Source organism: Lactuca virosa, chromosome 2 (genome assembly GCF_052849685.1).
Source record: "Lactuca virosa cultivar CGN04683 chromosome 2, Lactuca_virosa_CGN04683_v6, whole genome shotgun sequence".
NCBI classification, from domain to species: Eukaryota; Viridiplantae; Streptophyta; class Magnoliopsida; order Asterales; family Asteraceae; genus Lactuca; species Lactuca virosa.
In genome coordinates, this window is record NC_136427.1 from 240316202 (window position 1) to 240388290 (window position 72089).

A 72089-nucleotide genomic window follows, 5' to 3' on the forward strand; every position below is an offset into this window, starting at 1 on the left:
ACTGTAAAGTTCGAATATTCAGATATGGAAGATGATGAAGCAGAATCTTCTTATACAGCCGCTAGAAGAAGCAATAAAAAGAAATATGAGTTCAAAATGCCTGTCCACAATGGTATTCCAAATAGTGGTCAAGGATCCAATACGATCAATGTACTCAATATTGATTGTATCCAAGATCTAAAACTCAGAGAAAGAGTTGTAGAAAAATGGGTTACTGAGATTTCACTAATCTTACAGACAAACCCAGATGAATTTGAAAAAGCAAAAAATGTTCTACTACTTTTAGAACACAAAACTGATGGAATTGTGCAAAAATTCCTAAGAAACAATAATTGGAATGAAGAAATGCATGGTTCAGATCTTTTTGATAATATCATAAATGTCATATACACTACTTTCTTAGGTCTTGATTATATTTCTAATAAAGACTTCACCATTAATAAGAAAGTTGACATAGCAAGAGTTTCAATGACAAAACTCCAATTACATGATATTAGTCTTCTCGACAAATACACATGTATGTATGAATCATATCTGTATGATATTCCACAAAGAAGTGAATATGCGCAATGGATATCTGCTTACCTCATGAAAATTCCAATTATTGGAGAAACCTGTACAGACAGATGGAAAAAAGAAGTTACTGGAGAAATCCAGCAAACCAGTCTTTCTTATGCAACAAAAATTGCAAAAGAAGAAATTGATAGAATCTGTCAAGACAGATATAAACAACAAAAACTTAAAACAATAAGCAAAGATTGTTGTAGCATTCTCTCTGATTTCAAAAACTTTGATATTGGAAAGAAAAATTATAATAAGAAAAAATATAAAAACAAAAAGAAATTCAAATCTTTTTGGAAAAAGAAAAGAAGAAAATTTTCACCAGGAAAATACTTCAAAAAACCTTCAAAAGAAACACCTAAGAAGAATACTTCCTGTCCGCAAGGAAAGAAAAAATGTAGGTGTTGGATCTGCAATGAAGAAGGACACTACGCCAATGAATGTCCAAATAGAAAAAAAAAATACCCAGACAAAGTCAAGGTTTTACAAACCGCTAACAATGGGGGATTTGAAGCTCTTGAAGAAGAGTATGATGGTACACAACATGTTTTTATATATCATGTTGAGACAGAATCTTCATCAGACACTGATGAATACGAATCAACAACGGATGACTCAGACTAGTCCCATACAAACCCCACTTTTCAGAGAGGAGGAGATTAACCATTTTTGCGTAAACCTCCAGAAGATTGATGATTCCCTTATCATGAATCTTACTAATCCAAACTCTATCTATGTTTCTACTTTCCTTAACTTTAAAGGATATAAAAAATTTAGAGTACATTGTTTTGTAGACACAGGTGCATCTTTATGTCTTGCAAGCAAATTCATCATTCCGGATGAACTCTGGGAAAACGCTCCCAAAGAAATTAGTGCCACTATTGCAAATGGTGAAACCATAAAAATTAATAAAGTTTGTAGAAACATTAATCTCGAACTTTCAGGAGAACATTTCAACGTTCCTACTATTTACCAACAAAATTCAGGAATTGATATCATAATTGGAAACAACTTCTGTCAAGTTTATGGACCATTCATACAATGGATAGATAGAATCGCCTTTCATCTTAATAATGATATGGTAATTATAAAAAAGGTTACAGAAGCCTATAGCAAAGGAAAACCAGGTTTTCTTGAAACTCAAGAAAAAGGTTCTAAAGAAAAACAAATTCCAGGTACTAATATAACCCATGAAGGGATTAATAAAGAAAAGATTATTTCTATTCAAACTACCAGGTTCAAACAGATTGAAGATCTTCTTGAAAAAGTTTGTTCTGAAAATCCTATTGATCCAAATAAAACCAAAGGATGGATGAAAGCTTCAATTAAGCTTATTAATCCCAAGACGGTTATTAGAGAAAAACCTATGGTTTACTCTTTACAAGATAGAGAAGAATTTTCCAAACAAATCAAGGAATTACTTGATATGAGACTAATTATAGAATCAAAATCCCCTCATATGTCTCCTGCCTTTCTTGTCAATAAAGAAGCAGAGAAAAGAAGAGGAAAGAAGCGCATGGTTGTCAATTACAAAGCAATCAATGATGCAACTATTGGAGACTCACATAATCTTCCCAATATGCACGAACTCTTGACTCTTCTACGAGGAAAAAACATTTATTCAAGCTTCGACTGCAAGTCAGGTTTCTGGCAAGTTCTACTTGATGAAGAATCGCAGCTTCTCACTGCCTTCACATGTCCTGATGGACTCTTTCAATGGAAAGTACTACTCTTTGGGCTTAAACAAGCTCCTAGTATTTTTCAAAGACACATGCAGAACGCTCTTCGAGGCCTTGAAGGTTTCTGCACTGTATACGTTGATGACATCATGATCTTCAGCAAAAATGAACAAGAACACTATGTTCATGTCACACAGGTTCTCAGAACTATTTTAAAATATGGAATAATACTTTCAAAAAAGAAAGCTCATCTTTTCAAAACAAAAATCAATTTTTTGGGTTTAGAAATAAATGAAGGTACTCATTGTCCTCAAAAGCATATTCTTGAACATTTACATGACTTTCCAAATGTTTTAGAAGACAAAAAACAACTACAAAGATTTCTTGGTGTTTTAACTTATGCTGAAACATATATTGAAAAACTTGCAGCCATGAGAAAACCTTTACAGGTAAAATTAAAAAAAGATGTCATCTGGAATTGGTCAAATGCTGATACAGACTACATCAAAAAGATAAAGAAAGTTTTAATCAATTTTCCAAAACTTTATCTTCCAAACATTGAAGACAGTTTAATTATTGAAACTGATGCTTCTGATGAATTTTGGGGAGGTGTTTTAAAAGCTAAAAACCCCAAAAACGAAGAACAAATTTGCAGGTACACCTCTGGCAGTTTCAAAGCAGCTGAGAAAAACTACCATAGCAATGAAAAAGAATTACTCGCTGTAAAAAGAGTTATTACAAAATTCTCTGTATATTTAACACCAGTAAATTTCCTGGTTCGTACAGATAATAAAACTTTTACTTATTTCCTCCGAACGAAGATTGCAGGAGATAACAAATTAGGCCGGCTAATACGATGGCAAGAGTGGTTCTCACGATATACTTTCGCTGTTGAACATCTCGCAGGAAACAAAAACGCACTGGCAGACTGCCTCACTCGTGACTTCAGGTATGCCTTACATCATCCATGATCTCACTCGCTCCTCTCGAGCCCTATAAAAGGATATGATCCTCATGACATATTTCCTCACAAAAAACTTCACCTACAAAAAAAGTGAGGAGGAGATTAGAGAGAAAAGTAAACAAAAATTGAGTTTACAAAAATGGAAGACCTCAACATTTTGAGGATGAAGAAACAAATGCTCCTCATAGAGCTATCTGCAATTGAGCAGAAAATCAACTTGTATGAACAAGTAACAACGGTCACCAATGTACCGGAAAGCGAAAGCTCAAAAACAAAGGCTATTCCAGTGCAAACGGCACCTGGTAAAGAATCAACAAATCCGTTGAAAGCTGATGCTTTGCTAAAAAGCATAATAAAGGAGACAGCTACTCCTCTTCCTAATGGAAAAACTAGCTTATTGGTTGATCCCAATCCTTGTACTGAAGGAATCAGTAAAATGACAACTTTGTCACCCACTAACAAATCTGTGCAGGAGTTCACACCAGATTACAAAAAAGCTCTTAACAAAGAAGCTGAAAGATTTTATGTAATCTATAAAGGACCCCATGCCGGTGTTCATACTGACTGGGGAATTACAGAAACCTTCTGTAAAGTTGATAAAGTTACTTGCAAAAAATTCAGAAATGAAACATCTGCAAGATTAAGCCTTGCCACTTATCAAGACGATACAAGCAAGACTAACCAACCACTTCTTCGACCAAAAATTCAAAAAGTCAAAGAAGCCCACAGAGACCAAAGGTTTGACGTTCCAATTGACGTTCAACAAATGGTTAACTATCCTGAAATCTCTTTTGAAGATTTCAGAACAATCTGGAAGAAAGCAAGAGCTGCATGCCCAGAAGACCTTGTTCATGAAAAGTTTTTCACTACGGACAAGAAAACAAAAAGTCTGTTCAACTTTCTCGAAGGAGCAGATGCAAAATTAGTCTACCAAGCCTTTCAAGCTGGACTAATCGACAATATCTACCCAAGCTGCAACCTTCAAGAACTCAATTTCTTCCCAAGCAGCATGGTAGAATCCATTAAGAACTTTCGAAAGAAAGTACTTAAAGCAAAAGATAATCCGATCTACATCAGATGCATCTCTTCACTCCCAGAATGGATTCAAGAATCAACTCTTTCTCCATACCACTTTCTGGAAATTGGTCTTTCTAAAGCCAATAGAGAGATTGAACAATCTCAACCAATGGAAGATAAAGATCTACCTTTCACAGAAATTCTTCATCCTAACCGCGTCAATGGTTTAAGAAGAATATCAGAAAAAATCATTGAAATTATCTCTGGTTCAAAAAAGAAGATTAATTATACCGATTCACATTGTATAATTACAAGCTGGAGTTACAACAACACCAGCCAAGAAGATCTTCGTCAAGCCTCCAAGTTTGGAGAAAAATTCATGAACAATAGCATGGAAGTATCCAATGCTACACGCCAACACTTCTGCCGACATGCAGAACAACTTTTCGAAGAACATCTTTGTCACTTTTGTGATTGCAAAGATTCAGAGACAAAGGAGGGACCCCCCTCTGAAGATGACAAATCCTCATCATCTTAAAGAAAGATGCTTCACGTGTCAAATGGCCCCTCCACTCAAAATAATAATGCCTTTTCTCCATTATTAAAAGCTTTCCAACTGTCCACAATAATGTAATCTTTAGTGGATAAAAACGTCATGCCTGACATAATAGGCAAGGATCAGACCCTCTCAATATATTTATAAATTGAGAGTTATGTTTTGTAGAAAAGGATCATCGCAATAACGAGTGCAACAAAAACACTCTCTATCTTGTAAATTTTCAGTTCAATGTCTTGTGAGTAAAAATCTCCCTTAGAAGGGAGAGATGTAAAATATTATAGGAGTACTCCCATTTCGGGAGCTCTTTTATCAATGAATCTTTGTTTTGTTATACTTGAGTGTTCTTACAAAATAGAGTCATGAAACCTGTAAGTGACAGAGTGTCAGGTCGACGATGGTCAACAGTACCACAGGCATGAGGCCAACAGGGAAAGCAACCACATAGACCAATGATTGACACAGGCTGGCTTGAATAGTTTCTATCTATGTAAGTAATACTCCTACTACAAAACACTTATTGATTAATGAGTTTTCTCTTTACAATTTTTTGCATCTATTTCCTTCTAAACATACAAAATATAATAAACAAATTCCGTACACCATCACTGGTATCAGAGCCTTGTTAAAAAATGGTACTACATTATAATAAAACACTTTACAGTGAATTATTTGAAGAAATTCGTAATACAGAGAATGAGATTTCTCAACATAAAGATATACTTTTAAGTAATAAAAAAGATTTAGTGCATATAAATTTCAGAATTCTACAAGCACAAAATAAACATACTCACGAATATATACCAACCATGGTTAATATACGTAAGTACCTCCTTCATAGGCAAAAAATGCATCAAGAACACCTTGATAAAGCTTTAAACTCAGTTTCAGAACTCAGAAAAAGGATTTTAACTTGTTAACATTTCTTAAACATGAATAAAGAAATTTTCAACAATTCTGAAGAAAATGATTCAGAAGAAAAACAAATCCTAACTTATGTTGAGGATGAAGACGGCTTTCATGCAAACCTCTTAATAAAACAAGATCTTCTCTCTCGGGTCAAGAAAACAGATTTAAAAATAAAGAAAGAAAACATTTTCAAAAATGTTCCTTCTAAACTTAGTATTTTAAATCCGCTTAAAAGGAAAAATGAAATTTTCTACTTTGTTAGTACTAAAGAAATGTCTGTAGACATAAAAGACACAATAGGAGCTGTCTTTCTACCCCTTTTGACTAAAGAACAAATAAACAATAACTTAAAAAGTATTCCAGTTGAGATTAGATCAAAAGTAAGAATGGTCCATATCGGAGCTGTAAAAATTTTGATAAAATCCCAATTCCAAGCAGGAATAAATTCTCCCATAAAAATGGCCTTAATTGACAACAGAATTACTGACAGACAGGACTGCATCTTAGGTGCTGCTAGGGGAAACCTTGCATACCAAAAATTTATGTTTTCAGTCTATCCAAAATTTGCTCTAGATTTGAAATCTGCAAATATAGATAAAACTTTATCTTTTATACATCACTTTGAAAGAAGTGACCTTATGAACCCAGGTGATAAACCATTCACCATAACCTATCTCATAGGATATGCCCTGACCAATAGTCACCATAGCATAGACTACAAGAAAGACGAGTACATCGAACTTGATGATGTCTTTTCAGAAATAGGCCATGTCAAAGATAAACAATTCTGCGACATAAATCCTCAAGAAAACTCTTGGGTTTTAAATATAGCTAGAAACAAAAAAGCTCTAGGAGAAACTCTTAGACCAAGAATTTCTATGGATTCACTCCATATAGGAGAAAGCTCAGAAAGAAAAGATAGTAACTTAATAAGAAACATGTCTTTAAAAATTGATAGTCTACGTCAGAATATCAAACAAATCTCTGAGGTAATAAATGAGTAATAAAATAGATTTTCCTCATTTTTATAAAAAAGGTAAAACAGTAAAAATCAAAACCCTTGACGACAATACTGAAAAGAAAGAATACGTTTTCTCTACTTCTGGAAAAGCTGGTATTCAAACAATTGTAAATCATTGCAATAATCCCAACCAGATCATTGCAAGATGTCTCTTAAAAACTTCGAAAATATGCCATTACCTTGGTATTTCAAAAGATATTTCTAAAAATAAAATACCTTTTAACCAATTTAAAAACAATTTAGCCATTTTGGTTAAAAATAATCTTGATAAAAATAATTTTGAAAAATTCTTCGAAGTTATTGAAAGACAAAATAAACTAACTATCAAGCTAACCCAGTCTATTGACAAACATTCTATTCTTTTAGAAAACTCTTTAAAAAACAACCATTTTGTTGAAGAAGTCGCCAAAAAGGCAAATATTGAAGGCACTCTTAAAGAAAACAACCTTAAGATCACTAATATACAAGAGCAGTTAAAACAACTGATAGGATGACCTCGATACCCGAGCTAAATAGATCAATCAACCTCCTTAATGAAAAAATAGATGGGCTGATTATAAACTTTGACTTAACGGCCATTAAATACGTAACCACTACACAGTTAGAAGTAGCATCTGCAAAAATTATTGCAGACATTACTAAAGAGTTATCTGAAAAGATTGACTCTTGCCCTTGTAATAAAGACATTCTTGAACACATCAAGAATATTCCCATCATAGAACAAAAAACCAAAACTGGAAAATATTCAGGTCTTAAGAAATACTCACCTCCCAATCCAAGTATTGGAAACCCTGACTTAGGAAGCTCAAAAGACTCCCAGAAAATCGATATCTTCAAAAAAGAGCAAAAATGAAAGAAACAATCTCTGAGAAACTTGAGAAATATTTCTTTAACCTTCAATATGAAGATTATGATAAGGCTGACCAAAAACTTATTCAGCTTTTATCTTTAGAAACTGAAGAATGCGAAGAATTGTATCAAAAAGAACCCAAACTTTTTGATCAATATTTTAGAATGACTAAAATAGATGAACCTGATACTGAATCAGAACAAGAAGATAACTTTAAGACTAATACAAAAACTGTAAAGTTCGAATATTCAGATATGGAAGATGATGAAGCAGAATCTTCTTATACGGCCGCTAGAAGAAGCAATAAAAAGAAATATGAGTTCAAAATGCCTGTCCACAATGGTATTCCAAATAGTGGTCAAGGATCCAATACGATCAATGTACTCAATATTGATTGTATCCAAGATCTAAAACTCAGAGAAAGAGTTGTAGAAAAATGGGTTACTGAGATTTCACTAATCTTACAGACAAACCCAGATGAATTTGAAAAAGCAAAAAATGTTCTACTACTTTTAGAACACAAAACTGATGGAATTGTGCAAAAATTCCTAAGAAACAATAATTGGAATGAAGAAATGCATGGTTCAGATCTTTTTGATAATATCATAAATGTCATATACACTACTTTCTTAGGTCTTGATTATATTTCTAATAAAGACTTCACCATTAATAAGAAAGTTGACATAGCAAGAGTTTCAATGACAAAACTCCAATTACATGATATTAGTCTTCTCGACAAATACACATGTATGTATGAATCATATCTGTATGATATTCCACAAAGAAGTGAATATGCGCAATGGATATCTGCTTACCTCATGAAAATTCCAATTATTGGAGAAACCTGTACAGACAGATGGAAAAAAGAAGTTACTGGAGAAATCCAGCAAACCAGTCTTTCTTATGCAACAAAAATTGCAAAAGAAGAAATTGATAGAATCTGTCAAGACAGATATAAACAACAAAAACTTAAAACAATAAGCAAAGATTGTTGTAGCATTCTCTCTGATTTCAAAAACTTTGATATTGGAAAGAAAAATTATAATAAGAAAAAATATAAAAACAAAAAGAAATTCAAATCTTTTTGGAAAAAGAAAAGAAGAAAATTTTCACCAGGAAAATACTTCAAAAAACCTTCAAAAGAAACACCTAAGAAGAATACTTCCTGTCCGCAAGGAAAGAAAAAATGTAGGTGTTGGATCTGCAATGAAGAAGGACACTACGCCAATGAATGTCCAAATAGAAAAAAATACCCAGACAAAGTCAAGGTTTTACAAACCGCTAACAATGGGGGATTTGAAGCTCTTGAAGAAGAGTATGATGGTACACAACATGTTTTTATATATCATGTTGAGACAGAATCTTCATCAGACACTGATGAATACGAATCAACAACGGATGACTCAGACTAGTCCCATACAAACCCCACTTTTCAGAGAGGAGGAGATTAACCATTTTTGCGTAAACCTCCAGAAGATTGATGATTCCCTTATCATGAATCTTACTAATCCAAACTCTATCTATGTTTCTACTTTCCTTAACTTTAAAGGATATAAAAAATTTAGAGTACATTGTTTTGTAGACACAGGTGCATCTTTATGTCTTGCAAGCAAATTCATCATTCCGGATGAACTCTGGGAAAACGCTCCCAAAGAAATTAGTGCCACTATTGCAAATGGTGAAACCATAAAAATTAATAAAGTTTGTAGAAACATTAATCTCGAACTTTCAGGAGAACATTTCAACGTTCCTACTATTTACCAACAAAATTCAGGAATTGATATCATAATTGGAAACAACTTCTGTCAAGTTTATGGACCATTCATACAATGGATAGATAGAATCGCCTTTCATCTTAATAATGATATGGTAATTATAAAAAAGGTTACAGAAGCCTATAGCAAAGGAAAACCAGGTTTTCTTGAAACTCAAGAAAAAGGTTCTAAAGAAAAACAAATTCCAGGTACTAATATAACCCATGAAGGGATTAATAAAGAAAAGATTATTTCTATTCAAACTACCAGGTTCAAACAGATTGAAGATCTTCTTGAAAAAGTTTGTTCTGAAAATCCTATTGATCCAAATAAAACCAAAGGATGGATGAAAGCTTCAATTAAGCTTATTAATCCCAAGACGGTTATTAGAGAAAAACCTATGGTTTACTCTTTACAAGATAGAGAAGAATTTTCCAAACAAATCAAGGAATTACTTGATATGAGACTAATTATAGAATCAAAATCCCCTCATATGTCTCCTGCCTTTCTTGTCAATAAAGAAGCAGAGAAAAGAAGAGGAAAGAAGCGCATGGTTGTCAATTACAAAGCAATCAATGATGCAACTATTGGAGACTCACATAATCTTCCCAATATGCACGAACTCTTGACTCTTCTACGAGGAAAAAACATTTATTCAAGCTTCGACTGCAAGTCAGGTTTCTGGCAAGTTCTACTTGATGAAGAATCGCAGCTTCTCACTGCCTTCACATGTCCTGATGGACTCTTTCAATGGAAAGTACTACCCTTTGGGCTTAAACAAGCTCCTAGTATTTTTCAAAGACACATGCAGAACGCTCTTCGAGGCCTTGAAGGTTTCTGCACTGTATACGTTGATGACATCATGATCTTCAGCAAAAATGAACAAGAACACTATGTTCATGTCACACAGGTTCTCAGAACTATTTTAAAATATGGAATAATACTTTCAAAAAAGAAAGCTCATCTTTTCAAAACAAAAATCAATTTTTTGGGTTTAGAAATAAATGAAGGTACTCATTGTCCTCAAAAGCATATTCTTGAACATTTACATGACTTTCCAAATGTTTTAGAAGACAAAAAACAACTGCAAAGATTTCTTGGTGTTTTAACTTATGCTGAAACATATATTGAAAAACTTGCAGCCATGAGAAAACCTTTACAGGTAAAATTAAAAAAAGATGTCATCTGGAATTGGTCAAATGCTGATACAGACTACATCAAAAAGATAAAGAAAGTTTTAATCAATTTTCCAAAACTTTATCTTCCAAACATTGAAGACAGTTTAATTATTGAAACTGATGCTTCTGATGAATTTTGGGGAGGTGTTTTAAAAGCTAAAAACCCCAAAAACGAAGAACAAATTTGCAGGTACACCTCTGGCAGTTTCAAAGCAGCTGAGAAAAACTACCATAGCAATGAAAAAGAATTACTCGCTGTAAAAAGAGTTATTACAAAATTCTCTGTATATTTAACACCAGTAAATTTCCTGGTTCGTACAGATAATAAAAATTTTACTTATTTCCTCCGAACGAAGATTGCAGGAGATAACAAATTAGGCCGGCTAATACGATGGCAAGAGTGGTTCTCACGATATACTTTCGCTGTTGAACATCTCGCAGGAAACAAAAACGTACTGGCAGACTGCCTCACTCGTGACTTCAGGTATGCCTTACATCATCCATGATCTCACTCGCTCCTCTCGAGCCCTATAAAAGGATATGATCCTCATGACATATTTCCTCACAAAAAACTTCACCTACAAAAAAAAGTGAGGAGGAGATTAGAGAGAAAAGTAAACAAAAATTGAGTTTACAAAAATGGAAGACCTCAACATTTTGAGGATGAAGAAACAAATGCTCCTCATAGAGCTATCTGCAATTGAGCAGAAAATCAACTTGTATGAACAAGTAACAACGGTCACCAATGTACCGGAAAGCGAAAGCTCAAAAACAAAGGCTATTCCAGTGCAAACGGCACCTGGTAAAGAATCAACAAATCCGTTGAAAGCTGATGCTTTGCTAAAAAGCATAATAAAGGAGACAGCTACTCCTCTTCCTAATGGAAAAACTAGCTTATTGGTTGATCCCAATCCTTGTACTAAAGGAATCAGTAAAATGACAACTTTGTCACCCACTAACAAATCTGTGCAGGAGTTCACACCAGATTACAAAAAAGCTCTTAACAAAGAAGCTGAAAGATTTTATGTAATCTATAAAGGACCCCATGCCGGTGTTCATACTGACTGGGGAATTACAGAAACCTTCTGTAAAGTTGATAAAGTTACTTGCAAAAAATTCAGAAATGAAACATCTGCAAGATTAAGCCTTGCCACTTATCAAGACGATACAAGCAAGACTAACCAACGACTTCTTCGACCAAAAATTCAAAAAGTCAAAGAAGCCCACAGAGACCAAAGGTTTGACGTTCCAATTGACGTTCAACAAATGGTTAACTATCCTGAAATCTCTTTTGAAGATTTCAGAACAATCTGGAAGAAAGCAAGAGCTGCATGCCCAGAAGACCTTGTTCATGAAAAGTTTTTCACTACGGACAAGAAAACAAAAAGTCTGTTCAACTTTCTCGAAGGAGCAGATGCAAAATTAGTCTACCAAGCCTTTCAAGCTGGACTAATCGACAATATCTACCCAAGCTGCAACCTTCAAGAACTCAATTTCTTCCCAAGCAGCATGGTAGAATCCATTAAGAACTTTCGAAAGAAAGTACTTAAAGCAAAAGATAATCCGATCTACATCAGATGCATCTCTTCACTCCCAGAATGGATTCAAGAATCAACTCTTTCTCCATACCACTTTCTGGAAATTGGTCTTTCTAAAGCCAATAGAGAGATTGAACAATCTCAACCAATGGAAGATAAAGATCTACCTTTCACAGAAATTCTTCATCCTAACCGCGTCAATGGTTTAAGAAGAATATCAGAAAAAATCATTGAAATTATCTCTGGTTCAAAAAAGAAGATTAATTATACCGATTCACATTGTATAATTACAAGCTGGAGTTACAACAACACCAGCCAAGAAGATCTTCGTCAAGCCTCCAAGTTTGGAGAAAAATTCATGAACAATAGCATGGAAGTATCCAATGCTACACGCCAACACTTCTGCCGACATCCAGAACAACTTTTCGAAGAACATCTTTGTCACTTTTGTGATTGCAAAGATTCGGAGACAAAGGAGGGACCCCCCTCTGAAGATGACAAATCCTCATCATCTTAAAGAAAGATGCTTCACGTGTCAAATGGCCCCTCCACTCAAAATAATAATGCCTTTTCTCCATTATTAAAAGCTTTCCAGCTGTCCACAATAATGTAATCTTTAGTGGATAAAAACGTCATGCCTGACATAATAGGCAAGGATCAGACCCTCTCAATATATCTATAAATTGAGAGTTATGTTTTGTAGAAAAGGATCATCGCAATAACGAGTGCAACAAAAACACTCTCTATCTTGTAAATTTTCAGTTCAATGTCTTGTGAGTAAAAATCTCCCTTAGAAGGGAGAGATGTAAAATATTATAGGAGTACTCCCATTTCGGGAGCTCTTTTATCAATAAATCTTTGTTTTGTTATACTTGAGTGTTCTTACAAAATAGAGTCATGAAACCTGTAAGTGACAGAGTGTCAGGTCGACGATGGTCAACAGTACCACAGGCATGAGGCCAACAGGGAAAGCAACCACATAGACCAATGATTGACACAGGCTGGCTTGAATAGTTTCTATCTATGTAAGTAATACTCCTACTACAAAACACTTATTGATTAATGAGTTTTCTCTTTACAATTTTTTGCATCTATTTCCTTCTAAACATACAAAATATAATAAACAAATTCCGTACACCATCACTGGTATCAGAGCCTTGTTAAAAAATGGTACTACATTATAATAAAACACTTTACAGTGAATTATTTGAAGAAATTCATAATACAGAGAATGAGATTTCTCAACATAAAGATATACTTTTAAGTAATAAAAAAGATTTAGTGCATATAAATTTCAGAATTCTACAAGCACAAAATAAACATACTCACGAATATATACCAACCATGGTTAATATACGTAAGTACCTCCTTCATAGGCAAAAAATGCATCAAGAACACCTTGATAAAGCTTTAAACTCAGTTTGAGAACTCAGAAAAAGGATTTTAACTTGTTAACATTTCTTAAACATGAATAAAGAAATTTTCAACAATTCTGAAGAAAATGATTCAGAAGAAAAACAAATCCTAACTTATGTTGAGGATGAAGACGGCTTTCATGCAAACCTCTTAATAAAACAAGATCTTCTCTCTCGGGTCAAGAAAACAGATTTAAAAATAAAGAAAGAAAACATTTTCAAAAATGTTCCTTCTAAACTTAGTATTTTAAATCCGCTTAAAAGGAAAAATGAAATTTTCTACTTTGTTAGTACTAAAGAAATGTCTGTAGACATAAAAGACACAATAGGAGCTGTCTTTCTACCCCTTTTGACTAAAGAACAAATAAACAATAACTTAAAAAGTATTCCAGTTGAGATTAGATCAAAAGTAAGAATGGTCCATATCGGAGCTGTAAAAATTTTGATAAAATCCCAATTCCAAGCAGGAATAAATTCTCCCATAAAAATGGCCTTAATTGACAACAGAATTACTGACAGACAGGACTGCATCTTAGGTGCTGCTAGGGGAAACCTTGCATACCAAAAATTTATGTTTTCAGTCTATCCAAAACAATGTACTCTAAATTTCCTTCTAAACTTTATGAATTATTAAAAAATGGAGGTTAAAGAAATATTTGAAGATAACTTTATACTGGAGTGTTCTTACAAAATAGAGTCATGAAACCTGTAAGTGACAGAGTGTCAGGTCGACGATGGTCAACAGTACCACAGTCATGAAACCATGGTTGTTTCCTTTGATATATTAACAATGGCTTGACAACTTTCATTTCAGCTTGTGGTAAGTACCTCCTTCATAGGTGTACGGAATTTGTTTGAATTCCATATCAGATACCATATCAAGAGTTTGGATTAGTAAGATTCATGATAAGGGAATCATCAATGTTTTGTGATTTGTTTATTGATAAAATCCCAATTCCAAGCAGGAATAAATTCTCCCATAAAAATGGCCTTAATTGACAACAGAATTACTGACAGACAGGACTGCATCTTAGGTGCTGCTAGGGGAAACCTTGCATACCAAAAATTTATGTTTTCAGTCTATCCAAAACAATGTACTCTAAATTTCCTTCTAAACTTTATGAATTATTAAAAAATGGAGGTTAAAGAAATATTTGAAGATAACTTTATACTGGAGTGTTCTTACAAAATAGAGTCATGAAACCTGTAAGTGACAGAGTGTCAGGTCGACGATGGTCAACAGTACCACAGGCATCCACAAACGGATGGACAGATCGAAATTGTCAACAAGTCTGTGAAAATATACATTTGTTCATTTATGGACAGACCGAAATTGCCAACAAGTCTATGAAATATACCTTTGTTCTATTATTCAAGGAAATATGAAATCTTGTTCTAAATGGTTGTCGTGGGCGGAATTCTAGCATAACACGACTTTTTACACAACCACTAAATGTTGCCCCATTCAAGGCCTAAAATAGAAGGGATCCTTCGCATGTTAATCGGCTTTAGCAGGGCTAAACGGCGGTGTCATCCTTAGAAACCAATTGATAGAACGTGATGCCATCTTATACGAATTAAAGGGGCTTTTAATGAATGCTCAACAGAACATGTAGACAAATGTTGATAGGAACCGAAGAGATGTGAACCTCAATGAAGGAGAATGGGTGCATTTGAAGCTACAACAGTATAGACAATGACTAATAGCAAACAAGCCTTTCCAAAAGTTGGTTGGTCTTTTTATGGGCTATTTTTTATCACCAAAGAAGATAGGAGAAGTAAGGAATGTGACTTCTGATGCAAGACAAAGGACCGAGGTACCTAACCCCGGCCACAGGGTGGGGCAAATTGGGCGACAGCCTTGGGCCCACATGGTGTTTTGGGGCTCCAATTTTGTTTAAATATATCTATGTATTTAATAAATGTATCAAATGCGTTTTGAAAACCAAAGTGTTACAGCTGAGATTGTTTAGACACTTTTACTTTGTTGTTTGTTGTTTTAGAAAACATCACAAGTTCGAATCCGAGGACTAAAACAAGCATCTTATATTTAAGTGAGCCGTTTTATTCTATATATATTCTTATTTTTAGGTTCTAAAGTAAATATTTCTTTTATATATATATATATATATATATATATATATATATATATATATATATATATATATATAATGTCTTTATATATTACTTCCACCAATTAATCATCTATTTTTAAATTTATTTGCTAACAATTGTTTAATTTTTTCCTATAAAAGGCCAAGACTTCAAATTTTGGCATTAATTTATTTTACAAGAACCTTAAAATTTATTTATAGAATGGTCCATTTTTTTTGCTTTCGTCTAGGGCCATAAATATGTTTGGACCAGCCCCCAAGATACCGATTAAATGAAGAATGTTCCGAAGTTTGACTCTACTTGGGAAGATTCTGATAACATACAAAGTGCTTTTCCCAAATTTGACATTGTGGACAAGGTCAACCTTTAGGGTGGGGTAATGTTATGCATCCACCCATCCAATTCACGTACAAAAGGAAGAAGAATATGACAAGGCCAATGGCAGAAGGCACCACCTCATACAACATAAGCACAACACCCCCTTGAAGGAACCATGGGCATTTTGGGGATTAATCACAAGTTCTTATTGTTTGGATATGTAAGGTAGTAGTAAGGCCAGTAGAAGGTAGTCCGGTACTGAAAAATATTGTAAGAGTGTCCTATTGGAGGCCGTTAGCTTCTCATGCAAACAATGTATCCCTATCATATCAATTTCAATCAAGAACTTTTGAATCCTTGAAGTATTTCGTGAATTTTTCTATTACAGATATTCCATTACATATGATTAAATAAAAGAAGCTGGAAAACGATTAGCAAAATAAATTAACACAATTCCCTTATTACTTGTTTCAAATTCCAAAATGGAGAACCAGTAAAAACCGAAATACATCTTGTGTAACAAATTTAGCACAAAAATTATGCATTTAAATCTTTTACAGAAATAATTATTTATCATTTCAAATCCTTTTTTGTAAAAGTGTCCTATTGGAGGCCGTTAGTTTCTCATGCAAACAATGTATCCCTATCATATCAATTTCAATCAAGAACTTTTGAATCCTTGAAGTATTTCGTGAATTTTTCTATTACAGATATTATCCTTGAAGTATTTCGTGAATTTTTCTATTACAGATATTCCGTGAATTTTTCTATTACAGATATTCCGTGAATTTTTCTATTACAGATATTCCATTACATATGATTAAATAAAAGAAGCTGGAAAACAATTAGCAAAATAAATTAACACAATTCCCTTATTACTTGTTTCAAAATTCCAAAATGGAGAACCAGTAAAAACCGAAATACATCTTGTGTAGCAAATTTAGCACAAAAATTATGCATATAAATCTTTTACAGAAATAATTATTTATCATTTCAAATCCTTTTTTTTTTTAAACATCTGTGATCCAACCAGAGGAGAGAAGCTTCTAGTTGACAACATCAAGAACAAGCTTGCGGGACTTCAAAACAGACCACCTCAAACGCCTGTAATAAGCTGCTTGAAGCAAAGCCAACGACAGTACAAATATCCACTTAAATCCCATCTGCATCACCAAAACCACAAAATTAGACAACATTTTTTTATTTTTTATTTTTTTTATTACATTTGAAGGATTTGTAGTTTTGTACCAGTTTCCTTTCTTCCATTTCTGGTTCTGCAGCCCAACTCAAAAACGAGACAACATCTTTTCCCATCTACAAAATATAGGAGATAGAGTAAATTACAGAAATGGTCCCTGTGGTTTGATGAAAATAGCAGGTTCAGTCCATTTTCAAACCTGGGCCTCTGTTGCAGGAGTGCCATCTTCATATTCAACAGCACCATCATTAAGCATTTTAGGCATCGCAATAGCTCCACCAGGGAAGTATGGATTATAATGCAAACCTTCACGAATCTGGAGGTATAAAATTGTAAACTTGTCAACAATCACAATTTTAAAAAAATGAAAAAGAAAATATTTTTTAAAAAGATTTACAACTCACAGTAACACCAGCTGGAGGATCACGGTAACCAGTCAGAAGTGCAAACACATAGTTCTGTCCGTTATGGCGAGCCTGAAATTTTTTAAAAAGAGTTAATTACACATATGATATGACCCCTTTGCTTTCTGATTTTTACTGTGTTTAGTCCAAAATGAAAGAAATTTGTAGTTATTGGTCCTTATTCCTAAGTTTCCATCGTTAAGTCTAAAAGCCTTTTTTATTAAATTTATATAAATTTTAAAAACTGAAACTGGAAGAAAGAATTCACCAACAAAACATTAAGAAATGAGAAATTCAAAAATGGATCCCAGGCTTTCAAATTTTTACAGTGTTTAGTCCAAAATTGAAGCATATTTTTTCAACATTGGTCTGCACTGCAAGGTTTCATATATCGATTTTTCATGTATAGTCAACTTTAGTATCCCATTTGTTAAATCTATAAAATGACCTTTTTGCCCTTAAAAACTGAAACAGGGAGGAAGAATTTAGCAACACATCAACAAAACAAAACAAAATGAGATAATGACAAAGATGGACCCTAGGATTTCTTATGTTTACTGCGATTAGTTTAAAACTTGAAACAATTTTCAAATTTGGTCCTTATAGCAATGTTTGATATTGATTTAGGTCCTTGTGTGGTTAACTTTAACAGCCCTTTTGTTAAATATAGAATATATAATAATAACCATTTTGCCCTTGAAAACTGAAACTTGAAAGGAAGGATTGAACTACACGCCAACAAAAAAAAAGAGACTATGAAAATGACCATTTTGCCCTTAAAACTGGAAAAAAAGAATCTAGCGACAAGCAAACACAATCAGTGGAAGAAATTGAAACTGGAAGGAAAAGGGTACTTTGGTAATAAGGCTGAGATCTGGAGGGTAGGCTCCACCATTGGCAAACCTAGCAGCCTGTTCGTTTGCATAAGGTTGAGGGAAGCGATCACTGAGTTTGCCAGGGCGTGTAAACATTTCACCCTCATCATTTGGACCATCTTCCACTTCAATTTCAGCAGCCATTGCTTTTGTTTCTTCCTCTGTGTATGCAACTCCCACCAAGTCACGATATGAAATCAGTGACATCGAGTGGCACGATGCACATACTTGTGTGTACACCTGGTGACCACGTCGGATCCTGCTCATAGTCAAATTCCAATATTCAAAAAGTCAACTTCTGAAAGAAGGAATCGGTAGATGTAAGGTTAATTACAAGGGAACTCACGAAGCATGGTCGTATGAACTGAGAATGCCTTGGTGAGGCCAGGGGTAGCTTGGAGATTCCAGGCCATGTTCAGCTTCATCAGCAGAGGCAATAGTTGTAAAACTTAAAATCCCTGATACACCTGCTCCAAGAAGAGCAATTGCCCTCAATGACTTCACACCAGCAGATCCGGTGTCATTTTGATCTTTCCTCAATATGAGTGATGACAAAGCTGGTGGGGCCTGAAATTTTTTAGGAGATAATGACAGGAATCAGTGATTACAAAAGGGCAACCTAGTTCTTTTAAGTTTTAAATCCAAGTATAAAATACACACATTATTTTTTCATGTTGGAAGTATGTGTGTATCAATTAAAAGATATTTTCTTTTGTCCCCAAAACTTGGTACTCATGTTCATGTGGTATTAAGTGATGAGAACACTAGATCCATTGTTAAAAACTACTTGTTATATCTGATATCTTGAGTAGCTAATGTTATCAATAATGACTAAACTCCATCAATGGGATGAAAATGGTAATTGTACTTTGTATGCTAAATTACTAGAGATAAGCAATTTAGGGTTGAAATTGATATTTTGCTATACATCGTGAAAGAAAGATGTGGATGGAATCGAGAAAATCAATTGTGAAGTTAAGTGCAGGTAAAGGAGGTTATGTGTGACCACTCTTCATATAATTATAATGTTCCTTATAACTTGGTTGTGAGTCTTTTAGACGAACCAATGGGGCCATGGGATGTTACAATTACTAAAGTGAATATGAAATTGTTGTGATATTAAAGTGCTATCAACTGTAAAATAACCAAAAAAAAAAAATCTGAGTGTTATGTTGCAATTTAACTCAAACACCATTCATGATTTGTGGTTAGTTTGGTCATAGAAAAATCCTCGATTGCAATATGTGGTAGTGCCATGTGGAACATATCTATGAGGTGGATGTCTTAAAAAATAAAAACTTGTAGGTAAGAAATTGACATTTTCAAGAGTATTTACCATTTCTTGTCACTACTCCTACCCTAAAATACATTCTTAGAAGCATTTTCAAATTACTAATATACAGTCTGCCCAACCCCCGATATAGACACTAGAGCTAATACAGATGATGATAGTAAAAGCCAAATGTAGAAAATGCAAATAGTAATAATGCTTACAGCTGAATGAGAATGGAGTCTGCCCCTCAGCAAGTGGTAAATTCCCCTACCACCAGCCATTCAAGCTATTTCCTGTAAATCCATCCATCCCAATTTGATGTTAGCTTATAAAAAATCTCTAAAAATACCATTATTGGTTTATTACCGAATGTATATCCAGGGCATATAAACATCAAGTACATAGTAAACAAAACCAATAGTAATGTTCCTCTCATCCCAAAGATAACTACATTGATGTAACCTCGATCTCAAAGGCAACTACTTTTTGAAATCCAAAACTGATTAGGATTTAACCCTTTTTTCCAGAAAACCTTCCATGTACATCAGCTTTGCTACATATTATATTATTTGAAACAAACCACATATCAATTTGGAATTTGGATGGTACTCGGTTTGAAATAAGAAATTCTATGAATTGTTAAACTAACAAGAACACAACACTAGTTGTTACTAAATGGATTACAAATCACGCTTAGAGAATAAAGCAATCTCAAAAGACCGGGATAACATCAGATTTTATAAATTTTGACGGAAATATAAAAGTTATTAAGAGAAATCAATCAAGAGAAAGGCAATCTAACAAAGATTGTCCCACATTTCGTACAGACAACCAAACCCTAAGGCATCTTTGAAGCGTTCAAAATCCAACAACAAGGGAGACACTTACAGGTCGTCGTCGGCAGAGATTGGCCTTAATCGGCGGCGTTCAGCTCGTGCAGATGGATTCAATGATGAAGGAGATTGGAATTAATCGAAGACAAGAAATTTCAGATCTTTCGCTCTCGCCTCGCGTGCTCCTTCTATTTGGGCCTTCTCATGATCTTTCAAATATTGGACCGAAATGAAATTCAGAATCGATATTTGGGCCTTGTCATATTTTCATCGGTGTAATTACATCTAGGCATGCACAAACCGGTTCATTTTTCAAACCGAACCGGTTCTTTAAACCGGTTCGGTTCACTCCCTAGCCAAGCAAAAGCGGTTCAGCCTCAAACCGGTTCACTCAAAAAATTAGTCGAACCTATCTAAACCGGTTACACCGGTTCTAAACTGGTTCAGTCGGTTCTAAACCGGTTCGGTTCGGTTCCATACCGGTTCCAAACCGGTTCACACGATATAAACCGGTTCTAAACCGGTTTCAACGACTAAAATCTCGAACAGGTGTAAACCGGTGGTTCGGTTCTCAAACCGGTTCGGTTCACTGTGGACCGGTTCAGCGTAAACCGGTTTACCGGTTCTTTGACCGGTTCGGATCTTGAACCGGTTTTTTTGTGCATGCCTAATTACATCTATCTTATTCTATTTTAATAATATTTTATTTTTTTAATTACAGTGTAGTTTAAAATATATTTTATTTTAAGGCAAATCGTAAAAATGTTAGTAAGTTATCATAGAATTTTGAATTTGACGCTGAGTTTTTTTCATAATTGTGTCACTATAATTACAATTTTGTTGCAATATCAACCAAATGACTGGTTCTATATGTTCCCCGGTAACCACTTTTCCCGAATTGCGATAAAGTCACTATGTTTACCTAAATTGCGATTTTGACACTGTTTTTTTTCTTAATTATATCACTATATTTACAATTTGTTGCAATATCAACCAAATGATTGTTATCATCAATGTAGCATGTTACCAAATAAATGACATAACAGTATTGTGACATGGAAGCCACATCACACCATAAATCTAGCATTACATGCACGAAAGAAAAGTCAGTCGAATCCATAGCCACAGCGTGACCCTTTATAGGGCGCGACACGGCGAGGCAAAAACCTCCCTATAAAAGGAGGGTCACCCCTCCTCATTTCTTCCCACCAATTCTTCCAAATCTCCGTGACATCCTCAAATTCACGGTCATTTTAAAATTTTCATTTATGCTTATTTTAAAACAGAGTATTTATTTTGTTGCGAATTGATCCCAAAAATATTATTTTAATGTGAGATACTATTAACATTAAACATTTCCAAAGAAACATTCGATATTGTTATTCTTTCAAAATTTGGGATGTCATAACTGATACAAAACATAAGCATAAACAGACATTACATTAATTTACACTAATGATCTACATCTCATTTAATCTCTCAATGTAATGTATCTTCGCATCGATACTTGTGATACAAATTAACTGAGTGGGTTAGGTTGGGAAACCTGGTGACATACATATGTTTTACAACCCACAATATTATAATATTTAATTATATATTCTTCAGCATTCAAATAACCCTATTACCCCATTCCCGTTATCCTCACTTTCTAATAATCCTAGTATGGTGATGTCGAGAGATCTTTCCTAAACAAGTCATCCTATCACTGAATGATCAGTACTATCATGCAAGTCTACAAGCTCATACAGTAGGCATATAAAGGCATCTCTTCTAGCATTCTATCATGCAAATCCTGAGCAGATCATTAGCCCTATCAAACATGCGATTCATAGATTCACAAATCAAAGCATATCTCAAAACATGTATGGGTATTTTGGGAAAACTTACTTGAGCTCGGTCGATTACATGCACCACACCCCTTTCTTTTATTAGAAAACCCTTTTTATAAAACATTTCTTTTTGAAAAATTCTACCAAACCCTCGGTTTGAGTTCAGACACACCCGAGAGTATGTCCGAATCCCTCAAACTAAAGCTCTGATACCAACTTGAAACGTCCCAAAAATTAAGACTAAAATTTTCGATTTTTAATTTAATAAAACCATTATCCGAAACAACATCATAGAAACCATGTTGAATCAAAGTGTATCAATAACATCCAAGTACATCAGAGTAATATAAAAATGCGGAACGATGTGGTGTGTGCACTGCAATCATCCCGGACCTTTTCCCTTCGAACCAGAAGTACCTGAAAGATAAAGTGAAAATTGTAAGCACAAAGCTTAGTGAGTTCCCCAAAATACCCAATACCATATGTAATAAATCAGATATTGGTCCCCTGCCCGGCATCGAGTCCCACTCGGTATACAAATCTGTTATTCTTAGGCCCCGCCTGACATCGGGCCCCGCCCACTATACTCATAGACACATATATCTCATAATCATGTTAACACATGCAATGATCATAAAACAATAGCATACGCTACAGTCATCAGGGCCCGCCCGGCATCGGGCCTTGTCTGGTAGCATAGAAACACATATTGATAACTAGCATACAATATACTCATCAGGCCTCGCCAGGCATCGGGTCTTGCCCGGTAAGCATACCATCACATAACACATGCAAGAGTCACGCAGACATCTAGAATTCTAACATATAAACCATGGGCCGACATTGGTGCCTTAGACCCGCTAAACCCAGTGAGGAAACTCACCTCGAGGTGTTGAACCACACTGATAAATCCATGGTTGTTGGTCCGACAAATTCCTCGAGCTATCAATACCAAATAACATCCAATTAACAAACGGTATTCCATTCCATGATCATCGGTCCATAATTAGGGTAAAAAGACCATTTTACCCCTTTCCTAGTTTGGAACCAAGACTTAGGCCCAAAACTCTAATCCAAAAGGCCCAAAAACCAAATGATCATTCAAGGGCCATACTTGGCCCAATTTTCCAAATTAGGCCCAAACCCTTACATGGGCCTTACCCCAAGGCCCAACAATATTCTTAGTCCAGAACATTTGCATTCAGATGGCCCAACAAGACCCCAAGCATCTAAGACCAACAGAATGGCCCAAACTCGAAGCCCAAAACGCTAAGCCCAACAGACTGAGTACGCGGGGCGTACTCAACTGTACGCTAAGCGTACACGCTAAATGGCTTGTACGCGGCATATACAGACTTGTACGCCCAGTGTACTCATCCATTAAGCCAAAACCCACTTTAAGCACTTAATGCTTAAGAACAGAAGTCGAAACTACAGATCTAACCCCTAATAAGCGTCTAGAACCATAAAGTCACTGACTTGGTGACTTTGTATGCCCCAAAAGGACCCAACTTCAAGATATATCACTTTACTTTCACTAAATGGACACAATCTCATGCATGGGTGATTCTAAATCCTAAAGGTGCCAACTTTATGGAATTTGAACATCAGAAACACCAAGAGTGGCAACTCATAGCTCCTGGAGTGGTGTCAAACCACTAGGTCTCGTTCATGGGTCCAAAAAGGGTCCAAAACTCATATAAACTAGATCTAAGCTTCTAATGAACAAGATCATAGCTTTTTACCTCAAACAAGCTGGAAATGGAGTATAGAATCTGGATCCACAAGCTCTTCCTTGATCAACAACCTTGCACCAAACTCCTTATTCTTGATAATGAAGCAAAACACACCAAGAAGCACACAATGAGCTCAAAAACACAATGGAAGGGTCTAGGGTTTCGAAATGAGGTTATAAGGTTTGTGGAGGCTGAGAAATGAGGGTAACATGAGCCATAAGTGTGATTATATAATGTCCAACCCCATAACTTAGGGTTTCTTGCACCCCTCGTACACCCAGCGTACGAGGCCAAGGCTTCACGATCCTTCCTCCTTGGTACGCTAAGCGTACACCAGTGTATGCCCTGCGTACTGCACTTCGCACTAGTACGCCCCGCGTACCCCCTATGTACGCCCCGCGTACTAGGGTTTCCCCTTAAACCCTAAAATAATCTGAAGGCCATAACTTCTTCATTATAAATTTGATTTCGAAGATCCTTATATCCATAAAAAGGTAATGAGAAGCTCTATGATTTTATAAACTCATACTTTCCTTACAATTTCCCGATCAAAAATCCAATTTCCATAAAAGCCCGAGCTGACACTTTACCAAATACCATTTGGCTCCAAAACACACTCTGAACACCTGGATCATCTAAATTACGTCACCCACACCCAAATGCGTAACGATTCGGGACAGGGCGTTACAAAAATAGAATAAACACCCACTTTATTAAAGTTACATGCAAGTCAAATCAATTATTCATAAACCATTATTCAAAAATCATGTAACACCCAGTTTTGAAAGTACTTGGTTGGGCTCTCGGAAGCCAGAGGGTAGGGGCGATTCGGTCTTTTATGGGTCTCGGGTTTTATCCGGAAGGTTTTAGACTTGGGGGTGGGGATAGAAGCGTAAGGCTTCCCGCCACCTTGTCGTGGATATAAAGTTCGTCGGAAACGGACTTAGAACGAAGAAGTTATAGCACTTTTGAAGTTATTGGCATAAATGGTCCCCAATGGAGATGTTTGGCAAGCAAGTCCCATGCATGCAAGGGAAGCATGCACGTGTCCGGCTGGGTACGCCCAGCGTAAGCTGGGGTACGCCCAGCGTAGTGTTGGGTAAATGAATCGCGGGTGCTGAAGACGTGCGCCCAACGTACGGGGAGTACACCCAGCGTACGTCCAGGATCTCCAAAACCCTAATTTTTAGGGTTGGCTCACTATTTAAAGCACCTTAAGTCCGGGGGTGCGCCTCCCTTTCGTTCTCAAAGCCTTAAACCCTAATTTCGAGTGGTAGCTTCATCCTAGAGTGTTGTGAGCTTTGTGGGTGCATTTTGGGTGGTTTTTGCTGCATTTCAAGAAGATGTAACTTGTTAAAAATATGGGAATCAAGGAGGAGCTTATGGATATGGCTTTTAGGACTCATTCTCAGCTTTATGAAGGTATGAAGCTTTGAACTTGATCATTCATCTCTTAGATCTACCTTTATGATTTTCAGTTCATTTTGGTCCCAAGGATGAAACTTTATGGTTGAAATCTGATTCTTAGGCTTAGAGTTGCCACTCTCAGTGTTAAATGAGTCCCTAAGGCAGAACGTTTCCATCTTGGAGATCTTAATAGGTTCATGCATGAGTTAAGACCATTCTGTCACACCCCAAAACCGGAACGGCGGAATCGTTCAGGGGTGGAGGACGTCATGTTTAGTATCACGAGATATGTATATGGTAAGCAAGTAACGAACAACCATTTCATTTTGAAAGAAAGTTTTTACAATGTGTGTGTTCACAAAACATAGAATTCATACACAAATAACAAAACAAGACTTGAAGCTATAATGCTCCATCTTCTGAATCCCCAGCATGAGCACTTGTCTATTAGTCTCCTGAGAATACAAGTTATTTGAAAGAGTTGATCAGCAATTAAGCTGGTGAGTTCATAAGATTTTAGTGATGTGAGTAAGTTGTAAAGTGTTGTTGAAAATGTAGATGTAAAATGGTGTTGAAAATGTAGTTGTAACATATAGTTGTAAAATGTTGTAAGTGGTAAGTTCTGTTTTGAAAAGTTCGTCTGTTCCTCTAGAAAATCCTATATTTCCTACTTTGATGGAAATTTGAGTAAAATGACACTACAACTCTTTCTATGGGTACTAAGTGGGTACAAGTTATATAAGACTCAGAGTAAACAAACAATCGATTGTGCGCATTTGCCCTAAGCTCACAACCAAACGAGGAACATAAATTAAGGCGGACAACACACATCCCATTGGTTATTAGATCATCGTCATATATAACCCTGGTGTATTCACTTGTTACTCATGGAGTTAATTGTAATGGTTCCTTTATATCTATGAAAAGTTCTTTAAGAAAACCTATTTTTCTTATAGTAAAATGGTGACCACAGTGACTACTTTTATAATAGCTTAGTTTATACTGCTATATATAATCTAATATCGGATAGAAAGTTAATTGAGCGAATCTGCCCTAAGCCCACAACCAAACGAGGAACAGGAAGTAAGGCGGAAAACACCCATCCAACTACCCATTGGGTATTAGTTTTATATATAAACATGGTGTATAAACTAAGTTATTATAGAGTTACTCACCTAAGGTCCTTTAAATTGTACTGGATTAATAAAATGGATTAAACCCTTTTCTGGGAAGTTTCTAGTTTTGTATACCAAAAGTACTGATTTTGGAAAGTATGTTTTGTACTAGAAAAACTGTGCTTTGACTCTGTGTCCTATAACCTGACCCATACCTGGTACCCTTATGATGACTTAATGTATACTAAGCATACATATATATAAAATCGGATAGAAAATAGATTGGGTGAATTCGTTCCAAGCCCACAACCAAACAAGGAACAGGAAATGAAGCGGAGAGCACACATCCTATTACCTGTCAGACTCTATTAGTATATATATATATATATATATCCTGTGATGTATACATTAAGGAATCATAAGACTAGCATTATGGCCCTTTCTTTTAAACGTAGCCTTCTACCAAGGCATCTTCTGTTATGTGCTAGACTCGACTGTTCCATTTGTCGTTTGTAAAAATATATATTTTCCCTAGTTTATAACTATCTTGACTCGAAAATAGTTTGAGTTTGACTTTCAAGTGGTACTGTCACTTTATGAAAGCAATGGGAAATATAAGTACACAGTTGTCGTTTATAATGACATGCGGATGTACTAATGACCTAAAAACATATTTGTTTTATTACGGTCATAATGTGAAGGCTAGAACTCCTACTAAACGCTCTCCCTGTCAAGAGATTAAGGGAACCAAACGCGACCTCTGCAAATTCTTGCAAGCTGTGTAATTCACATTAAAGTTATATGATCATGTATACCCAATATAACTATCACCTTTTGTTTAAAACAATGATTTAGTGATTCATTGGTATAATTAGATCCTGTATGTGTTCTCATGCTATAGAAACCTAACTTGTTTGTTTTGTACTGTATATTGTGCGTTCTGTTTGTTTCTCGTAATTGTGTGTTCTCTCTGTATGGTATTGTTTGTTTCTCTTCACTGTGTGTTTGACTCATGTAAGAACTGACTCTTTGTGTGCTTCATTGTACTAGAAGTAATGAATAACATTCTCCTAAACTATACCTATTATAGTTTACTAATGTTCTACTTGGACTGTTACTGAAAAGACTCGTTTATCTACTAAGTTATATTTGTACTTTAAAAACGGAGTTTTGTATAACTATAAAGTAACATAACTTTAAAAGAGTTTTTGAAATGTTTTGACAACTTATAAATGACATAAGTAACATTTTGAAAGATGTTTATAACAAACATTTACACAATTATCATTGTGTTCAACTTGTATTCCCCCCCTTAAAACGGTTAAAACAGTTAAAAGATTCATTACGAGGTATGAACTCACCTGATGTGGGTGATTCAAACGAGTATGCGTGTAAGGATGAGAAGTTCCACGAATGAAGTCCCGAGACACAATAAGTCCTAAATTACATATAAGGACACATATTGTCATGAATATAGTGTTTATAAACAACTATATGAAAGGAAACACCTTCCGGGACTAGGAAACACCTTGACCAAGTGTTGGAATCACATGTGATTCAACAAAGGAAGGTAGAATGACACTCAAATGAGTTTACGGCCCAAGGGAGTTTACGGCCGTAAACTCATGGCCAAACATGGCTAAGAGTGAGTTTGAAGGCTAGGGATGCTTTAGGGACTTTTGTTCTATACTTGTATGAGAAAGACCCACCCATATGAGGCCCTTGATGAGTTTACGGCCAAGAATGGAGCTTACGGCCGTAATCTCATAGACTTTATGAAATGAGGGTGGTTTAAGGTCATACAATCATCAAGGAAGAGTTCTAGGTCACTTGCCTTGCATCTAGGAGGGTTTATGGCCCAAATGGCCACCTTAAAGGGGTTTACGGCCGTGGGAGATGGCCTGGCCGTAAACTCCATTTGATCTTGTGTTCTTGATGTTTTCAAGTCTCTAAGCATGGATATTAACTAGATATGAAGTATAGGGAAGAGTACTTACGATCTAGAAGCTTGAAATGGTCGGTTTTGGCCAAGAACACTAGTGTGTGTTCTTGGTGTTCTTGGTGTTTCTTGAAGATCTAAGAAAACATGATTTCCATGGATGAATCATGAGGATGAAGCTAGTTAAGAAGGATTAAAAACAAACTAGAGAAAGAACACTTACATAAATGAAGATCTAGGAAGAAAGTTGGATGATACTTGAGAGGATTTGAAGGAAAATCGGCCAAGGAATGAAATAATGACTAGAAATGGCCAAGTCTCACCTATATACATTTGAGTTTACGGCCACATGAGTTTACGGCCGTAAACTCATGGTCTTGTGGCCGTGAACTCATTTAGATGAGGTTTAGGTTTGCTTTGCTACACTGTGGTTCTAGCAGGTACTTTCTGACACTTAATCCTTAAGTGTATTAGGCTCAAAGCTCCTTAGGATGACCTTTAACCGGACTAGAACTCAGTACTAATGAGTTTGACACTCATTTGAGTTGATTGACTGGGCTTTAAAATCAAAAAAATTTCCGGGTTGTCACACATTCCCATGTAAGTAGATTATCATTTTTGGAGTTTGAGCTTATGTGGGTCATGCAAAGCCATCAAGTAAGCAACTTTATGGTTTAGGACGTTGAAAAGGACTTGGATATGTAATTGTAGCTTCTCGATCTGAGTATTAAGCACTTAATAGGAAAGTGACTTAAGAGGGGAGTACGCTGAGCGTACATGTAGGTACGCCCAGCGTACGCACCATTTAGCCTGTACGCTTAGCGTACATAGGAGTACGCCCAACGTACTCATCAGAGATGGGCCTTGTGAATTTTGGGCCTCGGTTGGGCCATTCAAGGGATTTTGGTTCTTTGGGCTTTAGCGGGCCATCAGAAGTCAGTTAATGTTTGCCAAGAGGATGTTTGGGCTTAGGGTAAGGCCCATTAGAGGAATTGGGCCCAATTTAGCAAATTGGGCCATTAGTGGGCCACTAGTACTTATGTTGGGCTTTTGTTTTGAGTTTGGGCCTTAGTTTTGGATCATTCTGGGCCAGGGGTAGAATGATCATTTTACCCCCATGCATGGATTAAGGATTATGGTATGGGACCCAATTGTTAATTGGGTATATTGATTCGTAGTGACAGCTCAGGAAGCTGGTGGGGCAGCAGCTATGGAATTCATGCGGGAAGCTTCTGCAGTGCAAGGTGAGTCTTCTCACCATACTAATGGGTCTAAGGCACCAAGGCCGACCCATCTTATGTTATGTGGTACACTAGCTGTAGTAGAGATATGTGGTATGATAGTTAACTTTATGCTAAGTGGTATGCTAGTAATTATATGATATGTGATATGCTAGTTGTCTTTGTGATACTTGCATGGAAGACCCCGGGGGGAGCCCATGGAAATTGGATGTAAGACCATGTGGGGTAGCCCATGACATTCCCAGGTAAAGACCATGTGGGGTAGCCCATGGCACGTTGGATGTAAGACCATGTGGGGTAGCCCATGACATTCCTAGGTAAAGACCATGTGGGGTAGCCCATGGCATCCTTACAGGTTTATATATGCATGGCTTATGGTATATAGGTAGCTTTTATAGCTAACAGGATATGTGTTATGTGGATTGTGTGTGTGTGGTATGCTCTGGGAAACTCACTAAACTTCGTGCTTACAGGTTTGTTTGGTTTCAGGTATCATCGTTTTGAAAAGGAAGGGCCCGGATTGATCGCAGTGCACACACCTATGATTTTCGCAATGATCGATTTGTAGGATAAACTCTGATAAATGATTTACTTAACTATGATTTAGAATGTTGAACTAAATGGTATCCATGTTTTAGTTATATTAAAGATGAAATTTTTACCATTGATTTTTGGGTCGTTACAAATCAGAGTTATAAAGGAAGATAATGTGGAATCTCAAATCATAAAATTGTTGATGTGTGTGTACATTTTCGCCTTCGCAAACCGATAGGTACCTAAAAAACATTTAATCTACAACTGTAAGCACAAGGCTTAGTGTTTTTCCCAAAGTATCACATACAACACATCAAAATAAATAGTGTAACATCCCAATTTCAAGACCAAAAATTTTGTTTTAAATTATATTACTTATAAACTCGTTTACTGAAAAACATCATCAATATCATAAAAATCCATCAAATCATAATCACAAGTCTCAAAAATCATATCATTGATACTAATAATGTCGGAGTACAATCCCATAGATCTCAAAATGCGGAAACCGTGTGTGTGCGATGCGCTGCTACCGTGCCGGCTCCTTCCACTTCGCTGAAGAGGTACCTGAAACCAAAACTGAAAACTGTAAGCACGAAGCTTAGTGAGTTCCCCCATCATACCACATACCATATAATCATACATACTGCCAGGCAATTCTGGGGTGCCTGACCTACCCATGTTAAGTTGTTCTCGGGTGCTTGACTTACCCTGGTCAAGCTATTATGGGGTGCTTGACTTACCATGGTCAAGCCATTCTGGTGTGCTTGACTCACCCATGTCAAGTTGTTATGGGGTGCTTGACTTACCCTGGTCAAGCCATTCTGGGGTGCTTGACTTACCCATCGGTTTAACTCAACCGACTACTGGGGACTATTTCACCCCTACCACTACCACATAATAACACAACATAAACATACTGCTAGGAATGCATGGGTACTGACTACCCCTTCGGTATCTTTCAACCGATATCCGGGGACTATTTCACCCCTACTACTACGAATACATATAACAGAGCATCCTAGCACATAGAGCATATCAGATAATGGCAAACCAGGCAATTATCACAAATACAATCATCTCATACATAATCACCTACTGGTGGGCCGACATTGGTGCCTTAGACCCACCTCTACTGGAAGGTAACTCACTTCAATGTCGTGCAATATGAATTGTCCTCGATGTCAGGCTCAACTCCTCTCAGCTCCTACACATAACACTCTTACTTAATTTACCATTACATACTCTTAACCCTTACAAGGGTTACTCAGGTCAAAGCCAAAGTCAAGGTCAACCCTTGGTTAAAGTCAACTCTGGGTCAAACTCAACGTCTGGTTGACTCGACTTGCCGAGTTGACCCAACAACTCGCCGAGTCCCCAAATCCTTAAAACACTAAAACCCCGACCCTACTCGTCGAGCCTTGCACTCACTCGTCGAGTTTTCCTTCATACCAAGTCGGGACATTCTTCAACTGACTCGCCGAGTTCATCCTTGAACTCGTCGAGTCCTCCTTAATGCAAGAAGGCACATTTAGCCATAGACTCGCCGAGTCCCTTATAAACTCGTCGAGTTCGTCTTCATGCAGTTGGGACTTGCCTTGAACTCGCCGAGTTTTGTTCTTGAATTCGTCGAGTTCCATGATTCCCAGGTCCAGTTTCACATCTAACTTGTTGAGTCCTCTTCTAGACTCAACCAGTTCGATCAAAGCAGAAAAAGGGTTGGGGAACCATGCCCCGAATCATCGAGTCCCATGAACGACTCGCCGAGTCCCCCAAAGTCCATGTCCATATAGTTGATTTCAGTCGGGTTTAACATATTCAAAATATAGATCTAGCCTCCTAGGGCCCATAATACACGTAAAGTTACAAACTTGACGTTCATGCATGGGGTATTTGGCACAAATGGCCCTAAAATGGGGTCTACAAGGTGCATGGGGCTCTTATGGCAATGAAGTTGGCACCTTTATGCCATAGGAACCCTCAATGGTTCCAGATCTAAAGTCATACCCCTTTATAATCCCAAAATCCCGAATATGGTACTTTTAAGGCTTAGAAAAGGTAGAAATGAACCTTAACTAAAGATCTAAGAGGTAGATGGTCAAGGTTTCAACTTTATACCTCAAATGAGCTTTGAATGTGCCAAAACCTATGGATCTTCTTGCTTCCTCTTGATCTCTCAAGCTTCCTTCTCCTTCTTAAACTTCAAATACACAAAAATGGCACCAAAAGCTCAAGAACACTCAATAAATGATTAGGGTTTTGAGTTAGGGCTTTTCTGGACTGGGAGGGACGATGGAGGCTGGGTTGGGACAAGATAAGGTGTTTAAATAGGGCGCAAACCCTAAATATTAGGGTTTCATCAAGACAGTCCTACTCGCCGAGTTGGGCTCCCGACTCACCGAGTAGGTTACTTAAAACCCACGTCCAAAGTCTAGCCTACTCGACGAGTTGGGCCTCCAACTTGCCGAGTCCCAGTGTAAAACATACAATTTTTAAATTTAAAACACGTACCAGGAATAGGGTGTTACAAATAGCTATGGGTTATCAGCAACCCTGGGGACTATCGTCGGTCCCAATGGGCTAACAAAACGTCATGCGGGCTAATAACACGCCCTACGGGTTATTAGCAACCCTGGAGACGATCAACAATCATAACAACACGCCATATGGGCTAACATCACACCATATCGGTTATCAACAACCCTGAGGACTATAAGCAGACCCAATGGGCTAACAACACGCCCCTGAGTTATCAACAACTCAGTAACACATAACAACAATTAGCAAATAAGACCCAACTGGTCATCATGCATACATTATGGCATAAGTTAGGGGTGAGCAAAACCGAACCTGAAAACCGAAAAACCGAAAAACCGAAAAAAAAACCGACAAAACCAAAATCGAAACCGAAGCATAAACCGACGGTTTGGGTTTAGATTTTTTCAAAAACCGAAATTTTCGAGTTGGGTTCGGTTTATGGGTTTGGTAAAACCGAGAGAAACCGGACCGAACCGATTATTTATAATTTTTAAAAAAATATATATATTATTTACATAATATAATGATGTTTTGAAAAATAAATAAAAAACATCAAGTGGTACAAGTTGTTAGCACGTTGTTTCTTTGAACCTAAGCCCCCGAGTTCGAAACACTGTATAATCATTTGTCTTGTTTTTATTTTTCCGAACAAATTCAGATGTGTATATATATTTGTTCCCCGTGAAAATTGAACATAAACACGGTTCTATTATATTGGTTAAGGCCCTTCTTGTTTATGTAAAAGGTCGCAGGTTTGATTCACGTTCTTTATACCTTGTTTTATTTTACCAACTCAACTTTTACTTCAAATAAAAACTTATTCCACATTTTTCTCATGTGCTCAGATCCATCCCACATCGTCAGTGGGAAGGAAAATCAATGCCTCTTGGAGCTTATATAATCAATACTTCCTTCCTTAACATTCTATGGTTTGAATCGGGTTTAAAACCGATCAACCCAAAACCGAACCTAGAAAAAACCAAGAAACCGAAACCATCAATTTTAGGTTGGGTTCTAATTTTCTGAAAACCGTTAAGTCGGTTTTGGGTTCGATTTTACCCCAAAACCGACCCAACCCGACTCATGCTCACTCATAACATAAGTAATACAGTGAGAAGATTCACCTGAACGAAGAGATGAATTCCACTGCTTAAAGTTCCACAGTGTTAGCTACACGATCCTCCTAAATCAAACACATGCTAAACTTTAGACTACAGCATAACACCCTTAAAGTTTGACCAAAAGTCAAACTGGTCAAAAAGTCAACGGTCAACAGCCAAAGTCAACCCCCGGTCCACACCCACATCGTGACCACTCATTGGCCATGTCGTGGCATATTCACGACAAAACAGTCGTGATGGCACCAACCATCACGTTGTGGCAAGCAGGCTGCCACGTTGTGAAAGTTGAACTCTCACAACTTAATGAGTTAAGCTCTTAATCCTTCAAGCACCCATTCATACTTTCTGGAAGGCTTTCTTACCTCTATTCCAACATAAAGATCGTAGCTTTACATACAAGCATGCCCAATGCAAGTCTAGATCTCAAACTAGGTCAAAATGGAGAAACAAGACCAAAATCTCATGCATGGAGCTTAATACACAAACAAACTTTAGATCCAAAAGATATAGAGACCAAAGGACCAAGATGAGCTATAAAATTTCAAATTTTATCTCATCTAACCAACCCAAAATCGAAAATTAGCCAAGAAATGTAATAAATCGTAGATCTATGGAGAGGGAACCAAAAAACTGAAAGTTTTATACCTTCTCAAGCTCCACCTGATGCAGGAGATGCAAGATCTGGAGTGATACACTCTTCCAACTAGCAAGCACACCATCTCTTTCTTTCTTCAAGGGCTAAAATCACTACAAAGAGCTCACAAGTTCAATATGAAGGCTAGGGTTTCTTGGAGGGTGAAAGGGAGGTGATGGAGGCTAAGGGTGTGCAAACCCTAGCCCTCGCCTCCCTTAAATAGGGGCATAAATCCCGGAATCAGGGTTAAACACCCAGTGGGCTGTCACGTCGTGACACACAAGATTGAAATACGCTTATACATATATTGCCACATGGTGACAACCCATGTCCCACATTGTGGCATAAGTTTTTTTTCCCCAAAAACCCCATCTTTGATCCCATTAAGTTTTTAGATAATCCACTTTAGAAAACGGGTGTTACAATTTATGATTATCATATTCGATGATTTAATTATTTGTTAAAACAAATCTTTATATTTTATAATCCTTAAAATGTATTGTCTGAATTCGCGAGCGTTACAGTTAATCCAACAACTTAATGCCTAATTTTATACGTCCTACCGAAAAAGATAATAAACTTATATCTTACGATGTCTGTTATTGATCAATTATGTGGTGTTCCTATGACTAATGTTTTCTTATACCACAATATTGATAGGGCTCTTCAATGTCTAGTCATTACTCGTTTCGGGATTACATATGCAAATAGTAAAATGTCTCGGTTTCTTTATACACACTAATCCACATCGAATTGTAGTCAAAAGTATACCTCTTTATGGTACATCCTTGCATGGTGTTGTCATACGTTATAAAGTTTAGGCTGGTGGTGTGGCTATGGTAGGAATCGCGGTTCGTCGTCTCATCTACATCACACACCGTGTTAGGTGCATGGTTCGAGCCGAGCTCGGCGAGAATTAGCCGCGCTTCCTCATCTCTCTTCCTATTCTCCATATTCTCTTATTCCTTCTTTTCTTAGTATACCACTCCTGGTATATGTATATGACAAAGATGATATTAAAACAAGGTGGAGAGGAAGAAAGTTGAGATGGATCGTGGTAAACTCGGTACCACACCCTCCTCTGCCTTACAAAATGTATCTATAGAACTGATTAATGTTATAGATTTATTTAATTTTACCTTAATTTAGTACATTTTATATATATTTGATAATCAAGTTCTTTTTTTTTTGTTCGATTTTTAAAGAAATCTATGATCCACTTGAATAAAAAAGAGAAAAGCCATAACCTTTTAACTGTACGAATCTGACGACGGCGTTTGAGCAATTGTTTTCAGCAGGGAGACCGTTGTAATAAAACCACCAACAGCCTCCGTCGGAATCATATTTTCCACTTCTCTCCGTCGAGGGAGTATTCCACTCCTTCATGCTCTAACAGCCGTAACTAACATTTCAGGGAAATGGATATACTCTTTGCTCAGATCCAAGCGGATCTCCGCTCCAACGATGCCCTCCGCCAATCAGGAGCCCTACTCCAGGCACTCCAACAATCTGCAGCCGGACGTGACATCTCGGTCATTGCCAAGTCCGCCGTCGAAGAGATCGTGGCTTCTCCTGCCTCCGCCGTCTCAAAGAAGTTAGCCTTTGACCTTATTCGATCCACTCGCCTCACAACCGATCTATGGGAGATCGTATGCACTGGCATTCACAACGATCTGGAATTCCCGGACCCCGACGTCACTGCCGCCGCCGTTTCTATCCTTGCCGCCATCCCGTCCTACCGGCTTGGAAAGCTTATTACTGATAGCAATAAAGAAATATCCAGCTGTTTTGATTCGACTAGTGATAATTTGCGGTTTTCAATTACTGAAACCCTAGGTTGTATCCTCGCTCGTGACGATCTGGTGACTTTGTGTGAGAACAACATCAATTTGTTAGATAAGGTGTCTAATTGGTGGACTCGGATCGGGCAAAACATGCTGGACAAAGCTGATAATGTTTCGAAGGTGGCATTTGAATCGGTTGGAAGGTTGTTTCAGGAGTTCGAATCGAAGAGAATGAGTCGATTGGCTGGAGACAAGCTTGTGGATAGTGAAAATTCTGTTGCGATCAGGTCAAATTGGGTGTCATCGATGGTGGAATTTGTTTGGAAGAGGCGAAACGCTTTAATGGCAAGGTCATTAATTCTTCCAGTGGAGAGTTTTAGGTCCAGTGTGTATCCGCTTGTTTATGCCGTAAAATCTGTTGCATCCGGCTCAATCGAGGCTTTTCAGAAGCTCTCAAGGTCTTCGAAGAAAACAAATATCAGCAATTTGGATTCAAGCAAAGCAGAGAGGTTTGTGGGAGTGTCAGATGTAGTCACCCATTTGGCTCCCTTTCTGTCATCTTCTTTAGACCCATCATTGATTTTCGAGGTGGGGATTAACATGTTGTATCTGGCTGATGTTCCTGGTGGCAAGCCTGAGTGGGCTTCAGCTTCGATTATTGCAATTCTCACACTTTGGGACAGACAAGAATTTTCTTCTGCTAGAGAGAGTATAGTTAGAGCTGTTGTTACGAACCTACATCTCCTCGATCTTAGTATGCAGGTTTGTGCAACCACTTCCTACAACTTTGTATTACGTGTATGACATTTATTAGTTTCCATGAATAGAAAGTAGAAACTACTCATCATGTGCAGCAGTATACAGACAACACCATAGGTCATGTTTTCATGACCTGAGAGCCATATCTACTAGCCTTAAAATGCTAAATAACAATCTATTTCAGAATTGCATAAAAATAGTTGCCCAACTGCTGATATGAAATCTAGACACAGGAGGCATGATAATAACTGATTTACTGACATGCTTTGTCATAGTGCTGCTATACTGAAATCAACTAGCCTCTAATCCAGTAGGTTGACAGCAGTTGATAATGAGCTCTATGATACTGGTATCCAATATAGAACTCATTAAGTTTCAGTTATGTTTACTGACATGCTATACTGAAATCAACTAGGCTCTTTATGATATTGAGATCCAAAATATAACGTACTAAGTTCCAGTTCTGTTTACCATGGAGATACAAGATAAAACTTATCAAGCTCTTATTCTCTTTGCCATGTCCCACATTCTTGAACCAGGAATTGAAAGTTGTGGTATCACCCTTCAAAATTGATAAATCATGTTATGACAGAAATTTAAGTAGGTCTTAACACAAATAAAAGTATATGAACAGGACAACAAGTAAGAAATAGTGGACTGGAGTTACCGATAGCGTGAGGTTAGACATGAAGGAGACGGCATTTACTGAGGACATGGCTACAGATATAAGTGTCATTAGGGTGTGGACTGTGGAGACTTAAAATCAGGGCAGCGGAGTAGTCTAGGGCTCTAGGCTCTATTATCCCTTTTTGTTTTTGTGCTTTCTGTATAGTATTTACCTTCTTACTCATGCACTCTCTTTATTTGTAGCTTCTTCATGTTTTCCCCCTCAGATGTGAGATATGAGATATGAGGGCGTGGAGGTGGAGTAGAATATGTCCTAGTTTTCCTTATATGTTTGCGCCTTTCATACAGCATTTACCTGCTTACTTTTGCCCTTTTGTCCCCTTTCCTTTAAGCTTCATTGTTTTATTGCCTGAATGCCTGTGTTTTATTGCATCTATGCCTGAATTGCTAGTATACGTGCTTTACACTTTATTACTTTAAGCTTATTGCTGTATATCCTTACCCCCATGCCACCCCTTTATTTGCATTATTGTGGGCCTGACAGAGATCATCTCTGGAAGCAGTCTCTCTATCACTGGGTGGGGTACGCTTGTATGCATATACCTCCCCTTACCCCATTTTATCTCATTGTTCATTGTGGTTTTTCCTTAATCTTTGGTGAAAAATCAAGGTTATTCCTTTTCTCTTTTCTTTTGGTCAGAGGTGGCTGTTTATTATCTTTAACAGTAACAAAATTATTATAATTATTTTCCATAATATCAATCGTGTAGATATTCTCATGAGTGGGTAACACTTGTATAAAATAGCTTTTGGCGTGTGGATACATGAATATTGATAGAATATACTTTTATTACAGGTGTCATTATTCAAAAGGCTGCTTCTGATGGTGCGAAACTTGAGGGCAGAATCAGACCGAATGCATGCTTTAGCATGCATCTGTCGTACAGCTCTCTGTGTTGATCTTTTTGCAAAAGAAAGTGTTCGAAGAGGCCAAAAACCTCTCTCAGGAACCGACATCGCATCACTTTTTGAAGACACCAGAATCAAAGATGACCTCAACACTGTGACAAGCAAAAATTTATTCAGAGAAGAACTGGTGGCCACTTTAGTAGAAAGCTGCTTCCAGCTGTCACTCCCATTACCCGAACAAAAAAATTCAGGCATGGAAAGTAGAGTGATTGGAGCATTGGCTTATGGAACCGGTTATGGTGCATTAAATTGGACCGAACCAGCTTTAGAAGTAGTGGAGGTCTGTCGTCCTTGTGTGAAATGGGACTGTGAGGGTCGAACTTATGCTGTTGATTGTTACTTAAAGCTACTGGTCAGACTTTGCCATATATTTGATACCAGGGGTGGGGTCAAACGAGTCAAAGATGGGGCATCTCAAGATCAGATTTTGAACGAAACCCGTTTACAAAATTTGCAACGACAACTCGTCAATGATCTGCTTGAGGTTCGTGACTGAATGTTTAGAAATTATGGATTTTTTTTTTTTTCCTTTCTTATGTGGATGTCTATCTGGGCAGGTGAATACCCCTAGAATTGCTGCCCGGCTTATTTGGGCAATTTCAGAACACATTGATTTAGAAGGCTTGGATCCTCTTTTAGCTGATGACCCAGAGGATGCATTAAACATCATCATATCAAAAATCCACAAGATCTTGTTCAATGCTGACTCATCTGCGACTGAAACGAATAAGCTCCAGGATGTTCAAGCAGTTCTTTTATGTGCTCAAAGATTGGGCTCACGTAATGCTAGGGCCGGCCAGTTGCTCACAAAAGAGCTAGAAGACTTCAGGGCTGATCCTTTGACTGATTCTGTCAACAAACATCAGGCCCGTATGATATTACAGAGAATCAAATATGTTTCCAGTCATTCTGATGACAAGTAAGCATCATCTAATTTTAAGTTTAAAAAATAATCCATATTTATCAGGGTTTATGTCTCACTTTAGCAACAAACTATTTTGTATGTTCTCATTTACTCTCTTTAGTCATTCTATTATATATTTTTATTACATATTATAAAAATCAAATCAATTAACTTTCATTGAACATCAACAGATTAAGGCCAGAGTTAAAAAAAAAAAAAACTGTTATATCTAAATATCTATTATATATTATTTAATCTTCAATTTTCAAAATTGAAATACCCATCTAAATGGAAATGATTAAACATTTGGGTTCATCCAAAATCACAACCATTACTTGTTTGTATTTGATTTAACAAATGTAGAAGACAAAAATATGCAAAATGGATAGATATTTTCATCTTCATCGAAACCTTTTTTTTTTAGTAGCTTAAATAATAAATGATAATATTATATTATTATATATTCCATTTGGATGTGGATTTTGATTTTGAAAGATGAAAGATCATTTTGGATGAACACAACTTTCTGTTGGCCTTGATCTGTTCATAACTCATCTTCACTGACAGTTTTTTGTTTAAGGAATATATAATTAATATTAAAAATGAATAATAAAAGGAGTAAAGGGACTTAATGAGAACATATGATATAGTTGGTTACCTTCCTGGACATTGAGAATGACTAAAATGGCCTGTTATAGCATAGCATGTCATAATGGTACAGTTTGACCCTAAGTAACTGACTAAAATGAGTAAATGAGAACATAAGAAATAAACCCTATTTTGTTTGTTACAGGTGGGCTGGTGTTAGTGAAGCAAGAGGAGACTACCCATTCAGTCACCACAAACTAACAGTTCAATTCTACGAAGGCTCAGCAGCCCAAGACCGAAAACTGGAAGGATTAGTTCACAAAGCTATTCTAGAACTATGGAGACCCGATCCGAGTGAACTAACTCTATTATTAACAAAAGGAGCGGATGCTACTACTTCACTAAAAGTTCCTCCAAATGCACACACATTAACCGGTAGTAGTGATCCCTGTTACGTGGAAGCATACCACTTATCAGACCCAAGCGATGGCAGAATCACACTTCATTTAAAAGTTCTAAATCTAACCGAAATGGAACTTAATCGGGTCGACATCCGGGTCGGGTTATCCGGCGCTTCATATTTCATGGACGGGTCCCCCCAAGCAGTTCGACAGTTACGCGATCTAAACTCTCAGGAACCCGTATTATGCAGCGTCACATTGGGGGTGTCTCATTTTGAAAGATGTGCGCTTTGGGTACAAGTGTTGTACTACCCGTTTCATGGACATGACATTGCAGGGCATGAAGGTGACTACACTGAAGAAGATCAACAAATCATCAGACAAAGAAGAAACTTAAAGCCGGAATTAGGAAAGCCTGTAATCATGAGATGCCAGCCTTACAAGATTCCATTAACCGAGCTTTTATTGCCTCATAAAATCTCACCCGTGGAGTATTTTCGCCTCTGGCCTAGTTTACCGGCCATGGTGGAGTTCACAGGTACTTATACATACGAAGGTAGCGGGTTTAAGGCCACAGCTGCTCAGCAATACGGTTCTTCCCCTTTCTTGAGTGGGCTCAGATCTTTATCTTCCAAGCCTTTTCATAGAGTTTGCTCTCACATTATCCGAACTGTAGCTGGGTTCCAGGCAAGTTAATTTTTTTATCTTATTTTTTACTTATTACTTATGTTAACGATTATGTTTTTATTTTTTGTAGCTATGTTTTGCTGCAAAGACATGGCATGGGGGTTTTGTGGGGATGATGATATTTGGTGCAAGTGAAGTGAGTAGAAACGTAGACTTGGGTGATGAAACAACAGCTATGATATGTAAGTTTGTGGTTAGGGCATCAGATGCAGCCATTATAAAAGAAGTTGGTTCGGATCTACAGTCATGGTGTGATGATCTTACTGATGGGGGTGTCGACTACATGCCGGAAGATGAAGTCAAGCTGGCTGCTGCTGAGAGGCTACGTGTATCCATGGAACGGATAGCTATTTTAAAGGCGGCTCAGCCGCCTCCTAAAGCCCCAAAAATTGAAGAAGAAGAAGAAGAAGAAGTAAAAGATGACGTGGACAGTGATGATGATGACGTGGTGGACAAGAAGGAAAGTGGGGAGGACGGAAAGAAGAAACACAAGGGTCCCACAACTTTGTTTGAGTTGACACCGGAGGAGGTGGAGCATCGTGCGCTTCAAACTGCGGTGTTGCAGGAATGGCATGCGCTGTGTAAAGATAGAAACACCAAAGTTAAATAGGACAAGTTTCAAGTTTTTTGGCGGGAGTTTTGCATAGTTTTGTTTTTATAAGTGGTTATTGAGGCTGTGACGTCAGAGTGTTTTCTTGTTATTTGTTTGTCTAATTCCGTGGTTGTGTTGTATTCTTGTACTCTTTTTCAGGCACATAGTGATTCATTTCTTTTCTGTATGGACTCCTTGTTGTCTATATATCATTACTTAAAAAAAAACTTGCTTTAAAACAAGCAATTTATGATTTTATCCCAAAAAATGAAATTATCTAAAGCAAATCTACACATTGGAGTTGTCAATCTCTGGTGCAAGGTAAAATGGCCCATGCTGTGTTCTTGACTTCTCTTTGGTTCATATGGAAAGCTACGAATAACAAGGTTTTCAACAACATTTCCTTGCCCCCCTCCCATGTGGTAGAAGAGATCAAGGCGAATTCCTTCTTATGGATTAAGAATAGAAGGAAAGATAATTCTTTGAATTAACATGTTTGGTGTAACTTTCCTTTTACAGTGTATTAATTTTGTCTTGTTTGTTCTGTTTTTGCCTCTACCTCCTTGCTTGGGGGTTGAACAAAATTTTTGCCGTTCAAAAAAATTCCAAAGCAAAGCACAAGAAGACCACTACACTTCGCTTTATTTCAGTTTAACCATTGAATTTTTTCAATAAAACCCTTCCATTTATGCACTTTTACAAATTTAACCATTTTGGCCTATAAAATAAATATGAACATAGGTTTCACTGTTTTTTTTGGTTACGTAGACATTTTTAAGTGACAACCTATTTGACACGGAAGCAATTTACTTTATGAAACTGAGGAGATGTACACTCATCCATCTAATGATTGTATGCCTTAACCTTAAATGGACATGACTTCTGCTTGTAGCAGCAAAATTGGAGATGATTCGATTAAGTGAAATTTCGTCTGTCGATGTGGAGTTGAAGCTAAATGTTGGACTTCTTGGAAAATTAACAACCTGGTAGGAGATTCATTGGGTACTCTAATTTTCAACTAATTCCCTGCAACTTTGTACATTTGATTTGTAAAGATTTACTTTATGATTGGTGCCAAAGATTATAACTACTTCGAATGGATTGATTCTTCAGTGTCAAATGATTGCAGTAAAGCACCTGTTAATGACAACCCCATACAACAAAAAAACAAGATTAGTATGTTGATATTACTTGGGTTTAGTTTAGTCATGTTTTGTTTGTAATGTATATAGTTCTGATTGTCATATTTGTATACCATGATATATTGTGATGTTCAAATCAACATACATATACATCCACATTCAAAACGTTAATTAATATGCAACAAAGCAGTAATTAGTATTCATCCATTGTGCTTCAATGTCTTGCTTCTACTTTAAGCAGTAATTAGTATGCAACAAAATTTTACAGTGTGGTTAAGAGAAATCATGAAATTTTCTTTTGGGGATGCAGCAATCATAAGAACATAGGATTTTGACTACAAACATAACAAATGTAACAACCTCCAAAACAATAGCTGTTCATTTACAAAATTCCCACAAAAAAAGTGACTTGATTAAAAGGCTAATAGTAATAAGATTCCACAAGTATTGATTGCATATGTTTGTCTCTCAGTGAAAAATAGAAAGTAATATAACCCAAAATCATGGCAACTAAACTCTCATAAGTTGAACTTCTGAGGAACACCATCAAAATCATCAAAGTCAAATCGTTGTCGTTCTCTCCCAACCTGAACAAATTAAAATCAACAAAATTCAACTTCCAATTAAAATTATCATTTAAAAAAAAAAAAAAAAAAACCTCAATAAATTCATCAAATGACACCACAGGTTTCTTTCTAGTGCTAGCTAGCCATACCTTGGACAGATAAAGGGGATCACATGCCATAGACTCATCCATTGTTGTCAGCTTCTTTGACAGTTTCATGATTCTGGAGTTCAATAACAAACATCCACATATTATTACTATAACAGATTTCTTAACTTCTTCTACAGTACAAGAATGATAAATCTTCTCAGTTTCAAAACCATACCTTGAGATCGATGAATCAATATGCTCAATCATCTCACATGTTTTGTATTCCTCAGGATCTTCAAGAAATCTAACCATGCCATCCTTCTGGTTGATAGTTGCATAGATCTCACCATCCTCGATCTTTTATTAACATACAAAATCAACACACAAGTTTTTTTTAAAAAAAACAATCAAAAAGAAAAAGCAGATGCTTATATTCTACTTACCATTTCAAGTACATGCATTTCAGCCTCCTTAGCAGTACTTATCTGTGCAGTGTTGGCTATGTCTTGAAGGGATAAAGTCAAATATGTCTGAGTCAACCTCTGAATATTCCTTTTATACATAGATGACACAACCTGCTTTACCAATCCAAGATTGTTTCCCTGCAAAAGAAAGTAAATTGTTATATCTGTTCTACGTTTTCAACTTCACATGCAAAAGGAGACTATGAATTATGAAACTCACATTCTCAAACTTCTCCTGATTCGCTACTACAAATGCTTCAAGTTCTGAAATATTTCCAGTGCTGTAACTATTTGCCAACTCAATGTAGGGCTACTTGGAAATAAAAAACAACAATGTTAAGAAAAAAAAAATGTTTTCATATAGAGAGACTAGAAATTACCTGAGAGAAGTTCTTTAAATTCCTTTGAGCAACTGAAGAAGTATACTTGGGGAATGTGGCAGAAAACTGCATTCAATGCCCTTAAATATTAATATTTAAAACTAAATATAATTTTGGAGTTCATTTGACAAGTATGAGAAACACAAACCTGGCGAAGGTGAATGAGTGAAACCAATATGTATTTCTTGTATGCTTCAACAGCTATCGCGTTCATGGAAGACATAGGAGCAGTTACCACCTGGATGTATATTAGAACAAAATGTAAAAGAAAAAGTTAACTGAAAAGGTAAATAACTATTGGAATGACATACATTGTGGAAGAGTTCCAATGCTTTGGCAAAACGTTTTTGTCCTATGCAAATCATCCCCCTAGCAGATCATCAAATAGAACAAGAAAATTAGCATACTTGTCACCACGAATAATTACATTATAAGAAAACAAACTCACCCGTAATAGCAGTATAGGAAAAAGTCCCTTGGTTGATCAACTTCGTATACATCATCCTCCAAGATGCTATAACCAGTTTTATAACACTTTGATAATAAACAGACTTGAAGAAAGTCTGGGTGTAAAGGAGTTAAGTGTTCCGAGGATGGTTGAATCTTGCGGATAGCAGTTAAGAGAGGAGCCACTGCTCTCATAGGGGGACCAAGAATCATAACTTGTTCATGCAATCTTTTACAAATGGATATAACTGCACGAATGTGGTTAATTTGTTAATATGATATAGGCAGAAACTGTTACTATAATGGAGTTAGAGACATACATTTGTCAGGCACCAAGCGGATCTGTGCTACACTGCATACATCAATGAATCTGACAACAGAAAGAACAAGTTCGTTTGCTTGTGCTTCTGGAATTGGACCTGCTGTACATGCTTCCCTGTCATAACATCAAGCAGACAAATCGGTTCAAAAATCAGTATATGCATAACAACAAGGCAAAAATAAACAACAATCACAGAAAGAAAAGAGTAACATCAACAATTACTATTACTTGGTAGCAAGTAGATAAGTAAGTGATGTTCAAACGCTACACGATCAAACCCCTAAATCTAGAGAAAATCATTCTATTCTTCGCGAAGAATGAGGCAACAAATGAGAAATACAAAAACTAGGACTTACAGAATGTAGAGGTAACCAAGGGAATGAATGGAAGGGTCAAGTTGAGTGAGACATGAAGCAAAAGTTGCAGCCTGAGAGCGTATAACGTCCTCAGATTGCTTCAGAAGATTGTTCAAGTGATTTACGTCTTGAGAACTTCCCGAAAACCCTTGAATTTCAGCCACCAGTGAATCCACCGAGTTCGCATTCAAGTTCATGATGTCCTTCTCTTCTACTCCTACCACTGTTTAGTTTTTTCGCTTCAGTTTGATATGCTTCGATTCGTTGATCAGAAAACTGGAAGCAAAATCAATCGATACCGCTCGGAAGAGGGTTCTTAAGAATGTTATGCCGTCTCGGGTCATCCGTTTGATATGGGTATCGGTTTATACCCGATTTTGTAACCCGACAGACTTTTCATGGTGCTTAATAAAAAGTAATAAAAAAATATGAAAAAAAATTCCCACATAAAAGTATATACGGTGTTGGTTTGGATGGATCGGTTTGATCCAATCCAATCAAGTAAATCCAAATTGATTTCCGTTTTCAAAACATGGATCTGAATAGTTCAAACTAAATTCAAATCTGATCCGATCTGATCCAATTACAATTCGGTTTGATCGATTTTTATAATTCGGTTTTTAAAAATTAAAACATTTTAAAACGACATATAATTATAATATTACCGAATTTTACACAAGAAACAAAAACAAATTATTTAGTTACGATTTGAAATTTATAAACAACTATTAAGAAAGTATATTATATTTTAATATTTTATAGATAAAAACTTTTGAGAGAAAATGCATATTAATATTTTTTATTAGGTGAAACTTTTTGAACCTATTTCAAAAAATAAATTACAAAATTAATAAATAATTATAGATATATATTAAAAATAAATAAATAATAAACTGTTATTCAGTTTTTTTGGACTATTCGTTTCTTATTTTATATATCATAATCAATCCAAAATCCAAAATAATAATTCGGTTTTGTCGAAAATCAATCCAAAAATCCGAATATCCGAACCAAATAGTCCAATTGGACAATTCGGTTTTATCCAAATACTAAACATCCCTATATACTATAGTATTATTTAGGTGTTGTTTGTTTTTCTAAAGCCAAAATGTTTGGAGTCTGCGGACCACATCTGCAAGCATCTACGGCAGAAGAGGTGGACCAAATGTCTACAGTCTGCAATAAGAAGACTGTTTGTTTTTAACGTCTGCGGTTGCTGAAACAAATTGATTTTTTCAAACTTAATTTCATGTCTTAAACATTAAAAATGCATTTTCAAAAAAAAAAAAAAAAAAAAAAAACTGCACAGTGGCCCATGTTTTTTTGGGTTTAGGTTCAAATGAGGTGTGAAGGCCTTTTTGTTGGGTTTTGAGCATAACATCATTCTTATGGTGTACATGCAACCCTAATTGCTTTGGATCTAGGTTTCTCTATTTGAACATACAACTATGAAAACCAAAGCAATAACCCTATGACTAGTATACATATTTCGAAATTTACAAATGAAAAAGGGTTAGAAACTTTACCTCTCTTGTTATGTAGCAATAACAAGACTAATCATTCTTGATCTTGACTTCTGAAAGCCTAGTGCCCCAAGTGTTGTACCTCTAATGGGGTCACAAACACCCAATGCAAACAGAATGACTTGAGAGAGAAGAAGAATTCGACTAGGGTTTCCCATAAACTCATAGGGACGAATTCCACTAGCTAAGGGGTCTATTTATAGTTGAGGCTATTAGGGTTTTAAGGTGGAAACCCTAACTTCCTTGCTTAGGCCTTAAGAAATCTATGGAGCCCTTCTAGAAAGCCCCTTGGACGAAATCATTATGGGCTTTCCATAGATTTCGTCCAATCCCTTTCTATTAGGAATCCATAGCCTAACTAGCAACTATCAGATAATTGCAATATCAGTCCCCTTTATTTAATCAGTCTCTTTTGACCACTAAATTAATTCCAAATTAACTTCTGATCAATATTAATTAAATAATATGATTTCCACATAATATATTAATCTTGTAATATATTAATAAAACCATTTTGAGTACTAATTTATTATTCATATAATAAATTCTACTCTCTCTCCTCTTATCATCCTATCAAGTTGATGAGTGAAGGCAACCCAAAAGGACCATGCTCATAATCGGGTCAGGTACATAACAATAATAGTTATGGGCTTAGACACCTAATCCAACAGTCTCCCACTTAGATAAGTCTAATAATTATTATTACAAGTACAACTTCAGAACCTGATTAGCAATCGTAGCTTTCAAAAGCCGCTATCGAACTCTGATCTTATCAGTAACGCGTCCTTTAGATAATGGATCATATATTCCTCCATTCTAGATATCGTATAAACTGACACATGGATTATAATCATTCTCTCTGTTCATGCATTGTTTTCCAATTTCCGATTTATGACGACTGACTAATTGAACAGATCAAATCAGTCCGGGCTTGGCCAAGCGCTTTGGGGCGTCATCACTAAATCATCGAGGGGCCCACAGATATCGCTTTTATCCCACTTTGGGTAAAAGGAATAGATAAACTTTGACTCATATGCTTGCACTATTTACTCATCAAATCACACACAACAATACGTTTTATAACACCAAGTTACTGGTGCGTTTACGCATTATCAATGTGCAACCGAATCGTAAACAACAACTCATATCTCTCCGTTTCAAGAATATAAGATATTATCATCTTACTAATCACTCGTGATAAAATCCATGAAGTGATTCAAGTGAGCGTGGGTCTAATCCAATACTCAAATCTTATTTCAAGAGCACTCATGAACACTGCAGCAGACTTTTGCTATGTCTAAACATTTTAGACAATCTACAGTCAGATTCATGACAGTCTTACCTCATTACCTACTTCCAAAGTATGATTGATTGTGGATGTTTGAATAACCTAGTTATTCTAGAAGTCAAAACATGCAAAGTGAAACACAAGAATAATCGAATCCAACATGGTCTCAAACTTTGAGTACAAATAAAACACTTATTATTTAATCACCATATCGATTACACATTATTCATTGTATAATGTTTCAAATAATCAACTTAATACTTGAATTATAACAATAGTTGTCCCATGCTCAATGATGCTCATTTCATAATTCCTAATCCTTATCACAAGTGTAAGAATACCAAATTCTTGCCACTATTAGAATATGTTAGATTCTAACATTTTATGCAATGATCCTTTTGTAATGTCATAGCACCAAAGTCACCAAGACTTTACCAATGAAATTACAAAGTGCTCTATTGGAGATTGTTACAAGACAACTTCATAGATATGAAGTCTCACATTCAAAGTACATTCATTTGAACATCCTTCCTGCATAAAAGTTTCTAATCTACATAGATTCTCAATATCCAACTCCCATTATGGAAACATTTCCATATTTCCCATATGACAATTCATCATTAATAAAGTCCCATCTATTCATAATAATGCCAATATGGTCCATCCATTACTATACTTCCAACTGCCCACAAGCGACCAATCCTTAGCGAACCTCAGATCGTCCTTGACAGTTGTTTAATTATTTTAGTCATATCCGGTTCTGGTCCATTTTCCCTCTTAATGCCCTAGGCATTTGGAAAATCAGAACGGACGAATATTACAACATATGCAATCGATCCTATACCTGAAACGTATGGGATACGATACGCAAAGGAAACATGATACTTTACCAGTCTCTTGCCATATATAGAATTCCCTTATGTTGAATCTTTTCAACATAACATTTATATATGTCCTTTGACTAAATTTGATTAAAATTTCTCGATCTAAGCTTTTAGATTTGAAATGAAGTATAAATTTCTCTCCCTTAATTATAGTAAAACAACTTTTCAACCTCTGCAACTTTGCGAATTGAAACTTTTGTTTTCTATAATTAATATTGCTAACTTGCAACACTTACCACAATAATCATGCTCCCACTAACATGATAATTATATCTTTACCAACATAACACTAATGCTCCCACTAGCTTTGACATGTACTCAGAAAACAACTGAACTTCTAGAAATCAATACTTATTGACTTTCTTACCAAAGTTCATATTTCTTATACGTGATGCTTCGATAAGACTTTATCTAAGCTCACACACCTCTAATTAGAAAGCTCATATGTGTGTCTAAACTATTTCAGAACTTATATCAATCAGTCCCAAATGTTCAGACTAATTGCCAAATCTCACAATTCGAACTATGAAGAGGGATGTCGTGATCATAATTGAATTTGAGAATGCAATTTACACAATCACTATCTCCTTAAAATCTTCCTAGTGACAATGTTTCCTCACGATCATTTTCATGAAATGGGGAGAAACCTTATTACTTAGATTTTATGGTGCATGTGTTCCTATCCACGTGAATTTGTCATAACCATAATCATAAGACAAGGTTGCGACAAATCCAAAACCATATGGACTGAACTTGTTCAATCTTAGTTTCTTGCTATCTGGCAGCACAAAGGCCTACCATGTCTTCCAAGTAGTTTAGCAGCTCACCCATACAAATCAATGAACTTTCACCAATCAAGGTGTTTTGCCTTATGCAATCCATTGAGAACTCTTAGGACTCACATGCATAATTAACTTAACTGGAATGACACAGAAACAAGAATATGTCAACACGATAGGTTATAAGCCTCAAGTCGTGTGCTAGTGATTGACAATAGGTTTATTATTGATTAGTTCTTGAAGTTATTCAAGACCATTAACACTCCCACTGACCTCTTGACATATAAGATTTTCTTGTCAAAAAACATTCCCTGACAAATAAATATTCAAGAGTTAGTGCAGATTCTTATCAAGACAAACACTTTTCAATTAGTCCTAGTTGATATTTGTCTTATCCAAGACATCACAACTTACCAATTTCAAATGTGCGGGAATAAGAAGACATTTTCTACTCCACATTTGATGAGTGTGTTATAAACCTTCTTAAGATGTGTCACTCAAGTCACAATTTTGGAGTTTAACTCTAAGACTCGATTTTGGAACGAAGTATGATTCACCTTTTGATTTAACCATTTCAACAATTCGTGATTCATCTTCTTAGCCATACTAGTGCACAAAGGTGTCCTTAGAGGATCAATCGTGATATGGTTTCATAATCCTTAAAACGATCATAAAACATGATACTCAAGTACTCTCCCTTCTTTTTCAGATTGGAGAAACTTTTATCTTTCTGTCTAATTGATTCTTCTGTTCGTTCTGCTATTCATTGAAACTTTTCCAATGATTCAGAATTACACTTAATCTTGTAAGTATAACCATGTTTACTAAACTTTTAGTAAATCATGACGAATAGCCTTCATTGTTATTTGTGGTGGACCTGACCAATACACAACAATGTGTACTAGATCTCCTAGTCCTTCACTTGACTCTTTGTCAAGGAATTAGTCTTAATTTTCCAAATACGAAGGTTCTCATTCATCACACAAAACAAGTTGTATGATTCTAAGTTTCTGTCCAATTGAAACTTGGGCGATGAGAATCTTTCCTTATTTAGTAAATTTCCGACACTATCACAAATAACATAATAAAGAATCACATCCATTTCAATATTGCTAACAACAGAAATACACAAACATCAATTTTCACAAATGTCATTGTAAGGAAATATAAATAAGACAAAAATCAAAATTTATTTTATTTATAAAAACGTGGAAAAACTTGTCCTTACAACGCAATTACAAATGAAAACTATGTAAATATTCCTAAGTAATCTATCATAACCACGAAGTAGCAGCTCAAAAATCCGATCATCGAACCATGCGATCGAAATTCATCTCTTCACGATCCGACTCAACTCACTTCTTCCTTTAAGCTTCCTTTCTTTTCTTCGATCCTACAAAACATCAAAATGCAATCTTATCACATCATGTGTTAAGAATCTACAAATAGGAACTTAATAGAGTTAGATAGTGAATTTTACCTGAACCAGAGTCATACATCTTGACTCTCCCATCCTTTCGATCCTTCAGGTAGATATGGCAGCTTCGTAACCAATTCTCCTTGTCTTGGCAGTAGAAGCAAAGAGACTCTTTTGGAATAACACATTGGACAATCTCAGATTCAGCCTTTCTCTTTACCATCTGGTCAAACGGTTTGACCATGGCCAATCCATTTCCATTGGGAAGAGTAAGTTTTTCTGGACTTCCAATGTTGCCATTGTCAATGTCAATGGAAGTTTGGGAGGTTGATCTACCAGTCAAATTTGCTTGACCAATGTAACACCCCATTTATTTATTAGATAAATAAATAAATTAATAAACGAAGGTAGCCCTAAAATAAATAATTATATAACAAAGGATAGTCTCGAAGAACTAATTAGCATAATTTAGAAGTTGAGGGTTAAAAGTGGAAGTTCCAGACTCAATTATAATTATTTATGAAGACATGGGGGGGGCTCCGTGGTAATTATTTGGATTTAATTTGGAAGAAAAAGAGAAGGGAAGACTAATTATGTCATAATTGAAAGATTGGGGTTAAAAAGGTAAATTTTGGATTAGTTTTGTAAAGATTTTAGAAGTTGGGGACTGTTTAGTAAAATCCGGACTTAGTTTGCAAAGGAATTCAAGGGGAAGGGTTTAAAGGGTAAATATGGGGCCTATTTCAAAAATAATTATGAAGGGAGGGGCCATAAGCGTCATTAGGGCAATAAGTTTCATGGAGGCGGGTATAAAACCCTTGTGAAACCCTAACCCTACGGACCATTTATGCAGTCGCCACCTTCACCTTATGCCTCCTATCTCCGACGCCACCTCCTTCTCATTCTCCCCAGCCGCCGCCGTTAAAACCTAAGTCCAGCCGCCATGTGTGAAGACTGCCGCCACCACCCTCTCCGTTCGCTATTCCGACCAGCAGGGGCTCGTTGTCGTTGCTCCTTCGCCGCCGAACGCCTCAACAACCTCATTATCGGAGACATCGTGTGCATCGGAGTTTTGCTGAGACCGAGGAATACCGTCGACGTCGTCACAGCGTGGTTCATGAGAAGTTGGGAGCTCTCGGTTGGACCATCGCCTTCCATCTACACTTTCTTCTTCGTTCCTCGGTGGCCGACGTCGTGTACGTCGACTGAGATCGACGGTGCGCTTTGGCCTTCGTTTCTAAGTTCCGGTCGTCGCTTTCCGCGACTGAGTTGAGGAACGTTGGTCTTTAGATCGGGTTTGCTAACATGTGTAGGTGCTAGCTCGGTTGGGAAACAAAAGGACCGCCACCACCACCGTGAGGTGGTGGCTGTCATCGCCAAACACCACTAGGTGGGTGCTGGAGGGTATTCTGCATTTTGGAGTGTGTATTTTGTGTGGCTGGAACGCCAAGGAAGTCACCACCGCCACCACCGTGAGGTGGTGGCTGCCGCCTCGAGCCACCGCCGGCCGCCACTAAGGTGGTTGTGTGTGTGTGTGTTAGAGTAGCTAGTGTGTGTGTGTGTGTGTTTATTTTTTTGGATTAAAGCCTTGTAATTGTAATTAGCGAAAAGATTAATGAAAAGAATCAAAACCACCACCGTAAGGTGGTGGCCGCCGCCGCAAGCCGCCATTGACCACCACTACCCGAGGTGGTAGTGGGTGATGCCCCACTAGCAAAACCCTAATGGGCTTAAAGATTAGTTTTGGGCCTATTGGGCCATGTTTAGGTGGAAACCCTAATTAGGGTTTAAAAAACCCTAATTGAGAGTAATTGGGCCTTAGACTTATTTGGACCCACCTTTGGGCCATTGGGATTGGATTGTGTATTAAGCCCAAATTATTCCATGTCATTTATCTAGTAGAGTAAATAACTTAATGGATTAAGTCCTTAATGGGTTAAGTGAGAAACACTTAACCCTAATTGTCATTTTATGTGAAACCCTAATTTTCACTTGGGCCTTTATATTGGGCTTTGGTGATTGGGCCAATAATGGGCCATTCGAGAATGATGATATGGACTAGAATATTTAGATGGGCTTTAGGGTAAGGCCGGGCTTTAGGGTAAGGCCCATAAGAGGGTTTGGGCCCAATTTGGAAAATTGGGCCATAAATGGGCCATAGTTTGGGCCTTGATGGTTATATGATGTTGGGCCATTAGAATGCCAAGTATTTGGATTGGACTAAATGGTCGGGCCTTAAGGGAAGACCATGTAGAGGGTTGGGCCCAATTTGGAATATTGGGCCATATGTTGGGTTTTGACTCATAGTTGACTTTTGGGCCTTTGATTTGGGCCTTGGGTTTGAATCAAGCTATGATAGGGGTAAGAAGTCTTTTACCCCAAGCATAGACTTATGAGTATATGTGATGGAACCCAATTATTAATTGGGTGTTATTTTGATTGACAGATTCGGGAATCTGTCATCCAGCAGCTAGGGTTTTGTCAGCAGGACTTCAGCAGTGTGAGGTGAGTCCTCTTCCAGTAGGAACGAGTCTAAGGCACCAAGGCCGGCCCGCATATGTGTGATATGTTAGTAGTTGAGAGTGGGCAGGGCCCGCATCTCATTATTATCTGAGTATAGATATCAGTCAGATTATTGGATTACTATACTTGTTTTGAGCTTTTAGGAGTTCTAGTTGTCTTTCACTAACTAGTAAACGAATATGTTAAGTTACATATTGCAAGGACTAAATAATTTCAGAATGTTAGGTCTAGCTCTATTTCGCAGCTCTTGTTTGAGTCCAACCGTTGTAGGGTAGGATCTCTCATTCGAAGAATTATCTAGTCTAAGTAATATGTAATAGTAGTCGCGAGCTAGTTAGGGGAAGAAAGCAGGGACTTCTTATGCAGCTGATGGCGGGGAGTGGGTTGGTGATTACCCTAGGGAAAGCCTAGGATGAGATTAGCATGAGATCAGAAGTAGTAGTAGAAGGGACTTAGTGGAGTCAAGGCAGTACTTGAGGAAAGTACAGATAGGTGTGGAAGGTAGTATGGGCCCGTACTACTGAAAGCAGAGGATCCGTACTCGAATCAAAGAAGGCTGAGATAAGACCAGAGAACTTGTAGTGTGTGAGATCCCTCGATTTTTTATGAGTATTGTGATTTTAGTGATGGTATATTACCGAATATAGTGACACGACGTGGTAGACCGGATGGTAGTTCTGGTGTCGACAAGGGATCAGGCTCGGACTTTGTAGCCGGGCAGCTCGATGATTAGATGAGGGAGTTCATTCCATCTGAGGTTACGTGCAATATCATTGGCCAGACTCCTGTGATATTCAGTATGATCAAGGAGGTCATTATAGAGATTTGTGATGAGAGGCCGAGTGCATTCTTGTCACACCCCAAAACCGGAACGGCGGAAACGTTCTGGGGTGGAGGACGTCATGCGTAGTATCACAACAATCGTATCACAGCAATCATAGTAAACACAACCAAACATTGAATACATGTATGAAAAAGAAGTTTACATGTGTTTAAGTCTTGTTCAAATACATCATAACTGTAAGTAAATATAAAGACATGACTTTGTTACTCCGACTTCTCAGACTCCAGGAGTACCTGTCTACTGATTTCCTGAGAATACAAGTAGTTTTGAAAGAGTATCAGCATAAAGCTGGTGGGTTCATAAGCGTTATTTGTATATTGAAAACCGGTTGTTAACTCTGAAAATGTTTGCATGACTCCAAGAAAATCCAATATTTTCTTTAATAAAAGTGAGAGAATCTTAGTAAAATGTTGTATGATTGGACTACCACTAGATGTATTGTAGGATGAACATTGTATGAAAAACCGTTGTATGAAATGTTCTGTTTGAAAACCCTGGTTACTACCAGTACGTATAGTAGTATTAGTTTTCCTTGAGAAACCATGTATATGTCCGTACTTGTACTAAACAAGTATTGCTCGTATGTTATTATTACGTAAGTAAATCATTGTTATCTACATTGTGAGTGTCATGACCATACCTTGACTTGATATGGCGCGAATCGGGCACCAGTATCTTTTATGATTTTGTCACCCGTAGACCTGCCGGTCCTACTGTAGCTAGCAGCAAGGTGCGGGATAGTCAGTCCCGTATAGATCTATACACAACAGTCACGCTATCCCTCGAGGAGATTCTGATCACAAGTGCTAGTCCTTCACTCAGTTAAGTTTGTGAGTGTTACCAAGGACGTGTCTCCAACTAGACTAACAAATTTACAAGTAATAATGCTGAAAACCCTTTTTGTAAATACTGAAAGGTTTATAAAGTATGAGTTTGTAAACTGTGGTACGAATTCCCAAACTATACCTATTATAGTTTGTGTGTACGTATATGTATAACCTTGTATGAATTCCCAAAATATAGTTTGTGTGTACGTATTTGTATAACCTTGTATGAATTCCCAAACTATACCCATTATAGTTTGTGTGTACGTATTTGTATAACCTTGTATGAATTCCCAAACTATACCTATTATAGTTTGTGTGTTTGTAAGTGTAAATCATGTATTATTCTGAAAACTATGTGGTTAAGTTTGTACGTTGAAAACGTCCCTTATGCTCAACATAATACAGAAGGGATAAAATATCTAAAATATTTTGTAAAACTGTAAAAATTGTGTGTTTGTACTGATTTCGTCCGTTTTAATTTTACTGAAATCCGTTTGTGTAACTTTCATAAAATCAGTTATGTTTGGCTTGTATTCCACCCCTGAAAACATTAAAAACTCAGAAAATGTAGGGGTATGAACTCACCTTGAGTGAGTGATTTGCACGGAAGACCGGTATGAGATGTTGAGTGTCAAGTGAAGCCTCGAACACAACTTGATCCTAATTAACATGTAATGACGCATATAGGAGTCAAATGAAGGTATTTCACTACTAGACATGATAGGGAACCACTCTAGGGACTTGGAACCATTTGCACTAAGTGTTAGAACCTTATGGGATTGAGTGAGGGAGGTGTACGGCCATGGGTGTGCGGCCCATGAGTGTGCGGTCGTACACTCATGATGGGATATGTCTTTGAGGTGATTCCAAGGTTCTAACTAGCATCCATGAAGTGTTCTAGGTCCATGCTTAGTTGTAGTGCGAGTTTGAGGCCAATAAGGATCATCAAAGTGGGTTTGCGGCCACAAAGTGTGTGCGGCCGTATAAAGGGGTGTGTGGCCGTACACGCTTCATGTTATGTCCAAGTTGTCGACTTTAAGGTGCATCAAAGCTAAGATCATGTCCAACTCGAAGATAAGGGCCAAACTCTCACTTTGGAGAGCCTTTAAAGGGGTGTACGGCCGTACAAAGGGGTGTGCGGCCATACTCCTTCAAAGGGTGGAGAATCATGATGGGATTTGATGAACCAAGGCTTAGATAGAGTGGTCTTTCAAGGATATTAAGTTAGAGGATGAATTACTCATGTTCTTGAAGCTTTGGAGGGTTCACGGTTGAAGAAATCGAGAGAGAAGAAGTAGTGTGCAGTCAAAAGAGGAAAGGAGTGAATGGAAGGAGGTCTACCCTTATATAGGGGTGAGTGTGTGGTCATGAGGGGTGTGTACGGCCGTACACCCATGTGTGCGGCCGCACACTCCTCCAAAAGGGGTGCATGGCCCGAATTTCTACTTTGTGACTTGCTAACTCATTCCTGATCTCTACCTTGACTGTACTCAAGCTTAGAACACGTAAATGAACCCTTAAACAGTGCTAGAAGTTAACAGAAACGAGTTTAACATTGATTGAATTGACTAGATGTACAAGATAGAAGTTCCGGGTTGTCATAATTCTGCACTGAGATAGCAGTCATGATAGGGACCCGTACGTTGATGTTTCGGGAATTCAGAGTTTGTGAAGCTTCAGATTGGCATGGGGGTTAGTGACCCCATTGTTAGTAGCAGATGGTTGGCAAATGTCACCAACACTTTTCGTACCAGATGTTGTCTCGAAAGGAGACAAGATCCAACTTACTTCCTGTCTCCTGTAGGACAGAGCATGTAATTGATGAAAAGAGGTTAGTAGTGAGTTGGGTGATGTTGTAGTTGATGTTATGTCGTGGGATGACTTTTCGACCAGATAAAGGGGCAGAGTTTGCCCAGGCGATTGAGGCGCAACAGTTCGCACAAGAGTGGTTAGATCTCCACCAGACGACTGAGACTGTGGCAGAGATCGCTGTCAAGTCTCGGGAAGGAGCTTATTTGGTGCCACAGGATGCAACAGATGAGGAAATGAAGAAGGTAAGGTAACTGGACAGACTCCAAATGATAGCAGGGAGATCGTGAGTAACTCGGGGTGCGAGACCCTCAATGAGATGACTTCTAGAGCACGAGAGTGAGATATTGACTCGGAGCACATTAAGAAAAGGGAACCAGATCAGTTGTTATATAGAAGGGTCTCGGGAGGAGACCCAAGATTTTAGATCAGCTTTTGAGAGGCCTGCAGGGCCAGAAAAAGTGCATCAATGGCGGGAATGGGAGAGTACAGCATCATCTTGGTTTATTCCGGGACCAAGGAGCAGCACGAGGAGCACCTGAGGGAGGTGCTAGAGACTCTGAGGAGGGAGAGACTTTTTGCAAAGTTCTCCAGAATATGAGTTCTGGTTGCGCGGGGTGCAATTTCTTGGGCACCTTGTCAACCAGAAGGGTATACTAGTCGATCCGGCCAAGATAGAGGCCGTTATGCAGCGGGAGATTCCGAGATCTCCAACTGAGATTCGGAGTTTCCTGGGTCAGCAGGTTGTTACCGGAGACTTATTCGGGACTTTTCCAAGATTGCAGTTCCTTTGACCCGACTGACCAAGAAGTCGGTGGCCTTTCACTGGGGGCCTGAGGAGTAGGCAGCCTTCGAGACTCTCGGACAGCGGTTGTGCGAGACTCCATTTCTCACCCTGCCAGAGGGTGTAGATGATTTTGTGGGTTATTGTGATGCTTCGATCACGGGCATGGGTGCAGTACTGATGCAGCGGGGTCACGTGATAGCAGGCCTTAGGGAATCAGGTTGGGGATTCCAGTCAGGACATGAGCTCAGTAGGGAGTTGGGTCAAACGCGTGATCGACCCAGATAGTGCTAGAGTGTTGTAAGTCTGCGGGTGTAGCCGTAGCATTCACTAGCAGTCATATATTGTTAGAGTGTTGTAAGTCTGCGGGTGTAGCCGTAGCATTCATTAGCAGCCAGATAGTGTTAGAGTGTTGTAAGTCTGCGGGTGTAGCCGTAGCATCCACTAGCAGCCAGATAGTGTGAGGAAGTGTTGTAAGTCTGTGGGCGTAGCCGTAGCTGTTGGGTTATGAGCATTCTAACACTCCTAAGTGTACATGCAACCCTAAATACCTTGGATCTATGTTTTCTCTATTATACATACAATTATGAACATCCAAGGTATTATCCTAATCTAGCATACAAAATAATAAATATAACAAGATAGAATACATACCTCTTTGATGTAGAATGTCTTCATGAAGCTTGAGTGCCTAGTGCCCCAAGTGTGACACCTCAAATGGTTCACACAACACCAAATACACTTGGAATAACTTGAGAGAAACTTGAACACTCCTTGAAATCGTCTAGCCCTCACACACTCACACATTAGTGCACGATTTCTTGAGCCATGGGATTCTTTTATATGGTGGCTATTAGGGTTACACCATGTAACTCATAACTTTACCCATTCCTTATGCTCCATGGATTTTAACCTCCATGGAGTATCCATGGGTCACCCCATGGACTTAGTCCAACATAAGAAATCTTGGATCACAAGCCCACATATATAAGAATGAATGATTTACACAATCAACCCATATATTTAATTAGTCTCCTTTTGATCACTTAATTAATTCCAAATTAATTCTTGATCAATACTAATTAAATAACCTTATTAATATATTAGAACTTATAATATATTAACCAACCTTAAGTGTTATTTCTCTCATTATAGTCTATCCAAATGCATGATGCCATGCAACCCAAATGGACCATGCCGGGTCGGGTCAAGTCTTACCAATTATAGTTATGGACTTAGACATTAATCCAACAGTCTCCCACTTGGATAAGTCTAAAACTATTATTGCGTATGACTTCAGGAACCGATTAGCAATCGTAGCTCTCAAAAGCTTCTGTCGAACTCTGACCTTGTCGATGAACTCTGACCTTTGTCAATGACTTGTCCATTAGATAAGAGATCATATATTCCTCCATTCTAGATATCATATGGACTGAGACATGGATTATCAATCATTCTCTCTGTCCATTTGTTGTTTCCCGATTTTCGATTCATGATGACTGACTGATTGAACAAATCAAATCAGTCCTGGCTTGGCCAAGCACTCACATGTATCATCTTTAAATCATCGAGGGGCCCACATATATCGCTTTTATCCCGAACGTAAAAGGAATGGATAAACTTCGACTCATATGGCTTGTTCTACTACTTGTTGAATCATACACAAAGGCACGTTTTATAACATCGAGTTACCAATGCGTTTTCGTGCAATCAATGTATAACCAACTCATAGTAACAACTCATATCTCTATGTTTGAAGAATATAAGATATTATCGTCTCATGATCACTCGTGATAAAATCCATGAAGTGATTCAAATGAGCGCGGGTTGAATCCAATACTCAGAACTTATGAGCACTCATGAGTGTTGTAGCACCACTTTGTCCACCAACTTGGACCTCTACAAACCAACCCATGACAGTCTTGATTCATATCTACTTCCAACATATGACCGACTGTAGATGGTTTGAATAACTTAATCATTCAGGAAGAGCGACTTAGTTATTCTGGAAGTCAAAACATGCAAAGTGAAACACAAGAATAAATGAATCAAATATGGTATCAAACCCTATGAATATAAATAAACACTTTTATTTATCACCATACTGATTACTCATTATTCATTGTTTCGGTTTTATCAACTTTATACTTGAATTTAAAACAATAGTTGTCCCATGCTCCAAGCATGTACACTATGTTTTCTAAACACTAGTCATGCCATACACCAAGTATGCATACTATGTTTGTATATGATCTTTACTTTGTAAAATAGATCAATTGAACATCACTCCAATGATCCTCTTTTCACAGTCCCAAATCCTTACTGCAAATGCAAGAATTCCAAATTCATGCCATTTACTGAAATCTGTTAGATTCTAAACTTATATGCATTGATCCTCTTAATGATTATGCACAAAGTCAGAAAGACTTGACAACAATCATTACAGAGCATTCCAAAGGAGATCAGCTCCTTGGAAACATCCTTCTTTCATTAAGTTTCCTAATCTTACACAGATTGAATAATTTCTAACTTTGAAACATTTCCATATTCCATTTTGACTATCACTTCTAAACAAGAGTTGCCTCCTTACAGATTATGTCAATATGGTCCTTCCAGAATTAACATTATACTTCCAACTGTCCTTGAGCAACCAATCTTTGGTAAACCTTAGATTGTCCTCGACAATTGCTTAATCAGTTTTGTCATATCCAATTCTAGACCTTTTCCCTTCATAATGCCCCAGGCATTTGGAAATTTTTAGAAAGGATGAATATAGCACATGTAATCGATCTTATATCCGAAGCATATGGGACACGATTCATGATGTCTCACATAAAGACTAAACCAGTCTTTTGCTATAATATTTCCATTTCAATTTGCCAAGTTCTCAAAATTCAGATTATGAAAAGGGATGCTGTAATCATAATCGAATTTTAGAACGCAAATAATGGACCCATGTATAGAATTTCCTTATGTTGAGCCATTCCAACATGAAATTCATATATATATCCTTGATTAAATACGATTAAAATCTCAATCTAAGCTTTTTAGAATTGAAATGAAGTATAATTTCCTCTCCCTTAATTATAGCAAAACAACTTTTTCAACCCCTGCAACCTCACAAATTGAAACTTTTGTTTTCTATAATTAACATTGCTAACTTGCAACCTTTGTCATAATTATCATGCTCCCACTAACATGATGATTATTAGCATAACACTTATGCTCCCACTAGCTTTGACATGTACTCAGAAATCAGATGATTTCTTACCAAAGTTCAGATTTCTGATACTAGATTGTTTTGATAAAACTTTATCAAAATCATACACCTCTCTTAGATAGCTCACATGTGTGTCTAAACAATTTTAGAACTATGAAAAGGGATGCCGTAATCATAGTCTCAATTGTTTAGACCTTTGCCACTTCTCACAAGTCCATGTTAGTGTGCCGGTAAACCACACACGCTCCACTAACGACTTTGAGAATGCAAATATCACAATTGCTATCTAGCTAAAATCTACTTAGTGAAAGTGTTTCCTCACCATCATTTTCATGAATCGGAGAGAAACCTTATGACACTTAGATTTAATAGTGTATGTGTTCTTATCCATGTGAATTTGTCAAAACCATAATTACAAGACAAGGTTAGTGACAAATCCAAACTCATATTGATTAAACTTGTGCAATCTTAAATTCTTGCCATTTGGCAGCTCAGGTGCCTGCCATTGCTTCTAAGTAGTTGTGCAACCAATTGAGAACTCTCAGAACTCCTATGCAAAGCCAACTTGAATAGGCACAAAAATTTCAACACGATAGGTTATAAACCTCAAGTCGTGTGCTAGTGAAGGACTTTAGGTTTTATTCTTGATTAAGTCTTGAAACTTTCAAGAGCTTTAAGACTCCCACTGTCCTCTTGACATATAAGACTCCCTTGTCAAATATTCAAGAGATAGTGCGGATTCTTTATCAAGACTAACACTTTACACAATTGGCCTAAGTTGGTCTCTGTTTTATCCAAAACATCACAACTTACCAATTTCAAATGTACAAGAGTAGATAACCTTTTACTCTTACATTTGACTAGTGTTAACAAACCCTCTTTAAGATATGTCACTCAAGTTACAATCTTGGAGTATGACTCTAAGAATTGTTTTGGAACGAAGTATGACTCATCTTTTTGATTTAACAATTTCAACAATTCATGACTCCTCTTCTTGACTTTAGAGGACCAATTGTGATATGGTATCTTAATCATTAAGATGATCATAAACATGATACTAAAGTACTCTCCCATCTTTTCAGATTTGAGAAACTTTTATCTTTCTGCCATACTTTGATTCTTTTTATTCGTTCTGTCTCACATTGAAACTTCTCCAATGCTACAGACTTATACTTAAACTTATAAGTATAACCATATTTACTGAACTTAAGTAAATCATGACGAATAGTCTTCTTGATCTTTTGTGGTGGACTTGACCAGTGCACAAGAATGTGTACTCGATCCCTTAGTCCTTTCCTTATTCACATAAGGAATTAGTCTTAATTTTCCAAGCTGAAAGTTCTCATTCATCATACTATACAACTTGCATGATTCCAAGTTTCGGTCCAATTGAACCTTGGGTGATGAGAATCTTTCCTTATTTGGTAATATTAGACACTACCACATCCGAAAGAATCAAATCCATTTTTCCAATATTGCTATCAATGGAATCTTATAAGCAACAACTTTTCACAAATGCCATTGTAAGGATACTTAAAATAAATAAAATCAAAACCTTTTTCTTTTATTTTAAAACTTTACGGAAAAACTTATCCTTACAATCCTTATGAAAACCTTGTTGTTATCTATTCCTAAGCAATATAAATATCATAACTCTTAAGTAATAGCCCAAAATTCTGATCACCGAACCATGCGATTGAAATCCATCTTCGCGATCAGAATCAGCATGTACTTAATAGAGTTAGACAATGGACTTTACCTGAAGTAGAGCCAAACTTATTGACTTTAACATCCTTAGGTAAATTTGGCAGCTTCGTAACCAATGCCCCTTCCTTTGGCAATAGTTACCTATGGATCCTTGATAATGGGACTATCTCAGACTTCGCCTCTCTCTTTACCATTGGGTCAACAGAGTTGACTATGGCCGATCCCTTTTCATTGGGAAGAGAGAGCTTTACTGGATATCCAATGTCATCATTGTCAATGTCCATAGCGTTTTAGGAAGTTGATCTTAGCAAATAGATAAGATCATTAAGGGTCTTGTCTTAGTCTGTTTCATAGGATTCCCAAAAGAACTCACTATGTGACTTAGAAAGTAGTTGAGCCACCAACTTTCTCAAGACTTTGACACCCAACTCTCCCGGCTTGTCAATATGTGACTACATCTCCAAGATGTGATCACACCTAGACCTTGCCTTGCCAATAGGGCTTGAGTGACCTTAAACTTTTTAGGAACTTGTGGGTTAGGGAGAATAATTGGAGGAGGTGAAAGAAGTATGATATCCATGGGACATCATCTTCATTTAGGAAAGCTTGTTTCAAGAGATTTGGGAAGATCATAAATGTCTAGACCAAACATCTTTTTGGGAGATATTCAAGATAGTTGATTTAAAGTCCTTAATATGACACCCAATATGAAATATTAAGGCTAGGACCCAACAAACTATTTTATAACTTAGAAGAGGGATGCGTAATCCAAGCTATAAAATATTTGAAGGTAGGTGAATGACGATTCACCAATTTCCACCATGAAAAACGAAATAATTTATTAGGTTTTAATTGGATTTGAAAGTCCTAGATCTTTGAGATTCATTGAACTGTTCAAAGGCATGTTTCAATCTCGAGTGTGCCCTTCAGGTTTTGTGACTGGGATGCCGAGGATCACAAAACAAGGTGTGAATAACCATGCAAATATACTTGGTACCCTTAATATTTACCCCTTAATCAGTGTGCCGGTTAACCACACACGCTCCACCGATACTATGATAAATATTAATTTACCCTTTGCCTACCTTGTTAAGTCCAGGTTAGTGTGCCGGTTAACCACACACGCTCCACTAACGACTTAAGCAAAGTGCAAAGTGTAATTTAATGGGTTAGCACCAAATTCACATTTTCCTAAGTAACTAAGATTGGGTATTAATAAGAGTTTAGTTACTTAGTATTTATCATTAATACTTTTAATGAAAGGAGAATTATAGTCCTTGTCCTACCCGTTCGGCTAACGACCCTCCACCAGTCAAGGAAGCGGTGGGTGAGAGTGGACACCCATTAAACTGCCATTTTATAGGCAGTAACCTTATACCTCCCTTATAGACCGGCTTCGTGAATGAGACCTACTAACGGTAAGACTGACTTTACTCTTATACATATATATAAATATTATTAACTTATAATATTATAAAGTATAAGGGTTGAATTTTAACTTTTAGAATTCTAAGGGCTAACTTGGAATTAAAGTATTCATAAGTGAAAACTTTTCAAATTCCAAAACTTGAGGACAAGTTTTGAAACTATTCAAAACTAATTAATTCCATAACTTATGAGTTTAAAGTAGTTTTAATTAAAAAAAAAAAAAACTCTTCAAGTTCCATAACTTGAGGACAAGTTATGGAAGACTTTAAACTAATTAATAAAAAAAATAACTTTTTTTTATTGTAACTTATGGAACTAATTAAGGTTACACTTTTTTTTTTAATTTAATGAAGAGACTCTTGAACCTCCATAACTTGAGGACAAGTTATGGAGTCATAAAACCATTTAATTAGAACTAGACTCTTCATTTTGTAACCTTTGCCAACTTTTATGAGTTTTATGATTCTTAAATGTGACTTTTCATATAACTTGAGGACAAGTTACAAAAACACACTTTGGAATCAACTCTTAGATTAAAATGGATTGAAAACAACTATTTCACACAACTTTTCTATTAATCTAAGAACCTCATAAGAACAAGATAATTCAAATCATCAATCTTCAAGAAATGAGCATGAACATACAAACTAATACAAATCTTGAAATTATGACAATTATCTTAGAAATTGGATTAGCATGAACATTACCACATCAAAAACAAGTTTATAAGTCCAAAAACATCTTAGGGTAATGTTCCTAGTCCAATTCCAACCAAAACAATCGAATATATGCATCCAACTCGATTTTTCAGCTACTTTTGCAAGTATAACAAGAAAACAAGCCTAGGCTCTGATACCACTGTTGGGTTTTGCGCATTCTAACACTCATAAGTGTACATGCAACCCTAAATACCTTGGATCTATGTTTTCTCTATTATACATACAATTATGAACATCCAAGGTATTATCCTAATCTAGCATACAAAATAATAAATATAACAAGATAGAATACATACCTCTTTGATGTAGAATGTCTTCATGAAGCTTGAGTGCCTAGTGCCCCAAGTGTGACACCTCAAATGGTTCACACAACACCAAATACACTTGGAATAACTTGAGAGAAACTTGAACACTCCTTGAAATCGTCTAGCCCTCACACACTCACACATTAGTGCACGATTTCTTGAGCCATGGGATTCTTTTATATGGTGGCTATTAGGGTTACACCATGTAACTCATAACTTTACCCATTCCTTATGCTCCATAGATTTTAACCTCCATGGAGTATCCATGGGTCACCCCATGGACTTAGTCCAACATAAGAAATCTTGGATCACAAGCCCACATATATAAGAATGAATGATTTACACAATCAACCCATATATTTAATTAGTCTCCTTTTGATCACTTAATTAATTCCAAATTAATTCTTGATCAATACTAATTAAATAACCTTATTAATATATTAGAACTTATAATATATTAACCAACCTTAAGTGTTATTTCTCTGATTATAGTCTATCCAAATGCATGATGCCATGCAGCCCAAATGGACCATGCCGGGTCGGGTCAAGTCTTACCAGTTATAGTTATGGACTTAGACATTAATCCAACAGTAGCAATCACAAGGTTGGCAGGTAGTGCTAGAGTGTTGTGAATCTGCGGGTGTAGCTGTAGCATTCACTAGGTTGGTAGATAGCATGGGGGGTGCTGTTAGATCACAGGAGGAATAGTGGTACCCACCAGTTCGGGTGCAGCAGTGAGGGCGAGGCAAATCCACAGATTGGTATACGGTTTCCCCAGATGAATTAGACCTGGTGGAGCCAGGGATAAGACTGTCAGAACGTCACTGCAGTCATGGATCAAGGAAGCAATGGAATGTTTAAGGTCGTTTGTGATATAAGGTTACCATTGGTCGTGTAGCAATCACTATTAGCCTCAAATTTGGTAATGTCGGGATTCGACGTATAGAATCTATCAGTTAGATCAGAGGGACGCCAGGGCCACAGTGACAAGATAACTAGTAGCAGCTAGTTCCAGAGAAGGATTTCGTTCGGAAGTTGTGTGAGGCGACTAAGTGGGAGTCCTTTTAGCTCAGCGACCGGGCCAGAACCCGGTATTTCAGATGATTAGTGAACGAATTGAGACCAGGGAGGTCTAGGTAGGTTTTGGCAAGCAGCCATGTGGCAGCATACAGCTTCAGGCAGTTCAATGTTCGGACAGTTTCAACGATTGGCAGTATTAGTATTTGTGTTTTAGGTTGCAGGTTCGGACAGAATAATAGATTGCTTGGGTTATGCTAAATGACCTGCGGGGATGATTGGGTCTGTGAATTCAGTTTTCTAGTGGGAGCCTCAGGTTATCCGAAGTTGAGTAGTTAGTTGAGGGATAAGTAGACTAGATTCAACGATAATGATTTAGTAAGAGTGGTCTGTCAGGGATTTAGACCATTTCGAGACGACAGAATTCAGATAAAGTAGATGTTATCTTGTTGCGAGGAATTAGTTCGCTTGCAGATGTTAGGGCTTTGTGATGATTGGTCACAGCTACCCTAAGAAGGCTAGGGTGTGCCCAGGATGGTGACCATGTTACTAGAATGGTTTGGCGTATAAGAAATGGTAAATAATGATTTCGAGGACGAAATCTAATTTAAGTGGGGGAGAGTTGTAACACCCGGTTTATTTATTAGATAAATATATTAATTAATGAACGAAGGTAGCCCTAAAATAAATAATTATATAACAAAGGATGGTCTCGAAGAACTAATTAGCATAATTTAGAAGTTGAGGGTTAAAAGTGGAAGTTCCAGACTCAATTATAATTATTTATGAAGACAGGGGGGGGGCTCCGTGGTAATTATTTGGATTTAATTTGGAAGAAAAAGAGAAGGGAAGACTAATTATGTCATAATTGAAAGATGGGGGTTAAAAAGGTAAATTTTGGATTAGTTTTGTAAAGATTTTAGAAGTTGGGGACTGTTTAGTAAAATCCGGACTTAGTTTGCAAAGGAATTCAAGGGGAAGGGTTTAAAGGGTAAATATGGGGCCTATTTCGAAAATAATTATGAAGGGAGGGGCCATAAGCGTCATTAGGGCAATAAGTTTCATGGAGGCGGGTATAAAACCCTTGTGAAACCCTAACCCTACGGACCATTTATGCAGTCGCCACCTTCACCTTATGCCTCCCATCTCCGGCGCCACCTCCTTCTCATTCTCCCCAGCCGCCGCCGTTAAAACCTAAGTCCAGCCGCCATGTGTGAAGACTGCCGCCACCACCCTCTCCGTTCGTTATTCCGACCAGCAGGGGCTCGTTGTCGTTGCTCCTTCACCGCCGAACGCCTCAACAGCCTCATTATCGGAGACATCGTGTGCATCGGAGTTTTGCTGAGACCGAGGAATACCGTCGACGTCGTCACAGCGTGGTTCATGAGAAGTTGGGAGCTCTCGGTTGGACCATCGCCTTCCATCTACACTTTCTTCTTCGTTCCTCGGTGGCCGACGTCGTGTACGTCGACTGAGATCGACGGTGCGCTTTGGCCTTCGTTTCTAAGTTCCGGTCGTCGCTTTCCGCGACTGAGTTGAGGAACGTTGGTCTTTAGATCGGGTTTGCTAACATGTGTAGGTGCTAGCTCGGTTGGGAAACAAAAAGACCGCCACCACCACCGTGAGGTGGTGGCTGTCATCGCCAAACACCACTAGGTGGGTGCTGGAGGGTATTCTGCATTTTGGAGTGTGTATTTTGTGTGGCTAGAACGCCAAGGAAGTCACCACCGCCACCACCGTGAGGTGGTGGCTGCCGCCTCGAGCCACCGCCGGCCGCCACTAAGGTGGTTGTGTGTGTGTGTGTGTTAGAGTAGCTAGTGTGTGTGTGTGTGTGTTTATTTTTTTGGATTAAAGCCTTGTAATTGTAATTAGCGAAAAGATTAATGAAAAGAATCAAAACCACCACCGTAAGGTGGTGGCCGCCGCCGCAAGCCGCCATTGACCACCACTACCCGAGGTGGTAGTGGGTGGTGCCCCACTAGCAAAACCCTAATGGGCTTAAAGATTAGTTTTGGGCCTATTGGGCCATGTTTAGGTGGAAACCCTAATTAGGGTTTAGAAAACCCTAATTGAGAGTAATTGGGCCTTAGACTTATTTGGACCCACCTTTGGGCCATTGGGATTGGATTGTGTATTAAGCCCAAATTATTCCATGTCATTTATCTAGTAGAGTAAATAACTTAATGGATTAAGTCCTTAATGGGTTAAGTGAGAAACACTTAACCCTAATTGTCATTTTATGTGAAACCCTAATTTTCACTTGGGCCTTTATATTGGGCTTTGGTGATTGGGCCAATAATGGGCCATTCGAGAATGATGATATGGACTAGAATATTTAGATGGGCTTTAGGGTAAGGCCCATAAGAGGGTTTGGGCCCAATTTGGAAAATTGGGCCATAAATGGGCCATAGTTTGGGCCTTGATGGTTATATGATGTTGGGCCATTAGAATGCCAATTGTTTGGATTGGACTAAATGGTCGGGCCTTAAGGGAAGACCATGTAGAGGGTTGGGCCCAATTTGGAAAATTGGGCCATATGTTGGGCTTTGACTCATAGTTGACTTTTGGGCCTTGGGTTTGAATCAAGCTAAGATAGGGGTAAGAAGTCTTTTACCCCAAGCATAGACTTATGAGTATATGTGATGGAACCCAATTATTAATTGGGTGTTATTTTGATTGACAGATTCGGGAATCTGTCATCCTGCAGCTAGGGTTTTGTCAGCAGGACTTCAGCAGTGTGAGGTGAGTCCTCTTCCAGTAGAAACGGGTCTAAGGCACCAAGGCCGGCCCGTATATGTGTGATATGTTAGTAGTTGAGAGTGGGCGGGGCCCGCATCTCATTATTATCTGAGTATAGATATCAGTCAGATTATTGGATTGCTATACTTCTTGTCTGTGTGATACTTGTATGTGTTGATAGCAATGTGAGTGTGGGCGGGGCCAATCCATGGAATATAGGTATGAAACCTAAAGCATGCTATGTTTACGTAACATTTAGTACTTAATAGAATATAAGGCATATCTCCTCTTAATATTCTAGTGCTTGTCCCCATTAGGTATTCAACCTAAAGTATACTAGATACATATCGTATCATCTTTACTTTACAATCCATGTTTAAATCTAGAAATTCATAACTAGATACATATCATATCATCTTTACTTAACAATCTATTAGCTACATTTACTTATCATTTAACACCTAATTTTGACTTTATTTTTAATATTATTATTTTTAACAGACCGGGACATGAAAATCCGTTAAAAATTCATAACTTCTTCATCCGACGTCCGTTTTCGTCAGACTTTTTACCGTTGTACTACTATTGACGAGATCTTCAATTCTCGTTTAGGTTGTGTCGGCTAAATATCGCTCGATCTAAAATTCGAGTTTTTAGTTGTGTACTGCTAAGCTGAAACTTAGAAAAATCATAACTTCCTCATACGAAGTCAGATTTTGGCATTCTTTTTATGAAAATGCTCGGTTTAACAAATACTACGATTTTCATTTAGATCACCAAGGCTAAAAAGTAGTTTATCAAAAACTCACTTTTTACGTCATTCGGTGTCGTGTCGGTTTTGTCGCGGATCTTCGATTGGTCATAACTTCTTCGTTATAACTCGGATTTCGACGAGGTTTTCGCCTAAATGTTTCTAACGATATTCTTTACAACTTTCAATAATAAAATTTTACTGATTTCAAATTTTATATTTTCGCTACATTTTACTATTTGACTTTTAATTGGAATCTCATAAGACTTCCAATATTTTCTGAGTGATTCTAAACATAGTTTGACTTCATTTCTAGTAAAAACTATCTGTTAGAACTCAACACTCAATTTCACATAATCTTTCATAATATTATTAACTTTTCAAATTAGATAACACGATTTCAAAACGTGTATGTTACAAATACCTCCTCCTTTTGAGGATTTCGTCCCCGAAATCACAACGATTTAGACAAATGAGGATATTTCTCTATTATCTCATTCTTATTTTCCCTAAGTATAATTTGTGCCTCGATGGTGTTTCCACTTGACAAGCACCAACTTCACTTCTTTATTACGTAGATTAGTCGTTCTTTCATTTACGATCTCTTCTACTTAATTTATTATCCGGTTTCACCTCGGATAATGGAACTGTTTCATCATATACGCTCAAGCATTTACATAGATATCTTACATGAAATACATCATGAATACCTGACAAATCTTCAGGCAATTCCAAGCGGTATGCTTGTTTACCAATCCTCTGGATGATTTTGAAAGGACCAACAAATCTAGGACTTAGTTTTCCTTTCTTTCTCAAATTTCATAATACCTTTCTACGGGGTTACCTTCAGTATCACCCACTTGGAATTCTATGGGTCATCTTCTCTTTTCTGTATATGAATTTTGTCGATCCTGGGCCGCTTTCATTCTTTCTCATACCAATTGAATCTTATCAGTGGTATATTGAATCATTTCAGAGCCTCCAAGGATCTTCTGTCCTATGTCTCGCCAACATAATGGCGTACGGAATTCACGACCATATAATGCTTCATATGGTGGCATTTTGATTGAAGCGTGGTAACTGTTATTATACGAAAATTCAACAAGAGGAAAGTATTTATCCCAGTTACCACCGAACTCTAAGACACATGCACGAAGCATATCTTTTACTGTTTGGATCATTCTCTCCGTTTGACTATCTGTATGGGAATGATAAGCTGTGCTGAGAGCAACTCGAGATCCCAATTCACGTTTCATACTCGCCCAAAAGTGAGAAGTGAAGCGAGTATCACGATCGGAAATAATCTTTAGTGGCACACTATGTCTCGCGATGATTTCGTCTAAGTAAACTTGTGCATATTACTCTATTAGAGCCGTTGTACGTATGACGAGAAAATATGCACTCTTAGTCAGCTGGTCGGCAATTACCCAAATGCTATCATTCTATATAGCAGTCTTTGGCAATTAGAGTAGCACTAGGCATATGGTCAATTTGGAATTCTGCTTGCCTATCCGGAGGTATTCCAGGTAAATCATCGGGAAGATCATCAAGATTTTTATTAATAATGGAAACATCATTTACAGTTTTCTTCCCCTTTCTTGAGATATCAAATGCATTAGCCGGATAAGTAGAATATTCCTTCGTTATAAATTTACGAGTTTTTAAGAAAGAAGTTATTATTTTCAATGTAGACATAAATAGAATCCTCTTCTTCAATAGGGATGCATACTATCTCTTCGTAGCACAAGATTTTTGTGTGGTTCTTTAACAACCAATCCATGTCGAGAATAATATCAAAGTTGGGCAAGGAGATAGGAATTAGGTTAGCAAGAAGATTATAACTTTCAATTCCTATGACACTATCTCTATAGACTTTATCAGCAAGTAATGATA

At 37.2% G+C, this 72089-nt stretch overlaps 3 protein-coding genes across 3 annotated transcripts; 1 reads left to right on the plus strand and 2 right to left on the minus strand.

Moving 5' to 3' along the window:
* Nucleotides 1–16729: 16729 nt before the first annotated feature.
* LOC145160595 (cytochrome c1-2, heme protein, mitochondrial) lies at nucleotides 16730–20670 on the minus strand. Its single transcript, XM_079079864.1, has 8 exons — nucleotides 20514–20670; nucleotides 19847–19918; nucleotides 18699–18919; nucleotides 18332–18611; nucleotides 17478–17549; nucleotides 17273–17389; nucleotides 17124–17189; nucleotides 16730–17038 (listed from the first exon to the last, which is right to left on the minus strand). Exons 2-8 carry the CDS (start codon nucleotides 19904–19906, stop codon nucleotides 16922–16924), a joined length of 933 nt encoding a protein of 310 aa, XP_078935990.1. The 5' UTR covers nucleotides 19907–19918; nucleotides 20514–20670; the 3' UTR covers nucleotides 16730–16921.
* A 15113-nt stretch (nucleotides 20671–35783) lies between these two features.
* On the plus strand, nucleotides 35784–42053 carry TPLATE (ARM repeat superfamily protein). Its single transcript, XM_079079865.1, has 5 exons — nucleotides 35784–37101; nucleotides 38582–39178; nucleotides 39252–39613; nucleotides 40392–41274; nucleotides 41345–42053. Exons 1-5 carry the CDS (start codon nucleotides 35974–35976, stop codon nucleotides 41882–41884), a joined length of 3510 nt encoding a protein of 1169 aa, XP_078935991.1. The 5' UTR covers nucleotides 35784–35973; the 3' UTR covers nucleotides 41885–42053.
* Nucleotides 42054–43321: 1268 nt separating this feature from the next.
* Nucleotides 43322–45941, minus strand: COP13 (Proteasome component (PCI) domain protein). Its single transcript, XM_079079867.1, has 11 exons — nucleotides 45633–45941; nucleotides 45275–45390; nucleotides 44956–45202; nucleotides 44819–44876; nucleotides 44656–44745; nucleotides 44508–44573; nucleotides 44348–44437; nucleotides 44107–44265; nucleotides 43899–44020; nucleotides 43724–43796; nucleotides 43322–43595 (listed from the first exon to the last, which is right to left on the minus strand). Exons 1-11 carry the CDS (start codon nucleotides 45827–45829, stop codon nucleotides 43527–43529), a joined length of 1287 nt encoding a protein of 428 aa, XP_078935993.1. The 5' UTR covers nucleotides 45830–45941; the 3' UTR covers nucleotides 43322–43526.
* Nucleotides 45942–72089: the final 26148 nt, after the last annotated feature.

What these genes read in the sequence shown, in the direction of transcription:
- COP13 (XM_079079867.1), bottom strand. Translation starts at nt 45,829, where the DNA reads ATGAACTTGAATGCGAACTCGGTGGATTCACTGGTGGCTGAAATTCAA. An exon ending in CATTGGAACTCTTCCACAAT is followed by an intron (nt 44,746 to 44,818) that starts GTATGTCATTCC and finishes ATATACATCCAG; the next exon opens with GTGGTAACTGCTCCTATGTC. An exon ending in ATCAGGAGAAGTTTGAGAAT is followed by an intron (nt 44,266 to 44,347) that starts GTGAGTTTCATA and finishes TTTCTTTTGCAG; the next exon opens with GGAAACAATCTTGGATTGGT.
- TPLATE (XM_079079865.1), top strand. Translation starts at nt 35,974, where the DNA reads ATGGATATACTCTTTGCTCAGATCCAAGCGGATCTCCGCTCCAACGAT. An exon ending in TCGTCAATGATCTGCTTGAG is followed by an intron (nt 39,179 to 39,251) that starts GTTCGTGACTGA and finishes CTATCTGGGCAG; the next exon opens with GTGAATACCCCTAGAATTGC. An exon ending in TCCAGTCATTCTGATGACAA is followed by an intron (nt 39,614 to 40,391) that starts GTAAGCATCATC and finishes TGTTTGTTACAG; the next exon opens with GTGGGCTGGTGTTAGTGAAG.
- LOC145160595 (XM_079079864.1), bottom strand. Translation starts at nt 19,906, where the DNA reads ATGGCTGGTGGTAGGGGAATTTACCACTTGCTGAGGGGCAGACTCCAT. An exon ending in CTCCTGCAACAGAGGCCCAG is followed by an intron (nt 17,190 to 17,272) that starts GTTTGAAAATGG and finishes TATATTTTGTAG; the next exon opens with ATGGGAAAAGATGTTGTCTC. An exon ending in AAATGGAAGAAAGGAAACTG is followed by an intron (nt 17,039 to 17,123) that starts GTACAAAACTAC and finishes TTGGTGATGCAG; the next exon opens with ATGGGATTTAAGTGGATATT.